Source organism: Quercus lobata, chromosome 11, assembly GCF_001633185.2.
Source record: "Quercus lobata isolate SW786 chromosome 11, ValleyOak3.0 Primary Assembly, whole genome shotgun sequence".
In the NCBI taxonomy this organism is placed as follows: domain Eukaryota; kingdom Viridiplantae; phylum Streptophyta; class Magnoliopsida; order Fagales; family Fagaceae; genus Quercus; species Quercus lobata.
The window spans coordinates 8,765,387-8,837,475 of NC_044914.1; the positions used below are offsets into that span (position 1 = coordinate 8,765,387).

At 33.0% G+C, this 72,089-nt stretch overlaps 5 protein-coding genes across 9 annotated transcripts; 2 read left to right on the top strand and 3 right to left on the bottom strand.

Annotated features, from left to right (window-relative positions):
* Nucleotides 1-20,268: 20,268 nt before the first annotated feature.
* LOC115968068 (FCS-Like Zinc finger 14-like) lies at nt 20,269-24,049 on the top strand. Its single transcript, XM_031087267.1, has 2 exons — nt 20,269-21,165; nt 23,416-24,049. The coding sequence occupies exons 1-2, from the start codon at nt 20,603-20,605 to the stop codon at nt 23,573-23,575; spliced, it is 723 nt and encodes a 240-aa protein (XP_030943127.1). The 5' UTR covers nt 20,269-20,602; the 3' UTR covers nt 23,576-24,049.
* LOC115968067 (probable pectinesterase/pectinesterase inhibitor 46) lies at nt 23,794-26,466 on the bottom strand. The gene has a single exon (XM_031087266.1). The coding sequence runs from the start codon at nt 26,212-26,214 to the stop codon at nt 24,493-24,495; it is 1,722 nt and encodes a 573-aa protein (XP_030943126.1). The 5' UTR covers nt 26,215-26,466; the 3' UTR covers nt 23,794-24,492.
* Nucleotides 26,467-28,457: 1,991 nt separating this feature from the next.
* LOC115968332 (biotin carboxylase 1, chloroplastic-like) lies at nt 28,458-42,685 on the bottom strand. Of its 2 annotated transcripts, none has more exons than XM_031087708.1 (17): nt 42,323-42,685; nt 42,166-42,237; nt 41,563-41,894; nt 40,794-40,896; nt 39,099-39,197; nt 38,930-38,986; nt 35,944-36,015; nt 34,531-34,620; nt 34,012-34,071; nt 33,430-33,615; nt 33,229-33,321; nt 32,967-33,048; nt 32,007-32,113; nt 30,620-30,695; nt 30,122-30,168; nt 29,897-29,959; nt 28,458-28,961 (listed from the first exon to the last, which is right to left on the bottom strand). In XM_031087708.1, exons 2-17 carry the CDS (start codon nt 42,208-42,210, stop codon nt 28,938-28,940), a joined length of 1,536 nt encoding a protein of 511 aa, XP_030943568.1. In that variant the 5' UTR covers nt 42,211-42,237; nt 42,323-42,685; the 3' UTR covers nt 28,458-28,937. The 2 variants fall into 2 exon arrangements, with proteins under 2 accessions (XP_030943568.1, XP_030943567.1); XM_031087707.1 differs by having other exon boundaries at nt 40,794-40,935; nt 42,323-42,684.
* Nucleotides 42,686-50,747: 8,062 nt separating this feature from the next.
* LOC115967336 (cytochrome P450 CYP73A100-like) lies at nt 50,748-53,273 on the top strand. The gene is made up of 2 exons (XM_031086408.1): nt 50,748-51,682; nt 52,318-53,273. The coding sequence occupies exons 1-2, from the start codon at nt 50,820-50,822 to the stop codon at nt 53,051-53,053; spliced, it is 1,599 nt and encodes a 532-aa protein (XP_030942268.1). The 5' UTR covers nt 50,748-50,819; the 3' UTR covers nt 53,054-53,273.
* A 2,090-nt stretch (nt 53,274-55,363) lies between these two features.
* On the bottom strand, nt 55,364-69,592 carry LOC115969535 (DExH-box ATP-dependent RNA helicase DExH10). 4 transcript variants are annotated; one of them, XR_004087002.1, is made up of 18 exons: nt 69,359-69,592; nt 67,286-68,484; nt 65,727-66,041; nt 65,487-65,591; nt 65,325-65,393; nt 64,458-64,625; nt 64,295-64,366; nt 64,088-64,204; nt 63,613-63,822; nt 63,315-63,473; nt 62,681-62,770; nt 62,462-62,554; nt 60,930-61,083; nt 59,387-59,535; nt 59,201-59,296; nt 58,263-58,355; nt 55,559-55,756; nt 55,364-55,474 (listed from the first exon to the last, which is right to left on the bottom strand). XR_004087002.1 is itself a non-coding variant. In XM_031089205.1 (17 exons), the coding sequence occupies exons 2-17, from the start codon at nt 68,384-68,386 to the stop codon at nt 55,646-55,648; spliced, it is 3,102 nt and encodes a 1,033-aa protein (XP_030945065.1). In that variant the 5' UTR covers nt 68,387-68,484; nt 69,359-69,592; the 3' UTR covers nt 55,364-55,645. The 4 variants fall into 4 exon arrangements, 2 of the variants coding, with proteins under 2 accessions (XP_030945065.1, XP_030945066.1); XR_004087003.1 differs by having other exon boundaries at nt 55,375-55,434; XM_031089205.1 differs by having other exon boundaries at nt 55,364-55,756.
* Nucleotides 69,593-72,089: the final 2,497 nt, after the last annotated feature.

A 72,089-nucleotide genomic window follows, 5' to 3' on the forward strand; every position in this document is an offset into this window, starting at 1 on the left:
GTAACTATAGGTCTTCGGTTCGGGTGCACTGGAGTGCTCATGTGGGTTGTGACACGTTCCAACTGTCTTTCCTTTGCTAGCTGCAATAACTGATCAAGGGGCACAGATGGTTTTCCTAACCTAAGGTTATTCTGACAGTTCCAAGAAACCCAAATCACTAAGGTGAACAAGTCAGGGTCCTTGTTTTCAGCAAAAATAAATCCTAACATATCAATGAAGTTCATACTTTGCCTGAAGTTGCCACGGTTCCACTGCGGTATTGCATTCTAGAGTATATCCAGTTTTGGGCAGCAATACAATGCATGAGCAACATCCTCCCGATGAAGCCTACAGATTTCACATAAGTCGTTAGTCATCACTAGGGGTGGTCATTTTTATCCATATCCATAAACCCGTCCATTACCCACCTTATTTGGATAACTGACAGTTCCAAGCAACCCAAATCACTAAGGTGAACAAGTCAGGGTCCTTGTTTTCAGCAAAAATAAATCATAACATATCAATGAAGTTCATACTTTGCCTAAAGTTGCACGGTTCCACTGCGGTATTGCATTCTAGAGTATATCCAGTTTTGGGCAGCAATACAATGCATGAGCAACATCCTCCTGATGAAGCCTACAGATTTCACATAAGTCGTTAGTCATCACTAGGGGTGGCAATTTTTATCCATATCCATAAATCCATCCATTACCCACCTTATTTGGATAAGTATTAACTCAACCCATTTGAGTATTTGGGTTAAATGGATAAAGACCCATTTGATTATTTAATTAGGTGGGTCTAAATAGATAAATCCATTAATACCCACTAAACCCATCTAAAATTTAAAATTAAATAAACCCACTAATAACCACTAAACCCTTCTAAAATTTAAAACTTAAATAAACCTCAGTCTCACTCTTCGTCAGATTTTTTCAGTAACCAAACACTTTCCCAAATACTTTAACCTCTAGATTCTAAGCTCAAATACTTTCCCTCAGATTTTCTGAGTAACCAAACAAAAGAAAATTCTAGAGAGAGAACCGGGATGGAATCGGAGTTCACCATTCCACTCTTTTCCTTGTCATTCGATTTCCCAAAGAAACATTAGTGGTGCTACAGGACTTGTTAGGTACAACTCTGATGGATCTGATAACAGCAGACCCGACTTCGGCTTTGGCTCCAGCTTTGGCGTTGGCGGCTTTAGCACCGTCTTCGATGGCAGCGACTCAGGCTCCGACGGCGTTGGGAAAGTCATCCGAGGAGAAGAGGTCGAAGCGATCGGCGCTGATGCAGATCCATAGCGACACTGTTTCGGTTGCTAAGGTTGCTCTCCATCCAGTCCATACCAATATCATGCCTCAGAAGCATCAGAGAAAGAAGGTAACTCTTTCACGATTTCTGTTTGGTGGTTGAGAAAGTGTGAGAGAATTGGAAATGATGTTTAGTTTATGGCTTTCAGTGTGCTTGATACTTTGTTTCTTTGCCGAGAAAAAAAAAAAAAAAAAAAAAAAAAACAGAGAAGAAAAAAGTCATTTTTTTTTCTCTTTTTGTGGCTTTGTTTGGTTGCTGAGAAATGAATTTTGTGAAGGGAAAATGAAAGGAAAGTACTGGAAAAGTTATTTTTGAACTTTTTAATTTTTGTTTTTAAAGTTTTTAACAAGTTATTTATTTATTTGTGTCATATTGGGTTAAATGGGCGGGTTACTAATTAAATGGGTTGGGCGGGTAATAGATAATCAATTTATATATAAACGGATTACAAATGGATAAATGGGTAATTACACACCCAACCCATTTATGATCCAACCCATTTATGACTCAAGCCGTCCATTTGCCACCCCTAGTTATCACCTTACGCTTAACCAAGTTGGTCTTTGTCGGTAAGGAATTCTGGCAAGCACGCCAAATCAAAGTCTTCACTTTGGCTGGAACATTTAGTCCCCAAATTTTATTCCATAAAGGCTTCAAGCTGTCCACCATAGATGAACTGAGTTGCTGAGGTTGAGAACTGTTAGGGGTGGCAATTTGGGTTCACGAGTCGGGTTCGTGTTATGTCGAGTCATGAGTATTCTACTATATGGGTTAACTCGAACTTGACCTGTTTAGTAAACGTGTCAAAAAATAAAACTCTAACTCGACTCGTTTATTAAACAGGTCAACTCGACACGACACGTTTAACCCATTTAATTGATAAGTCATGTAAAAATCAATACAAATGACCCATTTAATAACCTATTTGATTAATAGGTTATACATGACCTAAATAATCTATTATCAATTTCCATATATCTAAAATTAAAATACAATTACAGTCATAAATATAGTAATATACATATAATTACAACAAAAAATTAAGCAATAATAACAAAATTTAATACATTTATTATCTAAACGGGTTAAACGGGTCAGATGAGTTCACATGTTGAACACGAACAGGACCTGTTTATTAAACGGGTCAGCCGTGTCGACCCAAATATGACCCGAACCCATTTAACCTTAACCCATGACCTGTTTGTAAATGGGTTAGTTGTGTCGGGTTCATGAGTCGTGTCAGATTTTGCCACCCCTAAGAACTGTTTTGTAAGAACTGATATCCGAACTTTGCTAAATATTCACCATCTGGGTTCCAAGGCCGAATAAGCACATCCTCTTGGATAGATCCGCAAGGGATTTTTTATTTTATTTTATTTATCACAACCACCTCAAACTCAAAGAAGTATTGGTCAAGTAAATTTTCCTTCCAAACACAGTGAGCAGGGTCAATGAGAGTACTAAGCTTAGCTAATGGCTATTCGACTATAGTTAGGGATATTACCTTGGAATTATTTCTCATCGGAAGCCAATTATCACTCCATATATTAATTGAAGTTCCTGTCCTAATCCTCCATGATGCTCCCCGCTTGATGACTTCTCTACCATGGAGGATGCTTTTCCAAGCATAAGAAGTATTGCTTAGAGTTTTGGCATCCATCACCAAACCATGAGGAAAAAACTTAGCTTTGAAGACCCGGTAAAACAAGGACTGTGTATCATGAAGGGGTCTCCATGTTTGGGGTTTTTATTATGGCACTTTATTCATTTCAAAATCTTTAATTGATTTTATTTTTATATTATTTTGATCATTAAATGTCTTTCATATTTAACTATTTCATAAAATATTAATTCTAAATTTTTTTGTAAAATGCAAGAATTTCATTATTGTAGATAGAAAAACATATTATAAATGATCATATTACTAACAAAAATAGATGATAAGACCAATATGGAAAAAAAAAATACACCGTACGTAAATGGTCAAAATGAAAATTTTTTAAACATGTGCCAAAATGAAAACTACTCAATCTTTGAGGATCAAAAATATACTTTATTCAAATATTTTTGAAACAAGACCATGTTTGTACAAATTATTTAAACCCGTTTTAGGGTCTATGCAATACATGAAATTCATTTTCATTATTTTCACATCTTAAGAGCATTTATATCGATGGTACTAAAAAAAAAAAAGTTTTTAACACCTCGAAAGCTACTTTATCTATTTTAACATTTTACTTTACCACCTTATATCTCATCTCCTATTTTAAAATATAACTCATTAAAATAATATAAACAATTTTTACCCATTAAAATAATATAAATAATTTCTACCCATTAAATAAAAAAGTAAAAAGTAAAAAAAAAAAAAAAAATACAACAAAAACTAGAGACACCACAAACACCATTCCACAACCATAGAACACCTACAAACAACCATACCCATAGCCAAACACCCATTTCACAACAAGCCACCAACCATTCTACAACCACACCACTATATTCACAACCACCCATCATACCATAGCCACACCACCACCAACCACATCATAACCCAACGACCCAAACCAGCCAAAAATTACCACATAAACCACAACTCCACCAAAATCTAGCCACACCAAAAACCCAACCCAAAACCCAAACACAACTTTTACAAAACTTAGTCATTACAGAAACCACTACACAAACCCAGCCACACCAAAAACCCACCGCAAAACCCAAACACAACTTTGTCAAAACTCAACCATTGCAAAAATCATTACACAAACTGAGCCACACCAAAAACCCACTGCACAACCCAACACAACCACGACAACGAGCCACTCACAAAACCCATCAACCCACGACGACATCAATGATTGACCTAGCCACTCCAAAAACCACCACACGAGTCACTCACAGCTATGAGTGACTAGACACCCCAAGAATCACTATAGCTAGTTGCTAAATTCTTTTAACTATAACACCTTAAATGTAGCATATTTTTTGGTGTTTGAAATGTTAAAATAGCTTTCAAGTGGTTTTACAACCTACCTACAATGTGAATGCTCTAACTATACTTTATACCTTATAGTTGTTTCTCAACCACCCCCCCCCCCCCCCCCCAAAAAAAAAAAAAGCATCATTCCTTATAGTTATTAATGTCTCGATCCAACGTGCTTAGAAAATCATTAAATTGGACCTCGATATCAACAAAACAAAGTTATATAGGGGTATGATGCCCTTTAAAAATTTTCAAAAAATTTTGTTTCATTTTTAATGTCTCACTGTAGCTTTGAGTTCTTTGTTAAGTTTGTTTGAACTAATCGTAATATTTTATTCACTTGTTCCCATATGCGTGGTATGTTGTAAAATCGGCATCATAAAAGTGGTTTTCATATAATGCCAATGGAATATTACTTTAAACATAATGCCAACCGAGTACAAAGATGATGAGTGGTTATATAAAGCTGAGTAGTTTTATTACTTTTCTTCCTTTGTCCTCAAGTGTCGCATTGAAATATATCAATATCATAAGATCTTGGCTGAAACTATGTATAGAAGTAGTATTTAGAATTAGCTATTTTTCTTCTCTTCTATGTATAGATATATTTGGAAAGGTGCTACATATACAATATTTTCGCAATATTTTTACATCAAATTATAGGTGTTAAGTTGTTATTGGTTCTAATTTGAATTTATAACTTAAATTACTTTTATGTTCACTCATAACAGCAAATAACAATCTGTCATCTATGATTTATTATGAAAGTGTTGTGAAAATGTTGTGGATATATTATTTATCTTATATTTTCCATTCACGTGACATTTTATTCTTCAAATTATTCTTTAAAATATCAAGTCATTAGGAGTATACTTAAAGATACCTCAATTAACTCTCTCTCTCTCTCTCTCTCTCTCTCTCTCTCTCTCTCTCTCTCTCTCAATCTAATGTTTCTAAAAAATAACAAAATCTTTGACAATTTAATGAATTTTTCACTTATAATTACATAAAACCTACTTACAAAGATCGAAAATATATGGGATTTAAGGAAAAACAGTTCTAAGAAAATTTCAATATAAATTCAAGGCCTTATGATAAGGATAAAATTTAGGTACAGTACTTAGGTACTGTTCCTTGGGTTCTCCTCTTAATATTTAGTCATATGGTTTTTTTCTCATGAGATTGAAGTATGTTTTTAATTAAGTACAACCATATAGCTGAATCTTAAGAGGTGAACCTAAAGAACAACGCCTAAATACTGTACCTAAGTTTTGCTTTTATAATAAATGTGGGTACCTAAGGCATGCTTGGCAACGTCCTAGGCCGTCCTCGGCATGCCTTGCAACGTCCTCGGCATGCTTGACAACGTCCTTGGCCGACCTAGGCATGCTTTGCAACCTTTGCGTCCCACATCGAAGGAAAACCCCCCCACTTTCTGCCTTATAAGCTGTGAAGTAAAGGGAGTAGTGTACCACCAAGCATCTCTGTGATCACAAGAGACTTGGTGGTACACTACTCCCTTTGCTTCACAGCTTATAAGGCAGAAAGTGGGGGGGTTTTCCTTCGATGTGGGACGCAAAGGTTGCAAAGCATGCCTAGGTCGGCCAAGGACGTTGTCAAGCATGCCGAGGACGTTGCAAGGCATGTCGAGGACGGCCTAGGACGTTGCCAAGCATGCCTTAGGTACCCACAATAAATATTCCACGATGCCATTTGAATAAGTATATTTTCCCTTAAAATAATATAATATAAAATTTTTAAATGTTTCCTTTTCTTTATTGAGATAAAGAATTCATCCAACTGATCTCTTCATTTAATTATTTTATATTACATTTAATTTTTTTTTTCTTGGGGGTAAGTATGCGCATATTGCATTCTTATAAGCCAGTAATTTTAATTTTTCTACAAGTATTCTCTTCTTTATATTAATATTTTCGGGAGTGAGAAGCATATATGACATTATTATAGCTACAAATGTAAAAGTCTAACTTTTTTTTTTTTTTTCATTATATATACATGATTTTATTTTTATAATCTTTTTCTTGTCCTCTTTCTCTCTTTTTTATTTTTTAAGTTTTCAAACAGACTCACGCCTATTAATATAGGATAATTGCACGGTTTAAGTGATAATTAAGTAATAATATTTTTTCTCGAAAAGAAGTGGTAATGGTATCTTTTGTGTGCCGCAGTCTTAAATATGTGGTTCAAACCACACCTTTCCCTTCCCCTTCCCCAATATTTAACTATCTCAAAAAAATCAAAATCAAAATCAAAATATGACTGATTTACTGACGTATTCAAAATTTCACAGTTTAAATAAATTCATACTTGTACATGGCTTTATCTTTGAGATGAGTAATAATTTGCAATTTTAATAAGTGCTTCTAGATTTGAGCTTGGTCACTGTTTGTGATTTCTTTATCTTTAGTCAGAAGCTAATGATGATCTAAACGGGCCAAAGATCATTAATTAATTATTATTAGGCAAGCGGTCATAAAAGGATTTGCATATCTACGGAAAAAATAAAAAATATTTCTACCACCTTACTTTATATATATATTATAAAAAGGTAACTGATTCTACCATCCAACTTGAAAGGACTAATATTCATCAAAAAAAATACTTGAAAGGACTAATATCTTTTCACGTTGAAAAAACCAAAGAAAACAAAAAACTTGCTTGTTTGTATCTCTAGGTATGTACAACGTAGGTGAGAATGTATGTGTATATATATATATATATATATATATATATATTAAATGTTTAGTTCAAATTATATCTGATATAACTTTAAACAATATTACATTATCTAATATTTTCTAATTGAATGCAAATTTTGACAAATTCACCATTGAAATACGTTATCTTCTTATATTGTCTATGCTTGCAAAGTTTCAAGATAATAAAAAATCAAAAGCCATGTCAATCATCAATTGTTTAAATTCAAGTTTTTATAGTTTAAAATAATGCATAAAAGACGAGTTTATAGATCGAATGATAAATAAGATTTGATTTCCATAAAATTAGCATTCATGTTAAGAACATATAGAGCATGTAATTCAATGGTGAGATTTTTAAAATATGAATTTAATAACAAATTATTGGGTGGTGTAACATTACTTGCAAAGTTACACCAAGTGTAACTTAAACTCAATTCATTTATATGTATAAAGGTATGAAAGTGGAGAGAACCTAAATTAAAATACTGTGTACACAAGTTTGATCAAGCGAAGATGGGCTCATTTGAGTAAAACCTATTAAAATACCATTGAAGAGGCTTTTGAAGAGACAAGACAAGGGCTTGACTCCTACCTCAATTGATCAAGGTAGCTCAATTCATGGCTTGATTCCAATTGATCGATTGAAACCTATATGGCTTGATTTCTAGACCTTTTTGTTTCCTTGATACCTGCCTCGATAGTAGATCGAGCAATCGAGTCATTAAATCTCAAACAGTCAAGGCCTGCGAATGCTTTCTTTTTTAGGGGGGAGGGAGGGGGGGGGGCAGAATTTATTAGATAATGGTTTTGAAGTGTCTCAATCGGTTAGTAAAATCAAAATGTTTGTTGGAGTTAAAATTAACCAATGTGTCTCTCTAAAGATGTCTATTGAATGATATTACCTCTTTGTCTATAAATATCGATCCATATTCAGTTTTTACCAACTTTTTCACCACTTTGATAGAAATTCATAAGATTATCTCCAAGATTACTGCTTGAATAATTTTTTTGGCTTAGTTGTATCCTAGAGACAAATTTGTAGCTATAGCCCTTTGGCAACTTTAGTTGAGGGGGGGAGGTGGATATTGTTAGGAAGGCAGTGATTTATTGTGCCTTGGCAATCAAATTTTATTGTTCTTTGTATTTTTTTTTTCTTTCATTGATATCCTCACTATATATCTCCATCAGAACTAATATTTGATTCTTGAATTATTTAAAAACAAATATTAGCATAATTAGAGCATTTTTGTATGGGTCTAAAAATTAATTCTTGTGAAGTGCAAAACCCAAATTGTGACAATTTTTTTTTTTAAGAATAAAAATGTGGCAACTAAATGTATAAAATCTTATAAAAAAAAATTTTGTGCCTTGCCTTAACATTGGCTACAACTTTTTACCCTATTTTTAGTTTGAAAATAATTTTTTTAATGATAATTATTTTAAGATATCAATTAAAGTTTTTAGATATTTTAAGGACTTGGCTCGTGTACTTGAGCTTCGAACATTTTATAATTAAAAAGAAAATATAAATATTTAAAATAAGACTAAATTACAATTACACATTTTAACTTTGGTTAAAATTCAACTCAATCCTATAACTTTTGATTTAATCATTTAAGTCCTATATCTTTCTTATGTGTTCAATGTAGTCCTTTTGCTCCATTCTGATACAATGTGTAGTTAAGAGTATTAAAATAACATTGTTTTGCTAGTTTCTAGACTTCAAAATGATGTTTTAGGGGCATTTAACAACAACCCACTCATCGAAATGGACGAAAATACTAAATGAAATAAAACTAAAGTTATAAGACTAAATAAATAAAACCGAAGTAATAGGATTGAATTGAATTTTGGGTTAAAGTGAAAGGGTTTCATTTGCAATTTAGCCTTAAAATAATTATGAAATTAAATTTAAAAATAAAAAAAATTAAGAAGGTAAATTGAATGAATATGCTCAATGATATTTGAATCTATACCCTCCTTAACCATTCATAATTATCAGAATTTCATCACCATAATTATAAAAAGCTCAGATCTATAATGAATTAAGCTACCTGAGTTGACATTGACAAATGATTATTCGACAAACTTAATATTTGATATTTTGTAAATTAATCTTAAATTAGGTTGTAACTCCATGCATACACATTGTGCATTTCTTTATATAAAAAATATAATTAAACACATTAAAATTCATTCCTAAGTTGAATATTACTTATGGCCATTTTTATGTTTTTATTAATTTTTTCATTAAAATTTATATTTGAACTAATAAAAAGTTTTGTAAGAAAATTTGGATTAGTTTCGAATTAACTTAAAACAATTTAAAATAGGATATAATTACAAATTTAAAGTTATGCAAAGAAGTATGATATACATTTAATTGATATTTTCAAGTTAAATTCATAAATCTACATGTAAAGACATTTGACATGACACTAGGAATGCAATGACACTTGGCAAAAATTTGAAGCCAATTTAAAATTTAAAGACACTTTGAGGCTATTTGGTTCGATGAAAAAAGTGTTGTATTTTGTTTTCATTTTTGAGACCCACCACTAAAAAACTTGTTTGAATTTGTTATTTGTACTCGGTTTTCATTTCCAGTATCCAGAAAAGTGGGTTTGAATATAGAAAATGAATACAAATTTTTGTCATTTTCATTTCTAGTGGAAATGAATATGGTGATATTTTTGTAAAAAAAAAAAAAAAAAAAAAAAAAAAAACCATAGTTTGTGGGTCCACACACGCAAGTTTTCCTTTATTACCCCCAACAGCTCTCTCTCTTCAGTCTTCACTCTCCCTCTTCTACAGTCTCAAAACTAACAACCACAACACCACTTTCTCTCTTCCCTACTGGGCAAGACCGTTCTCTCTCTCACTCTCTTCTTGGTAAGATCGTTCGTTCTCTCTTTCTCCACACCAAAAAAAGTTCTTATATATATATGTTTTTTTTTTTGTTTTTTTTATTTATTTTATTTTTACATTAAGCCGATTGGGTTTGGTGGTGGGTGTGGGTGTGGGTGTGGTGATGGTAGTGTGGGTTTCTCTCTCTTTCCCTTTATGGATGGTAATGGTGTGGTTGTGCTGTTATGTGTTAGAATATATGTGATTTGATGTTAGGAACATATGTCAATATGTTATGTAATTGGCTAATTCTTTGACATAACGCACTTTACTTATAATTGGGTAGATCTAGGACGTGTTTAATGCTTCAAGAAATAAGGTTTCAAGTTCAAGTGTTAAAACCATGCAAGTCTGTCTAAGAATCAAGTGAGAAAGTGTAGGATTTTAAAACTCGACAGCTAGCATCTATCGAGATTTAAAAAGCTGTGAAGCTCAAAACTCGATAGCTAGCTCGATAGATAGCCTATCTATCAAGGTTTTTGAAACTCAGTTTTTCAGAGCTGATTTTCATCCAATCCGTGAGTATGTGTTTAGACTTTCTTTTCTCACAACCCTAAACATATATAAGAATTGTTTTAAGAGCCGTCATAACTGATGCAACTTAATGCAAAAGTTTTTCACAAGCATATTGTGAACTAGAGACATATGCCCTAGTTCATCTTTCTTTTGAAGAAGCTGCTGTGTTTGTACACCGTAGGGTTTTGTGACCAAGGAGCTTCTTGATCTTCATTGTGTGATGAATTGAAGAACTTTGTAGCCAACATCTTTCTCAAGTTGGTGATTAAGTCGCATACTGGGATCCACGTAATTGGTTAGTCACATACTAGGAGTTGCGCATTGAAAATGAGATATTTTCACTACAGAACAAGTCCAATTGGGTATTGGGGTAAGAGTTCAACTGTAGGTTGGTATAAAGTACTGGGGTTCCTTTACTTGTAACCGCTTATTTTGATAACTGTGAATTCTCGGGAGTGGTGACCTAAAAATCATCCAGTGGGGTTTTTGCCGTATAGGTTTTCTCCATTCATAAACAAATCACCATGTCAATTTATTTTCTGCTGCATACTTAGTTTAATTGGTGATTTGTTTGTACTACCATGCATCTTCCATGTTAGATTGATTAATTAATAAACTTGACTAATTAATCAATTAATTCATCACAAGGGGTCAATACATTCTTGGCCTATCATTATGGGTTTGGATTTGATGGTGGTGATGGTGATGGAGGTAGATTCTGATGGACTTGGTTTTTGTTTTACCGTTGGTGTGGGTGTTGTGTTGAATTTTTAATTGAAATATATATATATATATAAACAAAAAGTAGACCAGAAAATTTGTGCCAAACATAAAATGAGTACATGATTTGAGAAAGAGAAAATGAGTACATAAAATGAAAAGTGAAAATGAATACACATCCAACATGAACCAAACAACACCTTAGCATTAGAGTAGCAGGCAATTAGAAGGACACTTAGCGCAAAATTGAAACGCAATTAAAATATAATTTGGATTATTGATTGAGTTTCTCCTATAATATATTATGGGACCGACTAAAGGCTGCCCTTAGTGAATTTGTTACGAACCATTTAAAAAAAAAAAATTATACCACTTTTATGGGAAATTAAATTTTTTTCAAAATATCAACTTTTTTTTTCTTTTCTAATAAAAATTTTCTTAAAATTGTTCACTAACAAATACCCTTAGGGAATCTATTAACAAAATCCATATATTATTACTGGGTTATAACTTGTGCTAATTCTAAAAAGAAGGGGTTGTAACTTGTGCTTAATTATACATGGAAATATTGAACAATAGTGATGATGGTGATGTTGTCTTACTTGGGTGAGTGAGGTAGTTATTATAAATGAGTCACTTAACACAAAAATTTTAAAATTTTAAAATAAGCACTTGATGCAAAAATAAACTACACATGTGTGTGTCTATATATATAGAGAGAGAGATAGCCAAATTTGAGAGAAAATCCAATTAAATCTCAAATTGAAGTATAATTTTATGTCATGTGTCTCATCTAATTTTATTAATTTTGATGCAACTATTTACTAAACTACAAAACAGAGGAGTTCAATTAAATTTTTTTAATTTTTTTTTTTTTTTGGTGCTAAATGGGTTATTAAGTAAGAAAACCATAGAATTAAAATTCATAAACCTTAAACAAACCATCATCATTGATTCATTATTATTATTATTATTATTATTATACAAATAGTGGTTGGACAAACTAAAATTGAGAATTTTATGGATAACAATTTAAATGATTTTTTTATTCATTTCAAATAAAATTATATTTATTTTATTAATAACTATTTCTATATTTTCAAATATACAATCATTATATATATATATATATATATTATAAATTTGGTAAAATTTTAATACACATTTTATTATACTTATTTGTAAATATATCCCATGCATATGTATGAGTCACAAACTAGTTTCAATTAAGTCAAAACTTTTTACCAAGTAGCTCAATTTTGACTTTTGTTCTTGAAGAGCTTAGAAACATAAATTCTATTCTAGATTGGTTCCATATAGTTGATTTATTAAATTTTCAAAAATTAAACAAACCAAATTTAAACACTATACTAAGTTAGGTTTATTTTTTTACAACCTTATTTTTTGGTGAGTTATGAGTGCTCATACTTAAGAATTTTTTTTTTAGACAGCTCATATTTAAGATTTATTCCCTCTCATGATTGTAAATGTTATTCTCTGCACGTGACAACATACGAGTAAATGACTACACACCTTTTTCTACCTCTCTTCTTTCTTTGTTTCTTTCTCTCTCACATTTTTTTTTAACTTTATGGATGATGGTTTTCTTCTTAAAAATTATAAATGAGAAGAAAAAGGAAAAAGAAAAAGAAAAAGAAAAAGAAAAAGAAAAAGAGAGAGAATAAAAGAAAAGAAACAAAGGCCGGTCCTTGCCTAGGTAATTTCAAAATGGTATGTCATACAATAGAAAATGATATGTCATCAATAAAATTCATAATATTTATGTTGATATGCTTTTGGTGTAAAATTACATGTCATACAATAAATTTTTCTCTAATACCTAAAGATTCTAAACTATTGATTTATTAAATTTTAAATTGTTTTACTCATATATACAATAGCAAATCAAAGGTTGAGATTAAAAGTTTCAAAAATCACTTTTAATCTCGAACCTTGAATAAATTTTTTTAAAACTTTTTACTATTTTATTTTTTACACTATTTTTTAACCTTTTTTTTTTTCCCAATGGTTAATTGCATGGTGCAATGGAATAACAATCCTTTTTTTTTTTTTTTTGAGTAAAATAACAATCCCATGTTGCATTTTAATCCCATAATCATATAATCATTATACGTTTCTAATCATAAAATATTGTACAAATTACTCATTAAAAAAAATTATTGTACAAATTGGATGAAAAAAAAAATATTATAAGTGATATGATCCCCATTATACGTATGCCAATTGTATATGTGCTATATTGCTATATGAGGCATGCTTGGCATATAGGCTACAATCAGCATGCTTGGCATATAGGCTACAATCATTTTTAAAAAAATTGCTTGTATGCTGGACTCTAATAAAAATGGAATCTAGTAACATAATGTTGTGAAATGATGGAAATATATATAAAACAAAGTAAAAGGAACAAGAAATATATATTGATAAACTCTTATATTCAAGTGGTCATCTATAATTCTTTTGATCTCTCTTAGATGTGTACAATAACAGTAAAGTAATCCCACATATATATAGGACCTAAGAATGTTTGTAGACTTTATGGGATAAGGTTGTAATAATGAGTACACTTATTGATATATATCTCCTCTATAGGCTTTATACATTATACATTTCACCCTTTACACATCCCAAGTAAGCTTTTCATTGTCCAATGTTTACACATTCCAATCAGACTTTATTTCTAACACTCCCCTTTAGATGACCACTTTCTAAGAATATGCCTCGTTAAAACCTTGCCAAATAAAAACCCTGTGGGAAAAAAAATTTTGGCTAAGAAAAAATAGTACAATATTCTTGTATAACTTCTAGTGCCTTAGGATTGCCTCATTAATACCTTGCAAAGGAAAACTCAGTGGAAAAAAACCTTAGCGAAAGAAAAAGAATACAATCAGCACACATCCTTTAGAAAATTTACTCTCCCTCATGAGTATATAGAATTTCCATTTTTCATGGTAAAAATATCCTTAAGTCGACGCATGCCAATGTTGTGCACCATCTTCTTAAAAGTCGCAATTGGTAATGGCTTAGTGAACATATCAGCTAATTATCACATGATCATATCTGCTTAACATCAATATCACCACTCTTTTGGAGCTCATGTGTATAAAAGAATTTTGGTGCAATATGCTTGTTTCTATCGCCCTTGATATATCCTCCCCTAATTTGAGTGATACAAGCAGCATTATCTTCGTATAATATCGTTGGACTTTTTATGATTGATGATAATCCACAGTTCTCACAAATATGTTGAATTACCGATCTCAACCAAACACGTTTACGACTCGCTTCATGAATTGCGATAATCTTTGCATGATTTAAGGAAGTAGCAGAAATTGTTTGCTTAACAGATCTCCATGAAATATCAATATTTCCATAAGTAAATAAATATCCTGTTTGTGATCGGCCTTTGTGTGGATTAGAAAAGTAACCTACATCAACATATCCAACTAACTGTGGTTTTGATCCATTTGGATAAAATAATCCCAAATTAGTAGTCCCACAAAGATAACGTAAAATATGCTTAATTACATTCCAATGTCTTTGAGTTGGTGCAGAATTATACATTGCTAGTAAGTTAACTGCAAATGCTATATTAGGTCGTGTGTAATTTGCAAGATACATCAAAGAACCAATTGCACTAAGATATGGTACTTCAGGACCAAGAGTTTCTTCATCATCTTCTTGTGATTGAAATGGATCATTCTTGACATTAAGTGACCGACCCACCATTGGAGTGCTCAAAGGATGAGCTTTATCCATGTAAAATTGCTTCAGGACTTTTTCTGTGTACGTTGATTGATGAACAATAATTCCATTTGGAAGATGTTCAATTTGCAGGCCAAGATAAAAAAATTTCTTACCAAGATCTTTCATTTCAAATTCATTCTTTAAACAATTTGCTGTTTTTGTTAACTTTTCTGGAGTCTCTACAAGATTTAAATCATCAACATATACTGCAACAATAGCAAATCCGGATTCTGATTTTTATTATTATTTTTTTTGGATTAAAACACATGGACAAATTGAATTATTCTCAAATTCTTCTTTCAAAAGATATTCACTGAGGCGATTATACTACATGCGTCTGGATTGCTTTAATCCATATAAGGATTTTTGTAGCTTGATAGAATACATACTTCGGGATGTAGGATTATATGTTTCAGTCATTTTATATCCTTCAAGAATTTTCATGTAGATATCATTATCTAATGATCCATACAGATATGCTATAACAACATCCATTAATCGCATATCCAAATTTTCTTTTGCTACCAAGCTAATCAAAAATCTGAATGTAATTACGTCCATTACAGGAGCATATGTTTCTTCATAATCAATACCAGGTCTCTGCGAGAAACCTTGTGTTACAAGTTGCGCTTTGTACCTTATAATTTCATTTTTCTCATTTCGCATACGTACAAATACCCATTTGTATCCAACAGGCATTAGACCTTTAGGTGTTCAAACTACAGGTCCAAAAACTTCACGTTACTTAGTGAATTTAATTTTGCTTGAATCGCCTCTTTCCACATTGGCCAATCATTTCTATGTTGACATTCATCAACGGTTTGTGGTTCATATTCATTATCATTACTTCTGGTAATATCAAGATCAACTTTATATGAAAATATGTTGTCGACAACAATTTTATTTCTATCCCATATTTCTCTTGTATGTATATAATGTATCGAGATCTCGTTATTTTCAGGTACCTAATCCTCTTCAGTGGATAACTCTTCAAGAGGTTTATTTTCAAGAGATTTTTGTTCGTAAGTTTTGGATAGATCAATTATTTCTGTAGCCTGTTTCCTGGGTATAGCCTCTTTATGGGCTGTAACTTGTTTTTCTTGTACTTTTCTCTTCCGAAGAATTTTATCTTTAACACCGATAGGTCTTCCACACTTCAGGTGTGGCTTTGATTCATTTGCTGCTATATTAACTGATTTTCCTACAGGGACTTTAATCCGTATTGGAGTATTAGCAGCTGAAATGTGAGATTTCACTATTTTCTTATTGTCGGTGAATACATCCAGTAATTGATTTGCAATTACTTGCAAATGAATAATCTTTTGAACTTCCAGTTCACATTGATTTGTACGAGGATCAAGATGAGAAAACGTCGAAACATTCCAAGTAATCTCATGTCGTGCTTCAGGCAACGACTTTTCTCCCCCTAATGGTGGGAAGATTGTTTCATTAAAATGACAATCCTTAAAACATGCCTTAAAAACATCACCAATTAGAGGTTCAAGATATCTAATGATAGATGGGGAATCAAAACCCGTATAAATTCCAAGTCTACGTTGAGAACCCATTTTAGTGCGTTGTAAGGGTGTAATAGGTACATATGCAGCACAACCAAATGTGTGCAAGTGAAAAATATTTGGTTGTTGGCCAATTACGAGTTGCAATGGTGAGAATTTATGATAAGCAGTTGGCCTAATGCAAACTAATGATGCAGTTTGTAAAATAGCATGACCCCAAGTAGAAAGTGGTAATTTTGATTTCATAAGCAAAGGTCGAGCAATAATTTGAAGTCTCTTGATAAGTGATTCAGCTAAACCATTTTGAGTATGTGTATGGGCAACAGGATGTTCAACATCAATTCCAATTGACATACAATAGTCATTAAAAGCTTGAGATTTGAATTCACCAGCATTATCTAAATGAATTTTCTTAACTGGATAATCAGGAAATTGTGCTTGCAACCTAATTATTTGAGCAAGAAGCCTAGCAAATACAACATTTCTAGTAGAAAGTAAACATACATGTGACCATCTGGTTTGATGCATCAATTAAAACCATAAAATACTTGAATGGACCACAAGGTGGGTGTATTGGTCCACATATATCACCTTGAATTCTTTCTAAGAAAGATGGATACTCAACAATAATCTTTGAATGTGCTGGCTTGGTAATTAATTTATCTTGAGAACATGCACTACATGGATAATCACTAGATAAAAGAATCTCCTAGTTCTTTAAGGGATGTCCATGAGAGTTTTCAATAATTCGATGCATCATTATTGATCCTGGATGACCAAGACGATCATGCCAAAGCATAAAAACCTTTGGGTCTGAACACTTCTAGTGTATTGCAACATTTGTTTCAACTATTTTCATTGTAGTATAATATAACCCAAAAGAGAAAATAGATAGTTTTTCTAATATGAGCTTTTGGCCCAATACTATTAAAGTAATATAAAGAAATTCTTTACTGCCTTCGTTATTGGTTTCAATATGATAACCATTATGATGTATATCCTTAAAGTTGAGTAAATTTCTGCTTGATTTAGAAGAATACAAAGCATCATCAATACAAAGTTTTGTACCCTATGGCAACATGATAATCGCTCTTCCAGAGCCTTCAATTAAGTTTAATGAAATTGACATGGTATTGACATTGGCTTTGCATAATTTTAAATTTCGAAAATATTTTTTTATCTTTAAGGATCGTATGAGTTGTTGCACAATTTGCTAGACAAAAATCTTCTCTATTCATCTTGGAATTGATTTTACTAGTATGACCCAAGCATCTTGATATATGTAAAACATAAATTAAACTTTATTACTTTAACATAAATAAAACATATCAAATACTTATTACAATACCATAATATAATGAAAGACATAATTAATTGGTATGGACATTTCCATCACCAATCATACTTATTAAAATATGATAATATAATAAAAGAAAATAATTAATTGGTATGGACATTTCCATCACCAATCAAATTATCAAATTTTCCATCAACATCCTTAAAGAAATCAGAGACATCAAAATGAGTCATATCCACTCCATTTGGAAAATGAAGATAATTCATAGGATCTTTAGGATCATTATGATTAGCAAAGTTCGTTTCAATTCCCTTTTCCTTTTATTTTATGGAGGCTTGGTACAAATCTACCAAATGTTTAGGAGTACGACAAGTACGTGACCAATGACCTTCCATTCCACACCTATAACACTTATTTTCATGACCCTTTGATGGTTTTCAGCAATAGCTCATTATTTTGTTCAGCCATTAGAAGATTAAACATTAGTTCATAACACTTTATGAACATATGCATTCGATATTGCTACTGCAGGAGCACATTCAAAACATGATATATGTGTCTTCTATTATATAATTTTAATTGTGGGCTAATTTTAAAGTGCCAAATTAATTCACTTGCACCTTTAGTTTATTATAACTTTAGTCATACTGAGCTTTTAGGATGATCAAGTTCTTCTAGAACTTGTAATTCTCCTAAGGAGTCTTTTATAGTAAAGTACATAGTTTTTATGTAAATAATAACAAATAAAAATTATTGCTTTTGAATAATCCTTCTAAAATACTCTGTTGCCACAATAATATCTTCAGGATTTATTACATCAACATAGATCTCATCAAGATTCATTGCTTCCAAATGAATCTTAGTATCAAGGATCCATGATAAGAAATGATTGCCTAAGATTTCAAGGGCAACAAATTCAAGCTTTGTAAGGTTTGACATTTATATCAAATATATAATTACGTAAGTAATTAAGTAAACAAACATTTTATCATACAAAATTCTAATGAAAGAATGCAACATAGACATATATATTCAAAGTTGATTCATACACGGTACATATAACTATTATTAAGTTGCTTTATCACAAACCATTTTTAACAAAATATTTTTAATCAATTAAATGTGAATCTCATAAAGTGCATCTCATAACAATATATAACAATAGAATAACGTGAATCTCATAAAATTTTTAATCAATTAAAAATCACTAAAATTATGAGCATAAAACATAAAGACAAACAAATAGGATAATTATTAATTCATTAAAAAGAAAACTTACAGTGAGTTGAGAAAATTACACAAATAATCTTTGATGTTTGAAGAATAATGGGATTACAACTTCCTTTCGAAATTGGGTAGAGACTCGTGCTGATAACATGTTGTGAAATGATGGAAATATATATAAAACAAAGTAAAAGGAATAAGAAATATATATTGATAAACTCTTATATTCAAGTGGTCATCCACAATTCTTTTGATCTCTCTTAGATGTATACAATAATAGTAAAGTAATCCCACATATATATAGGACCTAAGAATTCTTGTAGATTTTATGGGATAAGGTTGTAATAATGAGTACACTTATCGATATACATCTCCCCTATAGGCTTTATACATTATACATTTCACCCTTTACACATCCCAAGTAACCTTTTCATTGCCCAAAGTTTACACATTCCAATTAGAATTTATTTCTAACACATAAAATATTTTTTGGTATAACAATTAGGGAGTAAGAAATTATACTGAAAGGAAGAAAAAGTTGAATTACATAGGAAAAGACACAAATAATCTATAATGAATTAATAATTGCAAAGGAATCTCAAAAACTTGAAAGGAACATGATTGGTGTTTTAGTCTAATGATAAAGAACTATCATCAGGAGCGGATGCCATAGATTGAAAATCTCTAAAAAAAAAAAAAGAAAAAAAAGAAAGAAACATGATTAAACAAATTTTCGGAGAGATTTTAAGAAGTCGAAAAAAAAAAAAAAGAAAAAAAAAGGAAAGAAAGATGAAAATGACAACCACAAGCCACAACATTATTGCCATGTTATTCATTCAAACAATTATTATTATTGTTATATATATATTGTTATTAATAAGTTGTTATTGACTTTACTCTGCTCATCGGTGGCACAATTTTATAGTCTATCATTCATAATTTGTTTTCTTTTTTTTTAGACGCCGTATATTTCTCAGTAATGATTACCTTTTATTATTATGTTAATATGCGAGTTGGTTTTAGTATAAAAGAGATTATTTTTGTCATCCGATCAAGACGGCAATTAGTGTTTGGCATAGATGAAATTCCGAGCCTAAATTTCGTATGTATTATAAAACTTATTAACTGAGTTAACTGGAACCATCAATTGAGTTAACTAAAATCTGTTTATAATCTAATTTCTCTCTACTCCCATTCATTATGAAAAAAATTGTGAAAAATGTATTGTATGTAGAATTTATACACATTTTTTAATAGAATCGTATTGTACCTAACGTATTGCAATTATTATTCATTATTCAATATTATGACCCAAAAAAAAAAAAAAAAAGCAATTATTATTACAAACAAACTGTTTATATTCCACCTCTCAAAACCACAGGCGTTGGAGATCAGAGGAGAGCTGAAAGGTGCTCTCTCTGTCTCTCTCTCTCTCTGTCTCTCTCTCTGCTTGCTTATACATCACTCTGAGAGTCTCTGTGATGCTCTGTGTGGTATAATCTCAATGTTGCCTAGACCTGAAAACAGTGAAAACTCTTTCTCTCTCTCTTTCTTTAATCAGAAAGCTAAAAACTTGCTCTGAATTAAAACAAGTTCTTAACTTTTTCACCAAAATTGTGGATTCTGAGGGACACCCAGTTGCCAATTTTCCATAAAAATGGAGAATTCACAACCAAAAAAGAAACCCACTCTAAATCTTTCCATTTTCACTACTCTCTCAGAGTCTTTCTCTTTACCAAGTCCCTCCAACAAATCTCCAAGGAATTTTGTCCAGGGAGGTGTGGTTGGGCTTGGCATAGTGGCTGCCATGACTGATTTGACCCACCAAACTAAGCATGATGTAACACCAGCACCACCTATACCAATCCCCATAGTGTCCTCTGCCAAAGCTGCTACTGCTAATTTCAAAGGCAGGCTCAGTGATTTGGCTTTTGAGGATGAGGTGGATGAATTGTCTGAGAGCTATACTTGTGTGATATCTCATTTGGGGACCAAGCTTGAGAAACGTGTCTATTTTGATGAAAAGCTTGATGGGGTTGTTGGTTGTGGTGGTGGTGGTGGTGGTGATTGTTGTGTGGTGAGTGATGGAAGGATAGGAGTGTTCTCTGCCTCTCCTGTCAATTTTGGTGATGCCTATATGGGGATTTGGACTGCTGATTTTCTTAGCTCTTGCTACCTTTGCAAGAAGCAGCTTCATGGACTGGATATTTTCATGTACAGGTACAAAAAATTACTTACTGTTTTTGTTGGGGGGGTTGTAATTGTTGTGAATGATCTGTGACTTGTGTGTCTTTTGGTTGGAGTCTGATTTGCTTTTCAAATTCAGTTCTTGAATTGATTTTCTATAAATGATTGATTCACTTTAGGTTGAAGCCAGTGCAAATACACTTTGGAAGCATGTTTGAATTTTTGAATTATGGTTGTTGTTTGGTTGATTCTTGATATGTTTTTATTTGGAATCTTTGTGTTTCAAATGGTTTTATGGCCCATATGAAGTTTGTTGGCTTTGTATTTGTTAGAATTATGGTTAAATAATTAAATTCACCATTTCCTAATAGGCAATAGTAATAGCTTAAGCTTTTGGGACAATTGGTAATTCATTAGTATATCTAGTTCTTGAATGGAAATATATAGATGCAGATATTTAGTGATGAGTGAATCTGTTAACTGGTTCTTATTATATAACACATTTTTGTTTTTGTTTAGCCTTTGAAATAGAGTGGAGGGTCCGGTTGTTGATTTCTTGGAACTTTATTATTGTTTTTCATGTTTAGAGTCTAGTCTTTGGGTACAGGCTGTTCTGATGATTATGTAAATGGTTTGGTGCTCTTTGAGATCCTTGTCAGTGGTCTCAACAGAAGTGCGTATTAGAAACAGAAACTTTTTTCCCTGTGATAATTTTTATGGGAGATATTTGAATGATAATACCATTAATAGAACATGTATAGGTTTCTAGTTGGTAGTCCATTCAGAAATTGTAAACCTCAAATTGTTGTCAGATTGTATTATGGCCCTTTAAATCCTAGGCATTCATTTGGCTTGACTGGCTAAATTTTCTAAGTTCTAACCTAGTCACTCTGCTGATACTTTATCAGAAATCTTTCTTCATAAATGTATATCAGCATGGCCATCTCTTGCAGATCTAGAATAAATTTTTATTATTGCTTAATTTTCTATCTTCTAGGCTGCACATATATCATAGGAGTAACCAGGATGATTAGTTCTAAATGTGCTTCTCTTCATTTGGGACAACAAAATGGACACAGATGTGTATGTTGATGTAGGTTCTGCAGTCCCCATGGCTGCTATCTTGCTATAAGAATATCAATAAAGAAAATCTCTTCAATTTTGTAGAAATGTACGTTGGGATTTGGCCCATTCTATATCAACCATTTGATAAGCCATTATTATGCCTCATTCTTTTGTTGTAATTATGAAAAGAAACAAGTGAGATGCAATTCCATTTGATGATTGCATGTCAAGCCTATATCAAGGGCCAATTGCTATGAGAAATAGGACCCAAGTAATTCCATCACAGAAAATATTGAGAAAGTTAGGGGTTTCCAAAATGGCTTTCAGAGTTTGCATTTTGGAATAATTCAGTCAAGGTTTGGATGCAGCTGTTTCCTTAATATAGACTTTCAAGTTGTTTCCTCAGTGGGTCTTAAACCCATGACCTCATCATCCATCCCATTATTGTGGGAGGAAAAAGTACAGTTGAGCTATTACAGTCAACTGCTCAAGAGTCAATAATCTTTCAATTGAATATTGGTATTTTGATTATTACCATTTACCCGATCCTTGGTGGAAGAAAGAGACCATTAAGTGTATTCTTGCAAACCAACTGATCTTCTAATGATTTCAGTTAGGTGCTTAGGCCTCTCAAGAACTGATTCACAGCCACTGATTAGTGTTATTATTTTTCAAATATTTCGTTGATTTACAATTGTTCATTTATTTTATCAAGTGTATTCTCTTCTATTATACATGAGGCATGCAGGTTTTCTTGTAATTTTTTACTTGATTTTATGGATTGTTTAAGTATTCGGTTGTAATCTTTAGGAATCTCTTCCTTCAGAACTTTCCTTTTAGTGTACTGATAAAATTCTTTGTTATTTAACCAAAAAAAAAAAAAGATTGTAGTTGGCCACCTTTTGTCAGTTGTGACTATAAATTTAGTTTGGTGGGATTTTGGTGTTTGTAATTGCATTGGTTGTTATGTGGTTCACAACACAAGTTAGCAGTCCTTTTCCCCCGACCTCCCCCCCTTGGCCTCATTGTATTTAAGATATTTGATGATATAGTGGAGTGCTCAGATGATATTGTTTGCTTCTGTATGTGGTGTTGATTCTCTTGGGTTTATCATTGAAAATTCAAACCCTGGAGATATTTTTGGAGTCAAAATTTAGCACCCTCTCAACCCACCCTTCATAGAGTTTTCACTGATAAAGCATTTATGGACCTTTGCAGAGGGGAGAAGGCATTTTGCAGTGCTGAGTGCCGGGACAAACAGATTAGAAGTGAAGATTATAAAGAGAAGTTCGCATCTGGAGCACTGAAGCCCCTTGATTACTCCGTGTCTCCCTGCTCCGGTCCACTGATGTTTTTTGCTGGGGTTGTTGCGGCGTAGAAAATTTTACGATTCTTATATAAGTAAATAAAATGAAAGTAAAGAACGTGGAAGCTTGTCCAAATAAACTGTTATCACCGGCACAATAAACTATAGACAAAAAAAAAAAAATGAGAGAGAGAGGGTTTGAACAAGTAGTTTCTGTATCCCTGATTGCATGAAAATTTCTTAGGATGGGAGATATTTTGATGAATAGAAACTTCTTTTTGAACCATTAGAGGGAAACATATCTAGATTTGTATTTTGAGAACATTATAGTAATCATTCTATTATCAGTACCCGATACTTTTAACTCTCAATGTATTATTGTCAAGTTTGAGAAGCAGATATCTTTCTGTTTCCATGACTTTTAAGACTAGGGTGGTCCATCACTTAAAAAAGCCAAAGTCGATATTGACAGAATTGGCATATTTAGCTGCCACTAGTTGCTTAATGGTGGGCGTATAATGTATGGATGCAGTTTTTTCTTTTTAACTTTTTTGTTTATTTGTTCTTGTTAGATATTTAAAGTCTTGTTTTTTTCTATGTGCAATTAATTTTACTTTAACCAACTATTTTTTTGTTTGATGGACTTTAACCAACTTTTAGTAAATAAGCATATTAAAAATTAGCAAAGAGATCAAAGTGAAAATAATATGTTAGGAGAAAGTCTTTCGAATACAACTAAAGGGACCCAGTTAGTTTTTTGAATTTGATCTGCAAAAAAAAAAAGGTCAGATCTTGCATTGCTTGTTCTTTCCAATTTTGTCAAATGTGTAATGTGCTGTCTATTTTGATAGACTGTCTTAAGATGGATAAAAGAACCATACAGCTGAATAGAAAAAAAAAAAACCATATGAATTCCTTTGTTTTTCAGTTAGTGAAACCACATATATATGCATCACATTGCTATTTTCCTTACATGAAATGTACCACAGTCACAGACCTGATTTGTAGGGAACACCTGCAGCCTGGATCCATTTATCCCCTTTGATGAATGAACTCACTGTGAATTTGCTGGCTTGGTGGCTGGTCATGTTCTTCACCCCCTTCCATTGGACTCTATCCTTTGTTGATGAACCGGGTCCATAATTTTGAAACTCACTGTAAAATATGGTGTCTGGAGCTGATGTGCCTACCCATGGCAACCATCCACTGGAGTCAATGAGACTCCCCAAACTGTTACCTATATATACGGTTGTGGAGTAATTCTTCCAAGGCCTTCCAAGGTATGTTTGGCAGCTCAAGTTCGCATATCCATATGGGAAAATGGTACAATTCTGGATTGAGATTCCAGTGTTCTGATTTGGGTCAAACTTGCCTTGTGCTGTGATGGTATTTTGCTGGCCAAGTAAAGGCTCTTTAAGCAGTATGTTGCAGTTTTGAAACACCACTGCTGAGTTTCCAAAGATGAAATCAACTGTCCCTGTGATATTGCATTCACTGTAGAATTGCCTGTTGGTATGTGCATAGAGGCTGTCCTGAAATGCATCGATAAAACACCGGTAAAAGATGGAATGGTCCGAGTCTGACAATAAGGCCACTGCCTGATGCTTGATTGCACCTGCAATGTTCCTGAACCCCATGTCTATAGCAATGAAGCCCTTGCCAGTTACAGCAAATGTAGCTGTTGAAAATGTTGGAGTCCCATCAATATTATTGAGGCTACCGTATACAACTGTATCATTCATCCCATCACCAACCATCACAATGTTCCATTTGTTCTTATTGACCTTTACGTTTTCATAATACGACCCTTTCTTCACATAGATTACAAACCTGTTTGTGCTTTTATCTGGGACAGCAGTAAGGGCAGCACTTACATTTTTGTACTGGCCAGAACCATCTTGTGCCACAATGTTGTTGGCCTGCTTCTTCACGTCCCAAGTTTGAAGTAGCTTCCTATCCTTAGGATTCAGCCACTTTGGATCGTCATAGTGCCCTGTAAAACTCATTAGCCGTCTAAGCTTTAAAGAGCTCTCTACATTTGAAATCCATGATATGATGGCAAGGCAGTTGCTAGTTAGTTCAGTAGAATTCTGTAGCCAATTGGTAATGCTGGTCTTAACTGTTGCACTTGCAGTCTCAAAGCCCTCTTTGCATGTATCCTGGTAAGTACCTGCCGAACTCAGCCAAGTTTTGAGATCATCAGCAGCTTCTAGCAATGTTAATGAGCCAGAGGACAATACCATATTGAGATGATCCAATGCTAGGCTCAAAAGCTGGACACAATTTTCCCAGGCTACGACAGTTGTGTTGTCAGTGCTACCATTAAAATCATTGTGATCCGAGAAGTATTGAGCAACTTTAGACAATTCATTCATGGCCACTTGGGTTGCCAACTTGAAGATGTCCTCAGGCTGAACGTGGCTTGTGTTATTTAGTGGAGAAAGGCTGCTGTAACAAGTATTTGGGTACAAGGTAAGGTCACAAACGGCTTTAATAGAAGGAGCTGAAGACTGAGAAGTACCACCACTTTGAGAATTTTCTCTGGAACTATGAGAAGTTCCAAGCACTGCAGCCACTATAACACAAACAAGAATTATGGAGGATATGCTTATGATGGTGACTCTCTTTTGGGTCTTCTGACGAGCTTCAAGCTTTAATTGCTCAGCTTCATCAATTTTGCCATAGGTTTTGAAGGAAGACATGTTTATCATTTCGTCTATGTTTTTTGCTCTCACATTAGGGGTATGGTGGTTGGGTAGAGCCTTCTTTAGATATATAGAAGCAAGAATATGTAGAACGTGCCAGGCATTATTCTCCTAGGTAAGTATTTTGAAGGTTCAACTATTGGAGTGCTTATCATGTTGAAGCATCATAGATTTGACCACTTGGGTGCTCTTGGTGTAGGATATCTGATATCTCTTACCAGCAAAGAAAAATAAAATAAAGCTAAATCTTCTTGTTTATATGCCATTAAAATATAAATGGTCATGGGATTGGTTTTATTTTTCATATCCAGCAAAGAGCATTAGTTCATTTGAGTAAATAAATAAACAGTGAAAGCTGTTGGAGTATCATAGACACGGTTTTGGAAATAGATACGCTTTCTCTCCAGCAGGTTGTAGATCACAATATCATTCTCTCACAAAGTCTTCTGTGGATGTCCAATACATCATAAAAAGGTTGGTTCATTTTGGAAAACAGATCTCACATTAGCTGGATATTTCTCAAAATATATTGAGACATCTTCAACTTAGAAGATAATTAACATTTTTTGAAATATAAAAAATGGTATAGGACAAAAAAACATAGGACTAGTTTATGACATTTTTTACCTAGGATGCTTGAATTATTAGTTGTTAATAAAACGAAGAGAGAGAAGAACAAGAACATGATTTTTCTTTTTTTAGTTTTTATACTATGAAAAACTCTATATTTATGTATAGAGATGGGTTTAAGTTACATTCAGTATAACTTCACAAGAACTACACCATTTTTAGATCATAGATTTTTATAAGATCTAACAGTTAAAAAATGTCAACTATCCATGTCATTATTCAACATTTATTATTTATTACTTGTCACACGGTCACACCAGCTAGCCAAATTAATTGTAGAGAATATTATATTACTATTTTATTTTTCTATTTTCTCTCTCTCTAACCTTGCACTGCTATTCCTAACTTTTTGAGTTTAAGATCTTCTTTAGCATGGCCTTGTTTCTTTTATAATACTTACATATTGGTTTTTTGAAGGAAAATGCGTGAAGTTTATCTGAGGGAAAAAGTTCAAACCGAATCCAATCTTTAGAGATAAAGATAAAAATGATCAGCTTGTAAAGGTCAAGATAAGATAAAATTTGTTTTAATTCAAATTCATCTTCTCTACAAATTGATTCAAAGAAAATGTTTTATTCATTAGAAACCCAAAACAAGCCTAATTTTTCTCATGGTTTTAAAAACCGGACCAGAGGTAAAACCGGATTTGCCTCCGATTCTCGATTTTTACTGGTTTTCACCGATTTTACCCTGGTTTTAGGCCTTTTTCCAAACCAAACTGGCCTTCGGTTCCCAGTTCAATCGGTCGGACCGATTGGTCCGGTTTTTAAAACCATGGTTTTTCTTATGAAATTAAGTTTCTCTTTAACATATTAGAGTTGGTGTCGAACTTGTAACGAGCAAAATTCAACTAATGAACTTGTCTTAAAAGACTCATCATGCTGCATATAGAGTTGCTAGGATAACCATTAGCATGGTGCATAAAATTATATGAGATTGCGCTTAAGGTAGAGATGGATGAAAATTTGTAGGTTCACAAGTGCATTTATCCTAAAAAAAGAAAGAAAGAAATAAGAAGAAAGAAAATAAAAAGTTTGACAGACGGTCAATAACACTAGGATATCCTCTAAATTGCATTAGTGACTCTATATTAATGGCACGAGAAATAGTGATTTATCACCGTTAGATCTAATAAGGATTTATGGTCTAAAAAATGCATAACTCTTGTGAAATTACGGCCGGTATAACTTGAACTCGTCTTGTATGTATATGTAAGTTTGTATTAAGAGATTAAGAGAGAGAGAGAGAGAGAGAGAGATATACAAGAGAGAGTTGACCTAGAGGTCCCTTGATTAGGTTTTAAATTAAGGTGAATTGATATATGCCATAATTCAAGCCATAATCAAAGGCTGGCTATTTGCACAATAAAAATGGAAAATACATTAAATACAATAAATACAAACATCCTCCAACTCAAGGTAATGTGGAAAAAGTCAACTTGAATTTGGTGATGAGATAATGAAGACTTGAACTCATAGCCTCATATCATGCGCCAAATTCAAATAATTCGTAGTGTTTAACCATCCTAATCGTTTATTTTTATTAATATTTCATTAGTGTACGTAGTCTTTTGGCCATGTTTGAACTCTAGGTGTGCAACAGAAACTCCACTAAAAAAATAAATAAAAGACAAGTCTACATTGTCCAGTACCGCATCAGAAATTTGTTCAGTAATGTATTCAATATTTGTTATATTATATTGAACAATAATGTGACTCTATAAAGTGTTACTACCTTCATAATTTCTTCTCATCCTCAAAAAAAAAAAGGTTAATAATTGAATTTGGTATGATGCTGAACATCAGAAAATACATGCCAAGTTATAGCCAAAGCTAGCAAGAGACCCACCAAACTTACATGCTTTTCCCCATCAGAAAGGGTGCATCATACCCCTAAAAGAACAGGATCATTGCACTTAAGGATGCTTAATGGAAAAAATTCAACATCTATCAATAGGCTTCTGCAGCATCATGACAGCACTCGGTATTTCCTCCTTCCGCCACAATCAATGGCAAGCAACCATTTTGATTTGTTAGAACTGGGAACTGAAAAAGGTTGAAATACCAGAGCAAGAGATCCATCTAAAGAAACTGTGCCAGCTAGATCTTTGCCAGGTTATGGGGCTGCAGGCACACACACCAATTTGGTATATAAATTATTTCATAAAAAAACTAACCGAACACACACACACACAAACCAGCTTAAGGTAGAATATCTATCAAATGTAGCAACATGGAAACACCAACCCATCTTCAAGCAGTGTTAATTTCTTATGTCATGCACGGTTTAGGGGATATATATTTTTTTTTTTAATACTTTTTCTGATATCTGTATATATAATTGGAATAAGACTCTTTGGTATTTGCTTTTCACTATTTCCAAAACTACCACTATTACTAATTGAAAATTGATCTTCCTAAAAACACAAATTAAGGGGAAAAAAAAGTATTTTAACAAATGGTTAAAAAAAATTGGAATAAAATAAAAAGATAAGGACTAAAATAGTCAAATTGAAAAAAATGTATTAAATTTTTCGGACTTTCTACCCCACATTTATCCATAGTTATAACTTATAACTATGGAAACTTTCAAAACTCTTTTCACAACTAGACCACTATTTATTTTGAACAGAAAAGGGTATTAAATAATGGAATATTTAAAAAAAAAAAAAAAAAAAGAGAGTCTTGAAGCTAATTTAAAACTGAAAGTCGTGGCAAAATGCATTTTTCAGAATTTCTTATGAAATTTTATTTGTAAACCTGGATTTGGAGTTCGAATTTGACCAAATTACATGAATCCAGGGCTGCCTAGAAATTTGTTTTAATAGCATAGGCTTGCAAAACGTTTGAAAACATGAACCAAACAGGAGTCAATTTAATGAAAATTTTTAAAACCTGAAGTAATAAATGTGGATTGTGCCAAAAAGTATACAAGATACCAAACAGAGATAAAAGTGATAATTTAAAAAATAAAAAATAAAAATCAGAGGTATATATATGTATGGATGGATGTATATGTATACATATATGTGAATATTTAAGGTCAATCAGCTTCTTACCGCTGCTAATTCTTGCTCATGCTTTGGGATAAAGGCAGTATCAACTTTGCCATTTTTGAAATCCTGTGATAAACCGGCAAAACTCGCAAATTAGATCCAAAACTTTTGAAGTTCTCTGAGTTCATATCGCTAAAAAGAGAGAAGAAACATACATGTACAGAGACACAAACAAAGATGAATTAAATAAAGATTTTAAAATAAAGGATCCATGTTCTGGTTGCCTACCTCCACATCAAGTATAAGTTTATGGTATTCAATGGTTGTTGGAACCCCTGTGGAAAAATGATCAGAATTAAAATACTTATATTAATTAAGAATTCCAGGAGAGGATCAGTCAAGAAAACATTACAATCAAAGAGTCTATGAATGAAAACGCAATATAGAGAGAGAAGTACGGAAACCTATCAACTACAAGATCTTGACTAAAGGGCAATCAAATTAGCTCATACCAAATAAAGGCAAAAACCAGGGGTAAACCCTCTTCAGAAAATACCTAATCCATTAACTAGTAAAGGAAATTTGAAGACTTAGAACTTATAACAGCTCAAAATTGGCAACACAGGCTGTTTAAGGATAATATTCTGGGTCCCGTATCACCCTATCACATTCAGTAGACTGAATGCCTAGCATACATGACACCTGGAAATTGAAGTGAAAAGTGAAAAAAAAAAAAAAATGGAGAGAGAGAGAGGTATAATCTTAATCCAGAACTAGTACAATTACCTGTAATAATAGTGTCATCAAGAGCTCTTTTCATGCGCTCAATTGCCTTTTCTCTTGTTGGAGCCCATACAATAAGCTGCATTTTAGTACCAAAGTTGCCAAACTGATTAGAACAATTTGTAGCTAAAACTTCCAATTTAGATGAGCGGCCCCAAGGATATTAAAAATTTAGATTATCAAGTTCAACATAAGCACAAGCTGTCCATCCATCACCTAAATCAATGCTCAGGGGACAGGGAAAGTTTATGGACACTAACGTACTTTATCTTGAACTATATGCATGATAAAAATGTCCACACATAGAAAAAGACACCTGATGTATCACATGTAAGAGATATAAAGACTGAAATTTACCACTTGCTATATTTAGCTGAAATTCTGTTACTCAAACCAGAAGCCACAATGTGTGCTTTTCATTCCTTTATTCAACAATCATTTTTTTAATTACTGATTTAATCCCATTGTTCAGTAGCAAGTCCAAATGAAACCTATTCAGAAATCTAAATTAATAATTACCAAAAAAATTAAAATTATTACTAATTAACAACTCAGAATGTTGCACCGTTCACTGTTCTGTGGCTGAAACCTTTGGATGTTAGCTCTTTGTCTATTTGGGGTCCATTGGTTTATGCCGAAGAGGGTGGTGGATTTCTTGGCATGGTGGGAGGGGTGGTTTTCTAGGCATCGTAATGGAGATATTTGGAATGCAATTTCATTGTGTATCATGTGGACCATTTGGAAGGAAACAAACAATAGGGTGTTTGAATTGAGGACATTGACCAATCTATGATGCTGGTCAAGTGAGTGTTCCTGAACTCATTATATGAGTGGATGGCGGCTTTGTTCAGTCATTATTTTTCTAGAATTTTGGACTTTATTGATTGCTGTAATTTTCTTTAATTTTGCTGCACTACTAGTACACTTCCTGAGTGTTACTGTTATCTATGTTTTTCCATATCAATAAAGCTTTCTGACTTATCCAAAAATAAAATGTTGCATAATTTAAGATACTTCTCTGTTCACAAGCCAGTCCCCAGCCTAGAGAAGGAAGATTTTGCTAACTCAGTTTTTTAAACTTCACCAAGCATCCACACTACATAAGCCTATGTACCCTGACATCAATCAATTAAAACTAAACAGAAATTGGAGAATTAGCTGGCCAGAAAAAGGCCCTCATTTGCATCTGTACTATTAACTGCTGCAAGGATTGAGCCATATCGGTTACTGATGCACAAACAATTCTGAGACACAGACTACGCAGATACAACAGCATGATACACATCCCTACAAATCCGCCACATGCACATTAACTTAATGGCATCAACTGCTCATACATACCACACATTACATAAGACAAACATATACTAATAGCAGAAGTGAGACATACCTTTCCTAGAAGGGAATCATAGCTTGGAGGAACCACATAGTCAGGATAAACATGGCTATCCATTCTAACAAATGGACCTCCAGATGGCAAATATGCTGTTATTCTCCCTGTAGCCCAAACAAAGAAGATTGGGAGCACTTAGAAAAGATTGATAACAATTATACATTACTTTAGAAAATATTGAAATCTGGAAGGTAGTCATGTATCATGTGGTGTACTTAGAGAGATAAAAATGAAGAATTTCAAGGGGGTGTCAATTTACCCATCCTGAAGCTGAAGTTTCTATTCTGCGTAATCTCAATGATTGGGTGGCAGCTAGCAGTTCTGTCCAACTCAAATTTGTGAGAGTTTATTGATCTTTTAATTTTAGATGTTAATTGTTCCTTTTGAGTGTTTCCCTTGTATACTTCCATGTACGAGACTTGTGCCCTTTTGTGCATACATTTTTTAATTAATTAAAAGGTAAGGTCATACCCAGTGCACAAAACTCCCACTTTTGTGGCATCCGGGAGAGGTGATTGGTGGGAATCCTTAACCCCTTTTTTTTCTACTTTTGGAAAGTATGATTCCTGAACTCGAACCCCATGAATTGTTGCTTTTGGTAGAAGGCACTTGCCATTGCCCCAAGGCCCAAGCTCTACATTTTTTTAATTAATTACTTAGCATAAAAGAAATGATTGAAAACCACCATGCTAATTTGTTTCATTTACTATTCTTAATCAGTATGCATTGAACTATAAACCTCTTACTGATTGATAAGGGGATGACTATGTTATAATACAGATAAATAAAGGAAAATTTAGCAAAGCAGCTACAAGCCTACAAGGACCAACTGTATGCAAATGGAGCAAGTTAGGTAATCTAACAAACTTGAGAAGACAGAATCAGAAAGGTTTGGTGCAACAGTTGATTTTCACATGCATGCAAGACAGAGATCATAGATACACCATCGGAAAGTACCTGGCCCAGGTCGGAATCCTTTAAAGGCATCTTCTGCATTGATACGGCATTCAATTGAATGTCCTCTGAGCACAATATCTTCCTATATAAAAAATCCAAGTCATAAATTAAATACATTGTATTTTATGTTTAGGACTTCTTTCATTTCCCTTTTTCTTTTTCTTTTTGGGGGGGTGTGGGGAAGTAACTATGGTACCAAGGTATTACTTACCAAAAAATAAAACTAAAAATTCCTATAATTAAGGTATCCCTTTTTCACTACCTGTTTATACCGGAGTTTTTCTCCCATAGCTACAAGAATTTGTTCCTCAATCAAGTCCACAGAGGAAATCATTTCTGTCACAGGATGCTCAACCTGAATCCCGCCAAAAAAAGGGAAAACATTATATAATTAGTATACCCTAAAACAGGTAAGCTTTTAGACACGCTTATGTAAATCCACATTCTCAAGATATATTTCTACCTGGATCCGAGTGTTCATTTCCATAAAGTAGAAGGAACCTCTTTCGTCCAAAAGGAACTCAACTGTTCCAACACCAATGTAACCTATAGATGCTGCTGCTGCAACCGCTGCGTCACCCATTGCTTTCCTCAACTCTGGGGTCAACGCAGGAGAGGGTGCTTCTTCCAGCAGCTTTTGATTCCGTCTCTGAACAAAAGCCATAGTCAAGAGAGCTTACTACTCGCATTTCAAAAGTAGTTGAAACTTGAAAGAGACTTTATAAAAACAAAAAGCCTTTCAAAACAGCCACATAAATTTAGTGTACAAACATAACAAAACAAAAGCCAAAATGTGGATAAAAGTTGGGACATAAGTTCTATATTTTCTTGAATAGTCGCTATCAAAAGCCCATAAAAAATTGACCACCTTCGGATATTTCCATTTGCCTATAGAACTTTAAACATGGTTATTCATTTTTGGGTATGAAGCAAACTCCATTTTCAGGGCTAAATTATATATATATATATATATATATATAAAATAAAAAACTCTGAAATCAGTTTGACAAAATGTCCCTAAAATAAAAGGAATGAGTGCTGGTACCTGGATGCTGCAATCACGCTCTCCAAAGTGGACGACATTACCATATTTATCTGCAAGAACCTGTAAACCATATAGTATGGCAGGGATGAAGTTAAAGTTCCAAGTAGTAGTAAGATGGTAAATTAAAATTAAAAAGAATGTAAATTTTACCCTTCTTCTTTTTCATTTTTAGGTTAGTCTTTTAAAAAAATATATATATATATTTTATAATTAGTTAGCCAATATTATCTTACTATTCCATATGTCAACAACTCAATATGTAATTATGTTAAGTTGTCAACAAAAAGCTCTATATATGCATCCACAGTAGTGAGAATTAGGTACATGATATCTTCACTCCACACCATTAAAAAAAATAAAAAATCTCAGTTCCAGAATAAACCTATCCATGTCGACCCAGACTTCAAAAGGTTTTATGGTTATGAACACTTGGTCCTAAATCAAAAACCCAGAATTCATTTGAGAATGTTAAGAGATCATACATTTGAAAAGACATCAAAACATCCACCCAGCAATTACCTGGAACTCAATGTGCCTAGGATTTTGAATGTACTTCTCCAAATAAACTCCATCATTTCCAAATGCAGCTGCTGCCTCACTTTTGGCTTGCTGCAATCAAACCACACCCAATTTAATACAATTTCAAAGGAACTACAAATGAAATTCTTTGTAGCAAATATTTGTTAAGATTAAATTGTGCTATTTAGTTTTTAGTAAACCTTTCAAACGAAATATGATATATAAAATCAATTATCTAAGAGGAAGCAAACAAACATATCTCATGAAATAGATTGACTAAATTTATCAGAAGAAAATTTCATAAACTAACGCACGTAAGAAGTGAAAATGTATATGCAACCAATTTCAAGTCATGCAACAACCTCAGCAGCAGCAATGGCAGCAAAAGGATAATAAGATGGAGATAGAATCAAGACTTTATCAAGCATTACAGTAGTTCTGAATGTACAAGATGCTAAAATGTTATATTAGGAATTTTACGTAGTACCGGGCAGTGTAACTTTAACAAAAGTTACATGAGGTGTAGCTTCCTAACCCATATATATGGACTAATTTCACTGAGTAACAGACATACTATTGGCTTTAGAAACCCAAATTTAGCCTGTGGGCGTGAAGCCAGTCAGTATCCTTCTTGATTCTTTAAAAATATCCACTGTAACAGTTTGGGTCTTTAGTAGTACAAACTCAGGTTAACATAATAGCTTTTGTTTACTCAATTATCACAAGCTAGCAAAACAAACACTGAACTTTCTTTTTTTTGTCATTCTAATTTCTATTGATGGTTCCAATTAGTTGATCAGTAACTTAAGATTTATTTGACATTAGAATTTGAAGTCTAAGTAATAAACTAATAAAACAATTGAGATTTCAGCTTTAAACTCTTTATAAAGCAATTACTACGTTTCTCGGTCTAATTTTCATTGTATTCTCCTTGTTACTGTCTCTAAGCTTTTATAAAATTGAAGTGTAACCTTTTGAGTTTCTTTTCCAGTTTAGGCAAAGCTTTTCAAATATGCTGCATTGTGGACAAGTATCTTTTTCTTAAGTATCAAACAAATAAGTAACTAGCAAAAACTTCAGAGATTTCACAAAAATTGTTTATTTTAAACTTCATCAGTCAAAAGAGGAAGAGAAAAGAATAAATGCACCAATACAACAATATAATTTCATAATCTATTACAATTATTTTTAATAGGTAAAATCAAACAGACATTAAGTGGATTTTTGAACCCACACCTTCACCCTCCACACCATTCTTAAATAGGAAGGAGGTGCTAACATAACATTATTAGTATACCTTGCAAGAGGAAGATATGACTAAATTTTATAGAAGTTCAAACATCATACGGTATTTAATATAGCAGTCATCTGGCCAAGTAACATAACAGGAAAAACATGCATTTGGGGCAATACCTGTAGCATCTTCACAAACTCATCAGGTTCTTTAGCTAGACGCATGCCACGGCCACCACCACCTGCTGTTGCCTTGAAAGTATAATATGTTTGTCAATTCACAGAAAATTCAATAAGGAATAAAGATAAGATTTTAATACTTCATTTACCCATCAATATATATATATATATATATATCTTCTTCTTTATATATATATATATATATATATATATACACTTCATTTAATTTAAGAGTTGTACAAATTGGGCAAGGGAGGGACCCTGAAATCTCAGAAAAGTTACACCAATCCTTATCCATTAAACATTTCGTTTTTGTTTCTTTTCCTTTTCTTTTCTGAAATTGTATGGATACAATTTCAGACAGGATTTACTGACAGTATTTTTATAAAGTTTTCATTATTCCACCAAATGCTAAGATTGACCCCTTCTAAAGAATTCATATCCATTGACGAAAGGAAAAAACTATTTCATCATTAAAGTTTTTGTTTAATCTCTTATACCCACATGCTTGCACATATATAAACCATGAGATAGTAGAGAATAAACCTACAGAAGGTCAACAAGTATCTGATGTTCTTATTAACTCCTCTGCTAGGAAACACAGGAATTGTACGTGGCTAAACACCTTAACAGGAAACACAAGTTTTTTCTTAAATAACAGAACTTAAGTGATGGGCTTATATCATTCCCTAATGGTTTACTCTCTCCTTCTCAATGAGTTCACCTAAAAGCGGTGGGCTTTTATCTTTCCCTTTTTACTGTTCCTAAAGCGGTGGCTATGAGGTTGGAACGTATTCAGGGAAATTTTTTGTGGGGTTCTTCAACTGAGTGCTTCAAATACCCTTTGGTGGCTTGGGAAAAGGTTTGCTTACCTCGTGAGTTGGGTGGGTTGGGAATTCATAATTTGGTGTCGTTCAATCAGTATCTATTAGGGAAATGGCTGTGGAGGTATGGTCATGAAACTTCTCATCTATGGAGGAGGGTCATAGCCATGAAATATGGGGAGGGGATAGGGGGGGTGGAGCACTAGAGTTTGTAGATGGGCTCATGGTTGTGGGTTATGGCGAAATATTAGTGAAGGGTGGGAAAGTTTTTCTAGGCATGTGTCTTTTGTGGTGGGGGATGGTTCTCGAATTCTTTTTTGGCATGATTAGTGGACTGGGGATAATTCTCTCAAATCTCTCTATCCTCAGCTATTTGTGTGTTTAGTCTATAAGGAAACTTGTACCTCTGAAGTGTTAAGTCCTCCAGTTGGTGATAATGATAGAGTATGAAGCTTAAGGTTTTATAGGGAATTTAATGATTGGGAGTTGGCTGCTTCCTATTCCCTTCTTCACTTCATTCAAACTCGAATTCCTAGGGGTGAAGGTAGTGACAGACTTTTTTGGTGTCTTAATGGAAGTGGGAAGTTTTATGTTCGGTCTTTTTATAATAAGATTCGAAAGGTAACTCTTCCTACTTTCCCTTGAAAGGGCATTTGGAAAGTTAAAGTTCCTAGAAGGGTGGCATTCTTTATGTGAACAGCAGCTCATGGTCAGATCCTTACTTTGGATAATCTTATGCTTCGTGACAGCATTTTGGCAAATCATTGTTGTATGTGTTGTTGTAATGAGGAATCTGTGGATCACTTGCTGATTTCTTGTCCGGTTGCTCATTCTCTGTGGATGTATATGCTTCAGCTGTTTGGGATTGATTGGGTCATGCCAGGTTCCGTTGTAGACTTATTTTTCTGTTGGTATCATTGGCTTGGGAAACATAATTCTAATATTTGGAATCTGGTTCCGGGTTGTTTAATGTGGAATATTTGGATTGAATGGAATTGGCGTTCTTTTGAGGATACAGGAAAGTCATTGGATCAGTTGTTGGAGTTATGTAGACGAACCCTTTTTGATTGGTCTCGGTGTTGGGGCCTCTCAGATTGTTCTACTATCACGGATTTTCTTTTGTCTCTTAGTATAGCTTAATGTTTGTTTGCTTTTGTTTACCTTTTTTTTCTTCTTGTTCACTATCGTGAACATTGTGTTTTCTCATGCTTATCTTTTTTCAACAAAACTTTTTCTTACCTATCAAAAAAAAAAGAGTTCACCTAAAGGCCTCACTCAAACCATATGCAAGATACCCAGAAAGAATGAACTGACTATGAATTTGTAACCTTCAATCTACAATAATAGTTTTGAATGCAAAGAAAAAGAAACTTAACACTGTGAAAGCACTGATACACAAAACTATCAAAAACTAATCTCCGAAGTCTCTAACTCATAGGAATAAGGTCTTCCACACCCCCCCCTCCTTTCTTTTTCTGCCCAAAAGTAGGGGGGGAAAAAACACAAAAAAAAAAAAAAGAAAAAAAAAAAAAGAAACAAAAGTAACTAAAAGACCCTTAAATTTTTTTGTGAACTGAAAGAACTGTTCTTGTCACAGTTATAGTTAAAAAAAAACTTCAATATTTCCCAAGGTGATCTCACACTGAAGTTTTTCTTACAAACCTGTCCACTTGCATAGATGTTAAACCTTAAACCCTAAAGGTTTTGAGAAAAAGTAAAAATATGTGACAATTGCACTCCATGCTTCATAAGTTCCGAATTTCCAATTAAACATTGTCATGGCTTGCAGCATTTTGTGACGTTATTTTTCTTTTAATAAGAAAAAAGGCTTAAAATTTGTATCTGATGAGTAGCTTTACTAATTTTGTAGATGTGTATGCCAGTAAATAACTCTACCGTTTATTTCTATACAAAATTGACAATACAAATGTTATTAGTACCAATGACATCTATGAACTCTGTAATTGTCGTTTTTGTTACTCATCAAAAGCCACAGAAAAAAAAAATTAGAGCAGATGCATTATAGTCAAGAGCACGTCAAAATTCCTACTTCTCTTAAGTTAGTATAAGGTAGAAATGGGTCTGCATTGCAATTCCTGAAGCCACAAAAGGCAGCATTTAATAACTATTATAAAAAAAAATACTAAGACAAGATTATTTACCTTGATCATAACAGGATATCCAATCTCATTGGCAAGCCTGATTGCTTCTTCTGTGCTCTGTGATAATAATTATTTTGTATAAAAAATTTACCAGAAGATAGAAAAAAGTGATTTCACAACTTTTTACCAAGATGAACAATAATATAGCATCACAAATCAAACATTATACCTGTAATAATCCATCACTTCCTGGTACAGTTGGAACACCTGCCTTCTTCATTGTTTCTCTAGCAGTTGACTTGTCACCCATAACACGGATACTGTCAGGCTGCAAAATGTAATAAAAAATTTAAATTTCTTGCACAAGCTTTTGGAATTCAAGAAATGATTTCTACCATGGACTCCCAATAATAGCTATGTATGAATCAGAATTTTTAACTGTCTGTTTAGAAAGTCAAAATCATACATAAAACAAATTAAACCTTGGGTCGTTTATAAGAGAAACCCCTTATAAGTTATAACTGGTGAAGAAAAAAAGGTACACCAATATCTAAAGTTGTTATTTGTTTAAGTATTAATGTAAGGTTTCCCAGTGCTCTCTCTCTCTCTCTCTTCTTTGCAGAATTACTGACTTAAATTTTTTTAGTAACTATAACAAGTGGAAAACAGCACAGCACCTTGATGAAGATCCTCTTTCTTTCCATCTTAGCAATCTCAAACCATAAACCTATTCCTTGCCTTTTTGAATCCCTATGTTTTGAATCCCTAAAACCCCCCAAGTGTTCTTTGAATATTAGCATCCATTAGCCCATCAAATCAGCCTCGAAAAGAACCACCTATCTGCTGTGTACAGAAAATTTCACAATCGTATTTTATAAACTTCATCCTCTATTTGCCTTTCAAATTTTCAATCCTATCCTTTCACACCCTAATATATACACTAGATATACTTCCCGCGTACTAGGGTTGCAACCCTTTTTGCTCTTTTTAATTGACGATTATTACTTGTCAAAAAAACTTATTATCATATACGGAAAACCTTTCCTCCACCTTTCTAAGCCCTAAAATCATAAGCATTCCTACCAAGAGCCTTTTAGCTCAACTAGTTGGCACCTTTTGGTGTTTTTAATGGAGATATCCAGGGTTCAAAACCCCCCACCCCCAACAATTGAATTATCAAAAACATCATAAGCATCCCTATCTTAGCCCACCACATAAGCAATCATAAGTAGCTTTCACCAAATTTGTCCTACACCAGTATTTATGGCTAACCAAGCAAAAAAGACTTATAACTTCTGCTCTCTCTGCTTGGTAAAGGCCCAGTATCATGGAGGAATCAAATTTACGCACTCCTGTATTTTTTTTTTAGTTTGGCAAATAATCTTCATGAGCTTAAGCAACTATCAATTAGTATGAAACCCACCAGAATGAAATCAAGAAAGTTTACAACCTACAACAATAAAATATCAGGCAAAAGAAATTTTTTTTTAAATGCCAGATTTAGCCAATATCAATATAAAACATGCATAAAAAATCTTTAGCCAATGATATGATAAACATACTGATGCAGGAAGCATGAAGAAAATTTTATTCAAATAGTCTTATTTAATTTTGGAAATCAATTATGTTTTTGTTGGTCAATTAGATTTTATTTGAGGTCTTATTAGTTAATTAGATTAATACCTTATTTTATTTCCTAAAGTTAGGGCTATTTTTGCAATTAAATCATTGGATTTCTCAAGTCGATTCGAATTAGAAATATGATTCATAATAGTCTATATAAGCAGAGGGATATGTCATTGTCTGGTGTTTTTCTTAGAAGACGATTTTGTTCTTGGAAGACAAAAGATAGGTTATTGGGAATTAGAGGATGAGCTTCACGGCCTTTTTATGAGGAAACATTTGAACTACATAAGTTACTTACGTTAGGCCCAATGAAGTTGATTCGATGTTCTTTGCACATTTCAACAAATACTGCATTCTCAGCTAGGAAACCATATCCAGGATGCAGCATTGTACACTTATGGCTGATAGCAGCAGATAGAACATTTGGAATTAATAAATACCTGTAAAAAGGGCAGAACAATATGCATGTGACACCACTATCAACCAAACCAAGAACTAAAGAGGAAAACACAAATATTTGGACATATATTGATGAAATATACAACAATAACCAAACCTTAGCCCCAAATTTTTGGTCAACCTAATATTGGAGAGAGGGAGAGAGAATTCATCATAATATATGCAACTTGATATTTATGCTTACCCAAGGGGTAGCACAATTGGCCACAGACTACACAGATGAAGCAGGTCACTAGTTCAGATCTCCTCTTCCCCATTAGGACCAAATTACTTATTAAAAATACATTTTAAAAAAATATTTAAGCTTTACCCTTCAAATCCAATACTCTATTCCCAACTTGGAATCTAAAACTTTTGTTGAAAATAATCTTCTTTTAATCGTATTACTTTCTCTTTTCACTACGCGAAATATTTTTTTTTATACATATAACATATTACTATCTTTTCACTAAGTTTCATCATTTCTCCCAATAAGATTTCCCATTCCCTCAACAAAACATAAATAAAAAAAATAAGGAGTTGTTGACATACATAATGATGAATAGATAATGGTAGCATATGATTAAGGAAGAAGAACAAGAAAGGAAATCATATCATAAATCACTTACGACTGATTGCTTGGCGCTTCACCAATGCAAATTGATTCATCTGCCAATTTCACATGGAGTGCATCCTTGTCAATGGTTGAGTAAACAGCCACACAAGGTATCCCCATCTCATGAGCAGTTCTAATGACCCGAACGGCAATCTCTCCTCTATTTGCAATCAGAATTTTCTCAGCACGACATGTAGCATTGAGAGCTCCTCCACACTTCTTAGATTTATAACCACCAACTTGTGCACCCTCGACTCTTTGCCTAGGAAAGTTCACTCTACTAGTTCCCACCATAAAGCTACATTGAGAAGCTCTGATTCCTCTACTTCTCCCCACAAATAAACCCTTCCATTGGATTAACAAAACCCAAAAGAACATCAATAATAATGATCATAACAATGATGATAGTAATAAATAAAGATCCAATTGTGACCCAATTGAAGATTCACTAATTTGAGCAAAACCCAACACTTTGAACCATAATTCACATTCAAATAAAATGAGTTATAATAACCAAAGATCCAATTGTGACCCATTTAAAGATCCACTAATTTGAGCAAAACTTAAAACCAAAAACTACATTCAAATATAAAATGGGGGTATAGAGGGGACTTACAGGAGGTGAGGTGACAGATTTACAAAATGGCAGTGTGGCATCCATTTTTGTCAGTACAGAAGGAGAAAATGCCTAAAATAAAACAAACCCATTTGAAATAAACAAAAAAGAACATAAATTTAAGCATCATTATCAGAGCCTTAAGTGTCAAAACTACCTCTTTGGAATGGGAACAATGATAATGGAGGTGTTCTGATCCAAAATTTAGAGAGACAGAGACAGAGTTCAAGAAAGAAGTGTGAGAGTTGGAAGAGGTTTTTGAAGGGTAGAAGAGTGAGGAGGTGTTCGATAAAAACAAGGGAAGTGGCAAGTTGCAAGCTCCGCCAAAGTGGTTGGGAAACTCTCCAACTGTGCGTGGACTTGATTTTGGTTAGTACTTCGTATTACCTAATACAAATGTGCAAGAATTGTAATAATGCAAATCAATGGTTGGGATTCGTGGGGGCAATCGAAAACAAGAATAGACAGGAGGAAGGAATTAATGAATCAACATTTATTGGTCGAGATGATTTTGTACACGGGAATGAGGTTATGAAACATTGAAACATGGGAAAGTTGCTGAAATTCAAGATCATGATGTCACTTTTGTAACATGTATGGGCTCAAAAAAAAAAAAGTTTAGTTCCAAACCCACTTGAGTTATCTTTTTCTAACTCACTATAAAAGGATTAAAGAGATTGTTAATATGTAATTTTACACTTTATTTGAGAGTTCATAAAGAATGAAATGGAATGAGTAAATCATAAAAGAATTAAAAATAATGTGTTTAATTAAGATGGATAAAACAGAATTAAATAATCTTGTTTAAACATTTCAAAATAAATAAATAAAAATGAAAGGTAAGTAACATTATTTTGAAATAATATAGAAGAAACTGAAAAGAATCATTTTACGACAATGTTAACATTAGATCCTCTATTTTAAAATATATGGATAAATGTATATGGGTATTTTGGGAGTTCCAATAAAAATTTCATTAAACTTAATTCTATTCCCTCTTACTTCTCTTAATTTCGGGGAATGAAAATTTGAAATTTTAAGAAAATAGAGATGAATAGATGTTCCTTCTTACCCATACCAATTTCTCTCACTTAAACTTCTAAATAAGAGAATGGTCTTTCCATTTCCTCCATTAAAACTCCTAAATAAGGAAATAGAGTGAATATTTTAAAATAATTCCATTCCATTCATTTCCCTTCTCCTAGATAGAATTACATGATTCTTTTAATTGTCATGTGACTTGTTTAAATATATAAATAATCTTAGAAATAACCAGTATTGAGTTAGAGGAGATGACTCATAACTGATTTAGAGCTAAATTTAACTAGAAAAAACTAAATGTAAACAATTGGTAAGAAAAGTCCTATGTATGCAAAAATTTTCTTGATGAGTAGTTGAGACAGAGAAAAATCAAAGGAAGGATGAAGCAAGGGAGATAATGAATGATATCGAGTTTGTAAAAGTGGGATGATGCCTAGCCCTATCAAGTGTCAACAATAATGAAACTAATAAGCTAGAACTATTGAGGACTTGGTAATACTTGAATTGTTTATGCTCTTCATGATCTCACGAGGGATGAAGGTCCCAAATTTTGGTTTTTTCTACGTGCGCGTGCACACACACACAAAAAAAAAGGAAGAAGAAGAAGAGAGAATTCAATATCCTTCATAACTTGTATCATTCTTATTGACATTTTAAATAAAATAAATAATATGTTCAAAATGTTACTGATTAATTTTTCAAAAATGATTTTATTTGGGGATATTCAAAAAAAAAATGAGAGGACTAACAATTTGGAATGGAATGAATATCAATTAAAGCTTTTATTCCAGATTGGATAGTAAAAATACCTATAGCAACGATGATTTTACAAGTTAATCAAGTAACCTTGAAACTAGTAACCAAACATAGGAAAGTTGTTGAAATTCAAGAGCATGATGTCACTGTTGTAACATGTATGGGCTCAAAAAAAAAAGACAAAAATAAGGTTTAGTTCCAAACCCATTTGAATTTATTTTCTTCTAACTCACTATAAAAGGATTAAAGAGATTGTTCATTTGTAATTTTACACTTTGTTTGAGAGTTCATAAAGAATGAAATGGAATGAGTAAATCATAAAGGAATTGAAAATAATGTAATGAAATGTGTTTAAGATGGATTAAACAAAATTAAATAATCTTATTTAGATGTTTAAAAAAAAATGAAAGGTAAGTAACATTGTTTTGAAATAATATAGAAGAAATTGAATAGAATCATTTTATGACAATATTAACATTAGATCCTCTATTTTAAAATATATGGATAAATGTATAGGGGTATTTTGGGAGTTCCAATGAAAATTTCATTAAACTTAATTCTATTCCCTCTTATTTCTCTTAATTTTGGGGAATGAAATTTGAAATTTTAAGGAAATAGAGATGAATAGATGTTCCTTCTTACCCATACCAATTTCTCTCACTTAAACTTCTAAATAAGAGAATGGTCTTTCCATTTTCTCCATTAAAACTCCTAAATAAGGAAATAGAGTGAATATTTTAAAATAATTCCATTCCATTCATTTCCATCCTCCTAAATAGAATTACACGATTCTTTTAATTGTCATGTGACTTGTTTAAATATATAAATAATCTTAGAAATAACCAGTACTGAGTTAGAGGAGATGACTCATAACTGATTTAGAGCTAAACTTTATCTAGAAAAAAACTAATGGTAAACGATTGGCAAGAGAAGTCCTATGTATGCCAAAATTTCTTGATGAGTAGTTGAGATAGAGAAAAATCAAAGGAAGGATGAAACAAGGGAGATAATGAATGATATCGAGTTTGTAAAAGTGGGATGATGCCTAGCCCTGTCAAGTGTCAACAATAATGAAACTAATAAGCTAGAACTATTGAGGACTTGGTAATCCTTGAATTGTTTATGCTCTTCATGATCTTATGAGGGATGAAGGTCCCAAATTTTTGTTTTTTCGATGCAAAAAAAAAAAAAAAAAAAAAAAAGGAAGAAGAAGAGAGAATTCAATATCCTTCATAACATGTATCATTCTTATCGACATTTTAAATAAAATAAATAGTATGTTCAAAATGTTACTGATTAATTTTTCAAAAATGATTTTATTTGGGGATATTCAAAAAAAATGAGAGGACTAACAATTTGGAATGGAATGAATATCAATTAAAGCTTTTATTCCAGATTGGATAGTAAAAATACCTATAGCAACGATGATTTTACAAGTTAATCAATAGAGCATTGTAACCTTGAAACTAGTAACCAAACATAGGAAAGTTGTTGAAATTCAAGAACATGATGTCACTGTTGTAACATGTATGGGCTCAAAAAAAAAAAAAAAGAGACAAAAATAAGGTTTAGTTCCAAACCCATTTGAATTTATTTTCTTCTAACTCACTATAAAAGGATTAAAGAGATCGTTCATTTGTAATTTTACACTTTGTTTGAGAGTTTATAAAGAATGAAATGGAATGAGTAAATCGTAAAGGAATTGAAAATAATGTAATGAAATGTGTTTAAGATGGATTAAACAGAATTAAATAATCTTATTTAGATGTTTTAAAATAAATAATAAAAAAATGAAAGGTAAGTAACATTGTTTTGAAATAATATAGAAGAAATTGAATAGAATCATTTTATGACAATATTAACATTAGATCCTCTATTTTAAAATATATGGATAAATGTATAGGGGTATTTTGGGAGTTCCAATGAAAATTTCATTAAACTTAATTCTATTCCCTCTTATTTCTCTTAATTTTGGGGAATGAAATTTGAAATTTTAAGGAAATAGAGATGAATAGATGTTCCTTCTTAACCATACCAATTTCTCTCACTTAAACTTCTAAATAAGAGAATGATCTTTCCATTTCCTCCATTAAAACTCCTAAATAAGGAAATAGAGTGAATATTTTAAAATAATTCCATTCCATTCATTTTCCTCTTCCTAAACAGAATAACATGATTCTTTTAATTGTCATGTGACTTGTTTAAATATATAAATAATCTTAGAAATAACCAGTACTAAGTTAGAGGAGATGACTCATAATTGATTTAGAGCTAAACTTTTTCTATAAAAAACTAATTGTAAACGATTGGCAAGAGAAGTCCTCTGTATGCCAAAATTTCTTGATGAGTAGTTGAGACAAAGAAAAATCAAAGGAAGGATGATGCAAGGGAGATAATGAATGATATTGAGTTTATAAAAGTGGGATGATGCCTAGCCCTGTCAAGTGTAACAATAATGAAACTAATAAGCTTGAACTTTTGAGGACTTGGTAATCCTTGAATTGTTGATGCTCTTCATGATCTTATGAGTGATGAAGTTCCCAAATTTTTGTTTTTTCTACACACACACACAAAAAAAAAAAAAAAAAAAAAAAAAGAAGAAGAGAGTTTATCCTTCATAACTTGTCTCATTCTTATTGACATTTTAAATAAAATAAATAGAATGTTCAAAATGTTACTGATTAATTTTTGGAAAAGGATTTTATTTGGGGATATTTAAAAAAATGAGAGGACTAACAATTTTTTTTTTTTTTTGATAGAAGAGAGGACTAACAATTTGGAATGGAATGAATATCAATTAAAGCTTTTATTCCAGATTAGATAGTAAAAAGACGTATGGCAACAATGATTTTCAAGTTACTCAATAGGGCATTACCTCTTGGGCCAAGTTAACCCATTTAACTCGTGCTGCGAAGGATTTTACTGCTAACTCAGATCATCCATTTCGGAGTTGACTATGCTTTCTTCAACATAGTCCACACTCATAGATTCACCATTTGTTTGCCAAAATACCATATTCAAAATAATTTTTTGATGAGCTCTGTGAATTGTAGTTTCTTGTAGAAGTTTTTCTCTTCTTATTTTCTTTCAATAAAACAATTAAGGACGATAAATCTCCATCAATGCTTTGGGAGTTTGTTCTTGTTTCCTATAAACATGCTCCTTATAAGAACATGGAAATCAACAAGCCTACCATCTACTAATTAACTTTGGAAGAGAATTTATTTGCAAATATTCATTTTACAATTTTTTTTAAAATTAATTGGCTGAGATATTTTCTAGATGCTATACAAAAATCTATTTTTAAAAAAATTGTGCTGAAATTTTTTTTTTTTTTTCCTTAAAAAAGATGTTTGTTACCTCTATATAGCATTGAATTGCACTACTGGTTCATTTCTAGTAATTACTATGGGTGATCCAACTACAGGGCCAACTCCATGCATATTGGGGTTTAAAATAAGAAATTTGAGACCTTTTACATATTTAACTATCAATTAAATATAAGTTGAAACTCTTTGTCAAAAAAAAAAAAATTATCAATTAAATAATATTTGTACTTACAATCTATTCTTTATGATTTTTTAGATATAAAATTAGTAATTAAATTTTTGTCTTCAAGTTATCTAACATCTCATTTTCAATTAGTAATATGCTTTTCTTCTCAAAAAATAAAATAAAATAGTAATATGCTTAATTCACTTCATCTTTTTAGTTCATTAACTAGTAGTTAGCAATATATTTATTTGATGTTTTCTATATTTACATAATTCAATTTCTAATTAGTTAACAACTAGTATATTAGCCTAATGATGAGAACAATTATTATGAAGTGGACATTATAAGTGTAAATCTTACCATATTTTATTTATTAAAAAAAAAAACTGGCATAATATATATATCACTTAAATAATATTTGTACTTATATTACTATAGATTAAAAAAAGTGAATTTTTATTTTTTTAAACAATAAGAATAATCAAAGAAATAAGTGACCATCGATCGGGATTACATTTTTTTTATAAATTCTTTTTAATAAAACTTAGCTACACCACCCCAACTGTGAATGATAGAATGGGTTATATCAAAACAGTGATTGGCGGTCAAAATGATGAGTATGGATCATGTAAAAGTTTAAAGCTACACAAGAGTAACCGGATAACTCAATTTTCTCTTGATAAAACAATGGCTTCTAATTTCTCTGTCTCTTACCACTACCAAGGACAAGGATAAAACAAAGACAACGTAGGAAGCAAGTTTTCAAGTACAAAAACAATCAAAGTTTTAGAGTGGCTTTTAACATAAATTTGAAGCAAAGTTTTTAGAGCCAAACTTGAAGAGAATGGAGAAGAAGATTTGACACAGCTACAAAGAAGCCTTTAAAATTACTATTTATGCTTTGACAGAGTGACAAAATTTCCAGGGTTTGAGGTTGGGTTTTTTTGTTTGTTTGTTTGTTTGTTTGTTTGTGGAAAGAGAGAGAGAGAGCATGTGTGTGGGAAATATATGAGTTCTACATAAAACTCTCACATAAAAAAAAAAAAAAAAAAAACCAACCGTTAATAATACATCCAATGAAGATAATTTTATTATTATTATTATTATTATTATATTAGAGTGGCGTTTGAGATAGTATGTACAGATTTTACTAACAAATGTGTCACCAATCACAAAATAAGCAATTTGAAGCATTTATTTTCCTTTATATAAAGAATTATTATTTTTATTTATTGGCTAATATTTGGGACTTCATTAATTCTCTTACAAGTAAAGATATATTCATGTTTATTAAAATTTAGGAATCTTATACAATTGCGTGACTTGCCTAAAGCAAGAGCAGGCCCTATCCAATTATGAAATTCACGTGCTTATGTTTTGCATTTGTTTGAGTGTGTATTATTATAGAAAATGATAAGTTTGTTGTATAATTTTTACGACATGATGTAACAATGAATCTAATTAATTTTTAGCCGTGAGTAAATGCATGGCTTTTCTTTTTTTCCACGAGCAATAATGTAGATATGCCCTCATCAATTCTTATACCTTTGATCCAATCAAATTGAAGTCAAGATTTGCCATGGTCCCACATTCATCCATTCTTGTGCATGGTTGCTGCTGACCCGTTCTTTCTGAAAGGACACAAACCAACCCCATATGTTGACTAGTTTGATGGAAAAGAAAAGTTTTGGGAGTGTACATTGTGTGAAAAGATTTCAATAATCATTTTTTTGATAAGCAAGACTTCAATAATCATGGAAACCAACCTCCACTAAGTTTTATATTTCGTTTATAGCATGTTGAATAAAATCTCACCAAGTAGGCATAAAAAAAGGGGGTACGTACGGACCATTATTTGATAGGATTCATTTAGTTGGAAATACTTGTGATCTTCTGTATCTTCATTTGGTTTGGGGGTAATTTTTTCAGGATTTTTTTTTATATATTCATGTTTGGTTGCAAAGAGTTCAAAATAATTCATAAGTCTGGTAAGAATTTGAGTTCCCATGAAATCTCAATTTTATATAAATGTTAATTTCTTCTTTAAAAAGAAGGTATCCACATTCCCATGACTTGAGAAAGTTCTAATTTTTAAAGTGAAAATTACTATATTTCCAGTTTATTTATTTATTTTAAATGAAATAATTATTTTGGCCTTGTATGTGACATTCGAAATGTTAGACTATTATTTTAGGAGAACTAACCTAATTCATTGCTCATATTATTTTTGTAGGAATTAGGAAGACACATAAAAGTGATTGGTAATATGTTTGACATTGTATTAATAAACTTAAGTATATTTTGAGAAGAATGAGAATACTTTCTATAGAAATCCTAGGAATAAAATAAAAAAAATTCGAGATCTCACGTTTTTTAAACTCCAAATTAAATAAATGTGAGCATAGTTATTTTTCTATGCACATTCTTGGAAATCTAGATGCCATAGGTACTTTCTCAAAAAAAAAAAAAAAACGATGCCATAGGTATATTACTTTCTTTTAGGCAAATGCTATAAAGGTTATTGACACCTATTTGATGTGCTCACAAACATTATAAGCCTCCGAATAACCTGGAAAATAGCATAACTTGAATCTGTATTTTCAAAATACTCCCACCACATAGATCAACTACAATTGTAAGGTGATAACAATCATAAAAACAGTAGTAGTGAGAGGAACCGTGATCTGATTACTGATGAGCCCCCTGCTATGATTCAAGACTGGTGAAACTACAAAACACCATTTTGCTTTTGGGTAATACTCTTTTTCTTGGTGAAATTTTCGTTTGAAAAATGCAAATATTTAATTATAGTTTTAGCCTATGTTAAATTATAGTATAATTAGAAATTAAAACACAAGATTCAAAATTTTTTGACATGCTGTTTCGAGTTGTTTGATTCACATAATCTTATTATTTATCATTCCATTAAATTGAAAAACTATATATTAAAAAAAAAAAAAAAACCCTTCACTAAAGGGATAAAGTCGACTTTGTATTCCCATCTCAATCTCACCACTATTCAAAATTCACAATGGGAAGAGGTTATGTAAGGAAAAATAAAGAAAGGCAAGTTGAGGAAGTAAGCCAATTTGATTTAATTGAAAGAGAGATGAGGAAATGCTTATGTCAGAAGCATTTTACCAACCAACTAAAGTTTTGACCTTATATCTGAAAATTATGAGCCATTCTCCTACCTTGTTTCAACAGAGCCCATGGATTCCCTTAAAACCATTGGTCACCAACCCTCCTACCCCCCATTTCTACTCATATATAAACCCATTTCCCCTCCTTCCAAACCCACAGCTTAACAGCCTTAACTTAACCCTCTCTCTCTCTTTCTCTCTCTCTCATACACACACAACATGGGTCATCTAAAATCCATCTTTTACACCCTTGTTACCACAATACTAATTCTCATTCCATTTAACAAGTTCTTATTCTCCCACTTCTCCACACCTTTTTTCACACCAATCCTTCTCTTAGTTCCTCTCATTGTTTACTACTACTTCCACTCTATTTCTAACCACTCTACCAACCTCCCTCCAGGTCCTCTCTCTATACCAATCTTTGGAAACTGGCTCCAAGTTGGCAATGACCTAAACCACCGCCTTTTAGCCTCCATGGCTCAAACCTATGGCCCCATATTCCTCCTCAAACTTGGGTCCAAAAACTTAGCTGTTGTGTCCAACCCTGAGCTTGCCAACCAAGTCCTCCACACACAAGGTGTTGAATTTGGTTCACGCCCACGTAATGTTGTGTTTGATATCTTCACAGGCAATGGACAAGACATGGTTTTCACAGTCTATGGTGACCATTGGCGCAAAATGAGACGCATCATGACGCTACCATTTTTCACCAACAAAGTTGTGCACCAATATAGTGATATGTGGGAGGAAGAGATGGACTTGGTTGTACATGACTTGAACAAAAAAGAGGAAGTGAGAACCAAGGGAATAGTTATTAGGAAGAGATTGCAATTGATGCTTTACAATGTTATGTACAGGATGATGTTTGATGCCAAGTTTGAGTCACAAGAGGACCCTTTGTTCATTGAGGCAACAAAGTTTAACTCTGAAAGGAGTCGATTGGCTCAGAGTTTTGAGTACAATTATGGGGATTTTATTCCTTTGCTTAGACCATTCTTAAATGGGTACTTGAACAGGTGCAGAGATTTGCAAAGTAGGCGGCTCGCATTTTTCAACAACTATTTTCTCGAGAAAAGAAGGTAATTACCATCTCCTTTGTATAATATATTTTCTTCCTTGGGCTTATTGTAAGAACTGTCGATTGTAATTTCAACAGTTTGATTACTGTTAATGGATTCTACAGTATCAAAGTAATTTCACTTTGGGGTTCCTAAAATTATATCCATTCATTTTGAAATGAGGGGATTAGATTTTACGACATCATCAATATTTGAGAAATGTTGGCTATCACAATTTCAGTATTTATTTAAATTATTAATGATGTGGCAAAATCTAATATATTCTTTTCAAAATGAATGGATTAAATTTTAGGAATTCCACTATGGAATAACCCTTAAAACGATGAATGATTCTAAATTTCTAATCCATTGTTCATAAGTTTGCTAAATTGTTGTATAGAATGCACAGCACAATCTTCTTCTTCTTCTTTCTTATTATTTTTTTTTAATTTTTTTTTGTTGGAAATATTACAAATCTAAATTTAGATTTAGTGTCATAATTTAAAATTTTAAATGATGTGACACGTTATACACTTTTACATTTAGAATATAATATAAAATCTTAACAGTGAATTGAACTCTTCGTTTTAAAGTTGTAGAAAATTAAACTTATTACTTAATAGCTAAAAGATTATCTTTTACTTTTATGTGTATAGGAAAATAATGGCTGCCAATGGAGAGAAGCATAAAATAAGCTGTGCGATTGATCACATAATAGATGCTCAAATGAAGGGAGAAATCAATGCAGAAAATGTGCTATACATAGTCGAGAACATCAATGTTGCAGCAATTGAGACAACATTATGGTCCATGGAATGGGCTATAGCTGAGTTGGTCAACCATCCTCATGTCCAACGCAAGATTCGCGAAGAAATCTCAACCGTCCTAAAGGGCCAAGCAGTCACGGAATCTAACCTCCATGAGCTACCATATTTGCAAGCCACTATAAAAGAGACATTGAGGTTGCACAGCCCAATACCTTTGTTGGTACCCCATATGAACCTTGAAGAAGCAAAACTTGGGGGTTACACCATTCCTAAAGAGTCAAAGGTGGTAGTAAATGCATGGTGGCTATCAAACAACCCTGAATGGTGGAAAAACCCTGAGGAATTCCGGCCAGAGCGGTTCTTGGAAGAAGAATGTGGCACAGATGCTGTGGCTGGTGGTAAGGTCGATTTTCGATTCTTACCATTTGGCATGGGTAGGAGGAGCTGTCCCGGTATCATTCTTGCACTGCCAATATTAGGCCTTATCATTTCCAAATTAGTGTGTAACTTTGAGATGAGGGCTCCTCTTGGAATGGAGAAGATTGATGTGAGTGAGAAAGGGGGGCAATTCAGCTTGCACATTGCAAACCATTCTACAGTTGCCTTCGAGCCGATTATGGCATGATTTGGCTAGAAGATTGTCAAAGTGAATGGCCAAGAATCAAAAGGGCGGTGCTATTTCCATTGATTGTTTGTACTTTTTTTTTTCTTCCACTGTAGTATTATTGTTCATTTTTAGTCCCTCAAAAGATTGGTGATAAAGCAGATTCAACAGTTCTAATAAGGGGATGTAATAAGTTGATACATGAAAACAGTAAAGGGTTATATACAAAACGTCTTTCATTTGATTGATTGAGATTACGACTACTTTCGCTTCCACATAATTTAGAATTGCGATGTGCTCCATTGAGTATTATATTTTATTTTGTTTTCCTTCTCTGCATAGATGGGCTACATTGATTTTAGGCAGGAACAAAGTGAATGAAAAGGGAGAGGAGAGGAATTGAGGGGATCCAAATCCTATTAGTTTGTGGGATAATTCTGGCCATTCCTCTCTCTTTCAACCAGGAGAGGGGAGATTTCTGGCCACCCCACTTACTTTGGTCACTTTATCAAAGGATGGTGATAAATAAAGTGAATGGGTAAATTATACTTTCCGTCCCTATTGTAAGTTTGATTTAGTCCTTAAAATTTTAAAAATAGAATAATTTCATCCCTCCATATATATTTTTTGAACAAAGTTTCTCTCCAACCATTGTTTGGAGAAACTCTTCAAACTTCTCATATATATATATATATATATATATATATATTTTTTTTTTTTTTTGTGAATTTTGAAAATCTAACTATTGAATTTCATATTCTGTATATTTTTAACATGCATATTAAATTTAAATTTTGTTCAAATCGGATATTATTTACTATTTGATCAATTAACTTATTTTTTATATACAATTTTAAATTACAAAAATTTGAAATTATAACATTTATTTGATGACATAGAAATTGATCTTTGATTTACTTGAAATTTTGTAAGCATTAAGAATGTAGTAAGAACATGCAATCTAATGGTTAGATTTTTAAGATTCACACTCAATATATATATATTGTTCATATTTTTTATAATTTTCATTACTAACAGTATGCGATATATAAAGTGAATGGGTAAATTATACTTTCTGTCTTGAAATTTATTGTAAGTTTGATTTAGTCCTTAAAATTTTAAAAATAGAATAATTTCATCCCTCCATATATATATTTTTTAATTTACATTACTAACAGTATGCTGAAAAACCCCATTTTCGATCGAACAAACTATATATTTAAGGAACCAAAATTGAACTAAATATAGTTAATTAGATAAAATGATTTCTCTTCATGAACTTATTTAAAAGTTAGATTCACATACCTTGTATTATTAAAAATTATTTGTAATTTGGTATTATCACTAAATCTATACAACATATAATAATGAAAAATTAACAATCAATTTTATGTATAACAACGTTCCTACAACTATTTGAATAATTGACCATTACAAAGTCTATCTTTTATCTTTGATTTCATTTTAATTTTGGTTAAGGTGATATTATAATTTTGTGATGGCTTTAATAATCACGATAACCTCCTTGGGGGAATGAGAAATTAAAAAAAAAAAAGAAAAAAAAGAAAAAAAACATAAACAAGTTTTTCTTGAATTGAACCTGAGCTTTTGATGAATAACTCGGTTTATTTGCAACCTCATCATATTCAAAGAGAAAATAGGGGGCTCATGAGTCATGACTTGGAATCCGGGCCGAACTAATCTATATCAATCTCCCATAATATTTATCATGAAGCAAAAAGGTAATAATTTCTTTTCAGTGATGGGGTCTAGTCAATGGTTTGAAACTCAGTAATGTCCTGCAATTATCGTAGAGTGATCTATCCCCAAGATTGCCAAACCATATCAAGAACTTCATCGATCAGCCTGGCAATCTTCTTCGCCCTACATTAAATTTCCCCCAGTCTCTAATATCTTCAAAAGAGACTCCCATGGAAAGGCAGTATTGATTAAAACCAATATGAAAAATTCATCAGTCTCACCGTCTCCAATAAGAACAAGTTATAAGAACTTAGTATTATTATTTTTACGTGTTAAAAAAAAAAAAAAAAAAAAAAAAAATCTACGTCAGAAGCAAATCATAAGAAAGTGCTTCATATTGTAGCAATTTACTGCTGAGGGAAAAACAAAATGTACAAAAAAGTAAGTTTTTTCTTTTTTGGTTACACTCTTTCTACTCTTATTGGCTAACTGAGTTAATATATATAAATAAATAAAAACTTAGCCAAATTGACAATTAACTGGGCCTGCCCAGTGTGGCGTGGAGTTTTAAAGGTGTAAAATTTGTTAATGAACATGGGAAAAAAGTTAAATAAAAAGAAAAAAAAATAATAATGACAATATCATTTAAGAGATTCTGCATTACCTTCTCAACTATCTTTTACAGAAATCAATTCCCTAGACTGCGTGTATACAATGTGGGTTATCAATTGATTGAAAAACCTAAAAATAAATATATAAAAGAAAGTTTTACAAGGAACCTAATTGAAAAAGAACAAAAATGAAAGAGTAAAATACTAAACTCACCTCATGGCACAAGAAGGATACCTAAAATGTGATCTGGCATTTGCTATGGGAGATACATCTTCATTCCCAGATCTGCAGGATGATGATTTACAAATACAGGGAATTTGCAAACATTATACCCCGGCGAAGGCTTTCGCTAGCTGCTGCAAACTTGTTCTCTAAATTAGCTTCACCAACAGCTTGGGCAGCATTACGCAACTGAAAAAAAGAAAAAAAGAAAAAAGAAAAAAAAGAGGGAATTGGAAATTCAGGGGAAAAAAAGAGTTCTGAGTGGCAAATTTTCATCTATCAAGAATTAACATTCCAGCTCCATAGTATATAGATTCAAACAAAAGAACTGCTTGGGAAAATAGCATGCGCGCGCACACACACATCTATTGCTTGTTCAACAGAGAACTGTCCCCAAGGAAAGTAACATCTGCATGTTTTGTGAGATTTGAATGGAAGCACCTGTTGAAACAAGCCACTTTGGCTCATCCATTTTTATGGTTTTCAAGAGAGCCACCAACTAGCCATTTAAAATATCACAATAACCCAAACAAACATGATCCAGGAACACAGCCATGGAGGTCACTAGACAATGACATAGAGTGTCCAACACCAGCTACTCCCAATAAATGTAAGAAGCGAAAAGCTATCCATACATGTATACCCTTCTTGTTACTATAATCTAACAAAATATTCTAATTTTTCCTCTCATATATCACCCTAGTTTTTGTATGTTACACAGTTATGGTATAGTGTGATACCAGCTACCCTCATTGCAGCACCACCACACCATCACCAAGATTCACTTGCATTCACTGCCATTAGCACCATTCTCATAGTCATAACAAGCATTACCACTGCAAAACTAGTGTCTCACAACAAACATCTAGTACCATATTGCCAAATTCAATGAAATCATCGGCAGCAGCACCATATCACCGCCATAACAACATTATCCCCATAACTGACACTATTACTACTAGGAGTGTTGGGGAGACAACACCTTAGAGAAACTTGAACTGAGGAGTTAATGTAACATATAGGTACATCACTTGACCCAAAAGTTTACACCAATTGGTGTGGCCCAATCATGTTAATTATAATGTATTAACCACTCACTTTTGTCATTATTATTCAATGTGAGCCTTCACTACTTCACTAACACACTACTTTTTTTTAATATAAATAATGTAAAATTTATTCAAATCATAAAAAAGAATCACCCAAATATACTTGACATATACAGCTGGGATCATAAGTTCATAACAATCAAGTACATAAGTTACAAACATCCATCAAATCATAGATTGAAAATATGGAATGGCTTCCAACGAAGCACATCCAATCAGTCAGCATTGTAAGGAAGAAAAATCTAAGATCAGCTATTGTCCTTTCTGAATCCTCAAAGCACCAGTTGTTTCTCTCCCACCAAATGCACCACATCAAGCAATGAGGGACAGCCATCCAAATAACACCATTGCGATGACGACTAAACTTACACAAATATTTCAACAGGTACTGTATCACTTACAGCCTAATCTTTAAAATTACAATCACTAATTACACCAATCAATTATATCTGAAATCCTCCCCCCCCCCCCCCCTCTTCCTCTTTCCACAAAAGAAAAGGGGTTCATCCAAATAAAGAAAATGATAGGATTTCCATACCTTTCATCTTTAATCCACTTATTTCTAAAATTCATTCTTCACGGGTTTTGCTATTTAAAAAAGTACTTGATTTCAATTGTCTAGTTCATAATTCAGGTAAAAGTTGAGTCCTAAATTCTCAGGTTTATCAAGTAGCATCTAAACAATATCTTTAACATATTACCATCAAATGCTGGCGATTAAGAGATACATAGCAAAAAAAAAAAAAAAAAAAACATAAACCCCATTTATGTGTACCCAATGTTAAAAAAAAAAAAGGTCATTGAGAGAACCAAAAAGGTGTTGGTTCAAGAAATAGAGGTCTTTAGTTTGGGTCAACTGAAGTTGAACCATATCATCATACATATATTCTTTTTGGAAAATATATTTCAGATAAATATGGATTTGTTGTGTAAATGTACAATTTAAAGCAATAGAACTAACATAAAGAAAAATCTTTGGCCCGATAAGGGATGTTGATAAATGTCCTAGGTCTGAATCAAGTTGTTACATATGTAGTAGACATATGACAACACCCCCACCCCCCCACACGAAAACTCCCCTCCTTTCTCACTAAGTAAACAGAACCCACACACCTGCACAAGATTGAACCCATGAATTCACCTTCCATCCTTATTTACACTTAAAGGAAATGCAATCTAACATCTCTCATATTTTTCTTTCTGACTTGTATATATCAATATTTATGGTACTAAAATGCAATATTACTGATTGATGAAAGACTAAACTCAAAACTGAAAATCAAATAACATCATACTGGTTGATGCAAGACCCAAGCTCTACTGAAAATTGAAGATCATATGAGAAGAGAATCAAAGCAACCACCACTTCCTCCTTTTTTTTATTTTTATTTTTTTATTTTTAGAAATAATTACAATATGCTACTAATCCTGCAGCTTGAACCCTTTTCCTTTTAGACCCCAAAACATTTAGTGCATGGGAAGGTTCCAATTCAGCTACAAAGCCCTTGGCAACCAGCACTTCCTATTTATACTGCCACAATTCACAATATAATAGAATGAGATATCCAAAAATTTGATCAATTTACCTGATTCAAAAACTCATCAAGCCTTCTAGCACTTCTAATAATACTACCCTCAAAAATATCAGTCATTTGTATAACCTCTTCAAAATTTGCTCCCTGAAAGAATGAGCACAAGCAGAATTATAAGCAGAATGGCTCATTACTTAACAAACAATAGGAGAGAGTGCGGAGAGAAAAAGAAGGGAGGGGTTTGATGAAGTACAAAACTAAAACGATGCAACAATAAAATTGAACAGAAAAATAAGGAAAAGATAACCTAGGAGTTGGCACCAAGTGAAATCACTAGCGGGAAGGATGCAATACAACATAATGCAATCAAATTGTTGGCCAAAAATATGAAAACTCTGTTCACAGCGGTGCTGAAGTTTAGAATTTTCATAATTCATGAGTCCAAATTTTTTGTTTCCTGAATATTCATGGGTCCAACTCACAGGAGTTTTGTGGTCTATATATGCCTTATCTTATAATAATGTGTGCTTTAGATTAGTTTATTCCAAGGGTCAAGGTTAATTGTTGCAATGGTTTTTGAGAGGCTTATATAAGCTTTGTATTGGGACATTTTTTATCATTAGCATAATCTAAATTTTAATGGCCAGGTTTGAGTTTCTCCCAAAGCCTTGGAAGGTGTGATTCTTTCTTTCACTAGGAAGGAGTAATTAATAGGAACCTACTCGCGTAATGCTAGTTATTTAATGTTTTTCATAGTACAGCTGAAATTGTGAGCCCTTAATTCCCAATCAATTTCTCCAATTCCCAAATCAGCTACAAACCCTAACACTAATTTCCTAAAACATAATCTTCCATTGACATCCTGTGTCAAAAGGTATGATTGATACATTAGTACACGTGCTGTGTGCTTTGGCTTTTTTTGTAATTTTCTTTTTCTATCAATAAAGCTTATTAATTATCAAAAATGATTGATGCATCAGTAATAGACTAACCTTTGACCAACAGTAAATCACATCCATCAAGTATGGCCTTACTGTGGATTCCACATACTCATCCACATTTACATCCAGCTTGCATTCATGTTGAATCTGCAACATAGAAATACGTTTATAACTGTTCATTCAGCAAATTGCATACATGAACCAGAAATCAAGCTACAATGCTAAATGATAAAACACCTCCGCTATTCTTCTTGCACTTTCTTGGAGTTGTTGTAATGGTCTCCCAAGCTCTGTTCGCAATTGTATCTGTTCACTTGATTTATCTCCTGGTATAAAACAACTTGAAAGAGCAGCAATTTGGTGATGATCAAGATCATTGAATGTACCTGATCAAAAAGATACAATCAGAATTCACATTCATATTTATGCTAAATAATTTGATAATCAATAGAGGGGAGCAGTGGCAATTGTGGATTAAGTAGGTGTATGAACTATTGAAGATAGCTAGCAATTGTATTTTTATTTAGGTCCTCATAGTATCACTTTAAAAAAAAAAATTATAGGTAATTAAACTAATCCTCATAGTTTATTACTTTATAAGGTTAATACTATTTTACTTCCTAGAAGCATGGTTATTTTTTGTACTTCAATAATGGTCAGGGTTTCCTATGTTAGAATTAGGCTTTAGTACTCCTATATAAGCAAAGTATTGTACACTTGTGAAGGGGGATTATTCTGATGAATAAAATTTCAATTGAAATTATCTCCATGATCTAGTGCCGACTCCAACTAACCTTAGGTGTTGACTTCTCTAGTGGTTTTCCTTTGTTTGGTGTTGACTCCTAGGTTTTCTATCTTTATTTTCCTATTCTTTAATTTTGTTGTCATATTGTTCCAGTTCATTCAACATCAAATTTGGTACCAGAGAAAATTTCGGTTTGTTTGAAGCATTGCTGCAAGACAAATCAGATCAATTTTACAACAAAATAAAATAACAGAAAAATAAAGATTGAGAATCTAGAAGTTAACACCTAGGGTTGGTTAAAGTCAGCATCAGACTATGGAGACAATTTTAATAGAAAGTTTAATCAATAGAATAATCCCCTTCATAGGAGTTCAAAACTTTATGTATATAGGAGTACTTAAGCCTAATTCTAACTCGCATAGGAAACCCTAATTATTATTGAATTACAAAATTAACCATCTAGGAAATAAAATACTAATAACCTAATATAGTAATAAACTACTAGGACCTAAAATAAAAAAATGTGCCCAATAAAAAATAACAACTGACTCTAAAAATAAATAAAACTGAAATAAAATAAAGATCTCTTTTAGCCTCCTGCATTATCTAGATCCTGCTCACTTGCCTCATGTGGGCATAATTCTTCACAAACAGATTTGTGAAGTCCACCTTGTAAAAATATAATGTTTGTACATAACTAGTTGTATATAAAAGAACATATATTTCTTAATTCTTCAGAGCTGGATAAGAACAGACATGGAAAATTCCCACAGGTTGGGGTCAGCCTTCTTACAAGCCCTAATGTGGCCAAATAGCCTTGATCATAAGACATGTTCCTAATTAAATTTGGCCAGCCAATTCCTACCTAACCAGCCTAATATTGCGCATAAAATAATTATAAGATTATTTTTTGATAATTAGATAGTTCAGGAAGAGAGGATTTGAGAAATAATTATAAGATTTTTTTTTTTTGATAGGTAGAAAATAATTATAAGATTTTGAAGACCGCAAAAGGAACAGTTCATGTAAAATCACCATTAAACATCAGTTCAGTGACAAGGAGCTCATCGCCTGTGTCTATCAAGCAGGCTGCCCGACCCTTCAACTGGACAACACCATCAGCATCAATATGACCAAGCTTTTTCAAGACCCGTGACCGGTTCTTAAGTTCATCACGGAATTTTTTAAGCTGCAAAAATTGATGAGAATTCAAAATTAAACAACAAAACATATGGAAAAGAGAAGATTACCAAAGGGGGCATGTTAGATAACATCATTTAACATTAGAATCTGACTATTAATATGGAAGTCTGCATGGTCTTCCATACGCTTTTGTAACATGAGCGTATTCCCCACATATTAAGGAAAAGAGTGAAATAAATAAGATACCACAACCAGACTCTGCAAGTTCATTCCAAAGGATCTATGCTGATTGTAATGGTTAAAACCAGCGAAATAATTTCTTTTCATGAAGGCAGAAAGAGAAACCAGGAGTGGGGGTTGGGGGGTAACAAGATTTACAATCTAGTACACACTCAATGTGGTTGACCTTCATCCGGTATTGAGTTCATGACCCAAGCTAAGGGGGTGTTTGGATTTCATGTTTCTATAACTCGTAACTCTGTTTCCATCACCCATAACTCAAAAATGGTGAGACCCATGACTGAGAGGCTTGTTTGGATTTTGTTTTCATCACTCAATTCTCTGATTTTTGAGTGATGAGTTATGGAAATTGAAAACACATTTTAGGCGTTTTCAGTTTCCATAACTCTGTTTTCAATAGCATTTCTGTAATTAAAACTATATATTGGGTCCCACGGTCAGAGTCAGCCGCAACATTTGACCCTTTTTTTTTTTATTCACTGGGTTCGGTGAGTTTGGTTTCTTCATCTTATTTTTTTTCTTTTTCCTTTCACACTAGGTGGCTTCTTCTTCTTTCATTGGGTTCGGGTTTCTGGGTTTTTTTTTTTTTCACACTGGGTTCGAGCTCCCTTCACACCTCCACCTCCATCTCCATCGCCCTCTTCTTCCTCTCCCTCCTGTACTCCTCATAGTCATTTGGCCTTGCCAGATCGTACTCCTCAATTACTGATGACGTCACCCCAACCAATGATAGTTGTGCCGCCAGTGCCGGATTGGGGGTTTTGGCCTTGGTTTGAGATTTGAGAATGGTCTGCGGCGGAGTGAAGACCGAAGAGGACTTGCAGAGAGTCGGTTGAGCCATCTTGGCGTTGCTGGACTAGACGGTGGTGTTGCTGGGCTTGTCTTTGTCGGCCGAAGAGGGTGGAGGGAGGTCTCCATACAACCCAATGCAAAGAGAGAGAGAGAGAGAGTTATTAGGGGCCATGAGTGAGTCAGGCATGGGTCCCACAAAATAGTAGAAATATTTGAGTAATGACAAGTTGAGTGATGGTGCCAAACAGACTTCATGTAGAGAGTTAGGATATTTTAAGTAATGAGTAACGAAAATTGAGTGATGAGTGATGAAAAAAAAATCCAAACAGGGCCTAAATGATTCAAATAGGGGTCATATCCAATTAAGAAAAGAGCAACCAACAAAGGCAAACCTGGGAATCACGCATTTTCGACTTAAGTTGTTGAATTTCATGGTTCACCTCAGCTTTCCTCTGAAAAGATCTCATCTGGTGCACGTCTTGAGACTGGATTTACAAAATGAAATGGTTATGTAAACTCATTATAGCAAAGAACAATGTGAGCAACACACTATCTTCAAAACTTCACAAAACAATAGAATAGCAATGTTCATTCTAAAAACTAGGATAAACCTTGTGTAGTGGATGAGCATATAACTTCCGTTCAAGTTCCTCAATTTCGTTCACCAACTCAACAATTTCTGAATCTTCAATGCCCATATCCTGCATTTCAATATTAGAGTAAAATAAAAACACCAGTCTAATTTTATCCAATATCCAACATTCTATCACACAACGAAAATAAAGCCTTCCAAATACCCATTGGTAAGTAGTCATACCACCTCAAGGACAGGTCATGTAGGAACCATGGTCATGAAGGGATACATGAAATCCCTAATTCCCATGCCTGCATGTACCAAAAGATGTCTTAATTTTTAGCCTTATTTATGTTTATTTTTTGGGGGGAGAGAAGGGGGTTTTAGGAGGGGGGCGGGCGGTGGAGAGGAGAAAGAGAACAAGAGGAAGAAGAAAAAACAGTCAGTGGCAACAAGCACATCATAATATCTGAATACATGGCATCCCTGATTCCCATGCCTGTATGTACCAAAACAAGTCTTATTTTTACTTTTGGCTTTTAGGGTTTTTTTTTTTTTTTTTTGGGGGGGGGGGGTGGGGGTGAGAACAAGAAGAAGAAGAGGAAAAACAGCAACAAATTAGTGACAACAACAGGCACATCATATTTTCAGAATGCAGCTAAAGTAGTTACCTTTACAGGATTAAGCTTTGGAAGGCCTTGTGGAAAGCGAGTGTTCAGCTCCTGTAAAGCAAGCAATATACTTTGCCTGGCTTCCAGTGGCCGGAGATCAGAAGGTATAGATATCATCAGTTTGCTTAGAGCAGCAATTAGGGGCAACTGAACAGGGACCTAAAGTAGACAAATTAAAAAAAAATTAAACTCCAAACATTTCACATACTTGGCATGAATAGTTCTCTGAACCACAACTAAAAATTGTAGTAGTAGTAGTAGTAGTAATAATACTGCTGTCAAATATGTCTCAACTCACCACATGCATTTCACCCTTTTCTCCAGGGCGGGGCGGGCACGGTTTTGGCCGTGAACTATTCTCACTTGAACCAGGAGAGCAATGAAGTAAAGTATCAACTATATAACCACCCCCACGTGAAGGCAATGAACCTACCCCTGTGGATGGCCTTTTAACAACATTGACCACAACTCCCCAACCCCAATCTGTTCCACCTTCCCTTATCTTGACCTACAATCAAAAAAGTGCTTCCAAGTGAAACAAGAAGCATAAATGTACCATGCACCATCGTAACATGAAGCCAAGCATATGCCCTAAACTAGCATATACTGAAAAACAGTAAGAATTAAATGAAAGAAGAAGATTACAAGCAAAGCTACATAAAGAAAACATGAAGCCAAGCATATGCCCTAAACTAAAAAACCCAAATGAAAAAAATAAATAAATAAATAAAAAATCAGAAAAGAGGACAACAATATTATATAATATCACATACCAGTCGACCAGGACGAAGATTGTAGAGGACCCTTTCAGGCCTAGTTATTTCTCCCATCAACTTCTTCTCAAGTTGGGCTATATCCAGTTTTAGCTTATGATAATCAGCAACTTCAGCCTACAGAAAAAACAAAAAGATATGAATAAACACAACAAAAATTAAAAAATGATTTTGTGGACTGTCCAAGGACCAAATGAAAAATGTTACCTCTCCGGAAGCATCAAGCATGGTAGCTTCCTGCTCCAGCTTGGAAACCTTGTTCCCTATATCAGGTAAGGCCTATGCAGAAGGAAAAACTGGTGAGTGACCAATCATCATGCACCATGTAAAGATTAAAATAAAAGGATTAAAGGAAGGGTTCAGAAAAAACCTTTTCATACTGAAATTGATGAAATGAATTCTTTATTACATGTTCAGCAGTAAACTGGCCTTCGGCACGACTCATTAAGTTCAAAATTGAGTAGTAGCTCAGCCTGAAAGTACTAACTAATGGAGCAGGTTTACCCAAAACCATGTCCTTGAGAGCATTCATCTCCATCTGTTAAAGATAAATAAATAATCCTCACTTGTTTTTGAAATCCAACAAGAGATCTAATGACCATGGACTCAGGCACAACATGACATGGGACATGGCAATATAGCAATTCTTGAAAAATTAGGACATGATATGGTGGGGATATGAAAATTAATTAATTAATAATATATCTTTAGTTATATTTTATTTATTTGTAGGAATATTTTATGTTAATTTTAAGTTTTCAAAATAAATAACAACTAACCAAATCTTAAAAAACATAGTAACCCATGCCATACTCCCAGGAAAAGCTCAAATGACCTTCAACAAAAGGGATCTAAAATCAAAGGATTGTTTTTAAATAAAAAAAGCATTTTATTCTCCCAACCCAATGCGCAAACGCTTGCAAGAGTGCCCCCAGCATGTCCAACATAGACACCTGGGGGTTTTGAAGTGTCCATGCTCATTATTGACGCTTGACATGAAAGACCAATATTTCTTTTACAATATTGAGGTTGAAATACCAATGTTTCTTTGAAATACAAATTAATGTTGAAATAAAGCAAAAATATCCCACAAGGTCAACATCAAATAAAAACTTCATGTGGAAAAGGTTTTCTAAGGGTTTGATGAAAGAAAAGTTACAGAAAGTCTCTATGATCATGAGAATACAGGAACAGAAAATCATGTAATGCAAAGAGAGAAAACTAGCCATAGAATCACCTGCTCATCAATCATAATAATACAGATACCACGCTCATCTTTGCCACGACGCCCAGCCCGTCCACTCATCTAAAATATCATTAAAAATTTTTATACGAGTGCATGTACAAAGTTGTCTTGCCGGATGCTAAAAAATAAAAAAGCGATGAAATCTTTGGTCACCTGTATATATTCACCAGATCCAATTAAACGATGACTATCACCATCCCACTTTTTGACAGCTGTGAAAACAACAGTTTTTGCGGGCATGTTTAAACCCATGGCAAACTGTCACAATGATAAGTTACTGTAAATCTTATCAATCATTATTTTATCCAGAGACTAAGGCAACAATAAAAGAAGAATTTTGAAACAAAGAAAGGGGGGGTTTTTTTGAGGGGGCGGGGGTAGAGATAATCTTACTGTTTCTGTGGCAAAAAGGGCCTTTACAAGGCCTTCCTGAAAAAGAATCTCAACCAATTCCTTGATAACAGGAAGAAGGCCAGAATGATGAACAGCAATACCTCGCTGAAGTAGTGGCAACATTAACTCAATGGCAGGTAAATTTCTGTCCTCCTCATTCAAGCATTGTATTGCATTTCGAAAAACCTCTTCCACAGTATCCTTCTCCTCTTGGCTATTAAAATCAAGCTTGGACATGGACATCGCATGTTGTTCACATTCTCTTCTACTGAAGCTGAAGATGATTACTGGCTGGAATTTTCGTTCCATAATCATCTGAAAAAAAATAAAATAAAATAAAATAACAACTCAAGCAATAAGTATGCTGTGCAAGATTTTATGCTATATAAAAGCAGCAAAGAAACCTAAGATTTTAATAACTAACAATATATAGTCAGTGTGGAGATCTGCCTGCCTAACATAAAAAATTCTAGTTCACTAAGGGTCCGTTTGGATACAACTTATTTTTGTTGAAACGGAAAACTGAAAACACTGTATCAAAATAATTTTTAAATGTGTGAAGAGTGCTGTGGGATCCATTTTTAATATTTTTTTTCTGAATAAAGTGGTTGTGGTCCCATGAATAGTGCGTGAACAGTGTTGCTACAGTGCATGAACAGTGTTGCTACAGTGATAATTGTCTCTCTGAAACGCATAAAAAGAAAAAAGCTGAAATCTGAAACGCAGAAGCCCGCAACGTGAATCCAAACACATACTAAGAGTTCGTTTGGGAACAGCTTATTTAGCTGAAACTGTAAATGTTTTGCTAAAAGTACTGTAGATAAAGCTAAAAAGTAGTTAAAATAGTACAGTGAGACTCATGAATAGTACCAAAAAGTGCAATGAGACCCATGAATAGTAACAAAAATAAGCTAAATAGTAAAAAAAACTAGCTTTTTAAGCCAATGCCAAACACAACCTAAGTATAAGTCTCCATCATAAAACAAACTTTTGTTGATAAATAGCAAGCAATACAATCTCCATCTAAAATCAAACAATGAGAAGAGGTTGAAATCTAGCTACGAGATCCTAATTAACTCCTGAACTGCTGCAAGGGCAAGCACATTTCTAAGAGTATAGTGTAGCAAAAAAAAAAAAAAATTTATTCAAGCTTCTAATTATTGACTTCTCCCATATCCTCATAATATCAGCACAGAAAGCAAATATGTTGACACATCATATGCGTGGAGGGCACTTGCCATCATTCCAAGGTCCAGCCTTTTTAATTCAATGCATGGGCATAAAAAAAATCTGAAAGTCTTAATTAATCTTGAATTGTAATGTAATTGATAAAAATATAAGGCCAATTGGTGCAATCAAGAAAAAAAAATAAAACGGTAACAAAAGAATGGATCAAAGTACCAAGATTTAGACCACCCAGGTCAGACAGAATTAACTTATTATTTTTTAAAAATAAAAATAAAAAGGAGAGGAGAAGAATCATCAGCATAAATTAAACAAAAATTCAAGCTGCTAATAACATTGCAATAAAAGGTAGCACCTAAAATTGGAAATCTCACCTTCACAATTTTGGATATGTCAGAACCACCAGAAGCATTCCCACCTTTTGCAATTCTCCCACTTGCTCTTCCATTAACACTCTTGTTAATATCACCTAGCTTCTGCTTTGAGAAAGTATCCTGCAACTTCAGAAAATTGTCCTCCCTGAACTGTTCATTCTCATCAACCACAAGATACAATCCATTCCCACCCACGGGAAAAACATAATGCTGCAGAGGAGTTGGTCGGAAATCTGTGTAGACCACATGACATGGCTGTTTGTGAATATTACATATCCACTCAGCAAACTCAGTGGCATTCGACATTGTCGCTGAAAGAAATACCATTTTAATAGCTGGTGGCAAAAATATAATGCTCTCTTCCCAAACAACCCCTCTTTCACGATCCTTCATATAATGAATTTCATCAAAGATGACCCAAGCAACTTCCTTCAAAAGCTCTGAACCCCTATAAAGCATTCCCCTCAGAATCTCAGTTGTCATGACCAAACAACTAGCATTAGGTGACAGAGTAACATCACCTGTCATCAATCCCACATCTTTAAATTCCTGACTAAGCTCTCTGTACTTCTGATTGCTCAAAGCTTTCAATGGCGAAGTATAAAGAACCCTCTGCTTCTCTCTAAAAGCCATTGCAATAGCATACTCAGCAACTGCAGTTTTACCTGCCGAAGTATGTGCTGACACCAAAACCGACTCATTCCGTTCTAAGCATGCCACAGATACCCGCTGAAATGGGTCAAGCGTAAATGGGTATGTCTTTGCCATCTTGCCATTATACATTGGATTAGAGAGGGTTCCATGAACAGATTCAACCTTGGTTGGAGTATACCCACTTGGCACTGCAACCTCATGGATGCATGTGCGCGTCAGATTGGATTGATTTCGAAGGGATTCTTGATTGGGGGTTCTAGTCACCTCTAAATCATCAGGTTCACTTTTTCCAGTTGGGGTAGATTGTTGAATTGGAGTTACAAGAAGCTCTGAATCTTCAGGTTCTCTTTGTCTTTTTGGAGTAGATCCCTGACTAGGGGTTTCGGTGACTGTAGATTGTTCAGTTTCAGGTTCTTTTCGTTTTCCAAGCGTCGGAGATTCTTCCATTGCTAAAAATTAGACCTACTTTGGTTCTCAACTTCACTTCAATATGGCTTAAGCTCAATCAACCGAAACCCTCAAATTATATACTTTAAGGCTAGTTTCTGTACACAAATTAGAAAATAACATATAAGGGTTCATATAAAAACAGAAAATTTTTCATTCTTTAGAGGCTTCTAGACTTAAAAACTCTAATATGAAAAACCTAAAACTTCTTTAAGTGATGCTAGGGATACCACAAATTTTACTACATAAGACTTACAAATTGATGTGTCCACCAATAAAAAAAAAATTCAAACATTCATTGTTGAAGTCCACCAATCACATTCATTGTCACATCAACTTGTAAACATTTTCTAGTAACTTTAACAATTTCCAACTCCTTTTTGGCAACAAGTAATGCTATAGACACAACAATTTTCACAACAGATGTGTTGACTGTTGACAAGTTTTTACTTGTTATCATCTGGGCCACACCATTGACACCATTTTGTTACCTATCAATAACAACTTGCCAACCCAACAGTTGTGAAAATTTTTGTCTCTAGACTTAATGTTAGGCAACACAAACAATATTTAGGGATTAATATCTAGGATTATAAAAAAAATAATATAATAAAAATCCATTCAAGCCCTAACTTTCAGGTCCAACAGTGTGTGTGCTTCCTTAGAAATGTTTCAAAAAGTCAAATTTTCTTTTACTTACTTTCCGGTTGTCTCAGCAACCAAGCACCCTAGTCTGAATTCCACTTCAAAACAGGGCCGGCCCTTCCCTTAGGCGAGTTAGGCAATTGCCTAAGGCCCCCAAGTGGAAGGGGGCCCCAAAATTTTAACCAAAAAAAACAAAAATTTTGGTAAATCCTATTAAACATTGGTTCTAAACAAAATCATTGACCAAAAATCAACCAGATAAACTACAAATCCGATCTAAGAGATTAACCACAAAACAATCACAAATCAAAACACTAAAAATTTTACCTTTCTCTCTAGTCTCTGCTCTCCGCCTCTCTCTAGTCTCCAGTCTCCACTGTTCAGTCTCCAGCTGAACCGCCTCAGCCTCTCTCTGATTCTCTGCTCTCCGCCTCTCTCAAGTCTCAACTGCTCACCTCACCGTATCAGGTTCTGAGGTTCAGGAATCAGGTATAAAATTATAAATATTTGGGCCATTTTATTTGTTAAGAACTTAAGATAACTTTGTTTGTTTGGGCCCTCCCTGGCTGGTTTTGTAACTTTGTTTATCACTCATCATTATGGCTGCCTGGACCCTCCCTGGACTGGGCGTTAAGTTTGGGCCTTCAAGGTTTTTTTTTTTTTTTTTTTTTTTTTTTTATTAAGTCTGCATTTTTTTTTTTTTATAGATAGGATTTGTTTTTGTTTTTTTGTTTGTTTTTTTTTATTATTATTTTTTTTTGGTGGGTGGCCTTATTAATAAGTCTTGTGTCAGTGTTATGACTGTGCTTAAATTTTTGTTATGCTTGTGCTTATTTTTTTTTTTTCAATTTATGTAGGTTGAGATTGCTAAAAACTTGTTATTGTTCAGTGAAACTACAACAATACTTTTTATATAAATCAAGTTCTATTTCTCATTTGCTCTACACTTGAAAGTTATTTTTTTATTTTAGTCTTTATAAATATATTGTTTGATTAGAAATGTCTACTAGAAAATATATATTTGGATATGAAAAACTTAAAAAAAGAAGAAAAATTAATTGAGTCTCAAAAAGGATCAATGGATAAATTTGTTATTAATAATAAACAAAATATAACACAAAATTTAGATGAAAATATCACAAATGAGCACAAAATTCACCAAAATAATTTAGAAGAAGATGATGTTCAATTTTGCAATACAACAAATCTTGATAATGAACTTCAAAATAATTTAGAAGAAAATGAAAATAATTATGAAAAATATAATATAAAAATATTAAATAAACATTAATTTAATTAACATATAAGTATAAAAAAAATGCCCAATTTTTAGTTCTCACCTTAGGACCCAAAATGTCTAGGGCCACCCCTATTTCCCTCTCATCCTCTCTTTGCCTCAACCCACGTCACACCGTGCTCCATGGCTGATCACCAAGCTCTCCTTCTAAACCTCCATGGTCGGAGCTTTTTAAGCTCATCACCTCTAATCATGCATCACTACTGAAACCCAGCCAAAATCAAATCACGACCACCACCACGGCCAAAACCCAGCCAAAATCAAATCGCAACAAAAACTCAGAAGCCCACCAAATCACAAATCAAATCACACCCACCGAAATCAAAACACAAAACCCACAAAACAACCAAAATCACAAAACCCACAAAACAACCAAAATCACAAAATGAAAACACTGAAAGTGAACCCACCATTAAAAAAACATATATTGGTTTTGTTATTATATTTTAGAAGAAGAATCATCTTATTAAACTAATTTTAGATCCAAATTAATCAAACAAATAAATAAATAAACAAAAATCACACACCATAATCTGGTGAAGTCTCGTGAGCCACAATTTCACCTAAATGGATCGTCTGAATTGAGAGGAAGAGATTTTCATAGTTTTTGGCTCGGTAGCACAATCTTCGATTTCCTTTCTTGACGTAGCTTTCACTCGCTCCTCTCCTGTCAGCCTAGGCGACGTATAAAGAGAAATAAAAGGAAGAAGAACAAAGCAGCGCATAAAAAAGAAGAAAAGAAAAATAGTGAAAGAAGAAAGATGAACTGAGATCAGGTGCACTGTCGCAGGTATTTTTTTATACATTTTTTACTTTTTTTTTTTAACTTTTTAACTCTCCTTTAATATATTTTATTTAATGGTTGAGATTGAAATTTGTTTTTTCAACTTTTAATCTCAGCCATTAATTATAATTGCATCAGGGTATTGCACCTGAATCTGAAAAAGACAAAGAGATCTACAAATACACATACATATACACATACACATACACATACACATACATACATAAGCACGCATAAACAAATACACATACACATAAACATACATAAATATAAGCATGCACAAACACATACACATACACATACATAAGCACACATACACACACATACATAAACATACACATACACATATACATACACATACAAATACACATAAATATATACACACATACACATAAATATACATATACATAAACATAAACACACATACACAAAAACACATATAAACTCAAATAAACGTAAACATACACACACATAAACTTAAATATAAACATAAACACACATAAAGGCTCGATTTAGCACACTAAAGTAACTAATAAAATTATTTGAGGATTGGTGTTAATTTGCAATTTTTTCTAGTCCATATGAAGGTTTAATTTTTTTCAGTCTGTATGTGTGTTTATGTCTATGTATGTTTATGTTTATGTGTGTGTGTTTATGTGTATGTGTGTTTATATTTGTTTATGTTTGTTTATGCGTGTTTATGTGTATGTGTGTTTATGTTTGTTTGTGTTTGTGTTTGTGTTTGTGTTCATGTATGTTTATGTAAATATGTGCTTATGTTTATATTTATGTTTATAAATATAAATATATATAAACATACACACATACATAAACATACACACATACACATACATAAACATACACACATATATAAACATACATAAATATAAATGAACATAAATATAAACACACATACACATAAACATAAACATAAACATACACATACACACACATAAACATACACATACACATACACA

Excerpts from the sequence above, each read along its gene's own strand:
- LOC115969535 (XM_031089205.1), bottom strand. The coding sequence starts at position 68,386 with ATGGAAGAATCTCCGACGCTTGGAAAACGAAAAGAACCTGAAACTGAA. Across the intron at positions 65,592-65,726 it reads CCCTTTTTGCCACAGAAACA|TTTGCCATGGGTTTAAACAT; the intron begins GTAAGATTATCT and ends TCATTGTGACAG. Across the intron at positions 64,626-65,324 it reads TTATTATGATTGATGAGCAG|ATGGAGATGAATGCTCTCAA; the intron begins GTGATTCTATGG and ends TATCTTTAACAG.
- LOC115967336 (XM_031086408.1), top strand. The coding sequence starts at position 50,820 with ATGGGTCATCTAAAATCCATCTTTTACACCCTTGTTACCACAATACTA. Across the intron at positions 51,683-52,317 it reads TATTTTCTCGAGAAAAGAAG|GAAAATAATGGCTGCCAATG; the intron begins GTAATTACCATC and ends TTATGTGTATAG.
- LOC115968332 (XM_031087707.1), bottom strand. The coding sequence starts at position 42,210 with ATGGATGCCACACTGCCATTTTGTAAATCTGTCACCTCACCTCCT. Across the intron at positions 36,016-38,929 it reads GATATCCTGTTATGATCAAG|GCAACAGCAGGTGGTGGTGG; the intron begins GTAAATAATCTT and ends TATACTTTCAAG. Across the intron at positions 33,322-33,429 it reads AAATGAACACTCGGATCCAG|GTTGAGCATCCTGTGACAGA; the intron begins GTAGAAATATAT and ends GGCGGGATTCAG.
- LOC115968067 (XM_031087266.1), bottom strand. The coding sequence starts at position 26,214 with ATGATAAACATGTCTTCCTTCAAAACCTATGGCAAAATTGATGAAGCT.
- LOC115968068 (XM_031087267.1), top strand. The coding sequence starts at position 20,603 with ATGGAGAATTCACAACCAAAAAAGAAACCCACTCTAAATCTTTCCATT. Across the intron at positions 21,166-23,415 it reads CTGGATATTTTCATGTACAG|AGGGGAGAAGGCATTTTGCA; the intron begins GTACAAAAAATT and ends GGACCTTTGCAG.